This window comes from Pocillopora verrucosa, chromosome 4 (assembly GCF_036669915.1).
Source record: "Pocillopora verrucosa isolate sample1 chromosome 4, ASM3666991v2, whole genome shotgun sequence".
Taxonomy (NCBI): domain Eukaryota; kingdom Metazoa; phylum Cnidaria; class Anthozoa; order Scleractinia; family Pocilloporidae; genus Pocillopora; species Pocillopora verrucosa.
This window is the reverse complement of record NC_089315.1, coordinates 31307029-31359385: the sequence shown is the minus strand read 5'-3', so window position 1 is coordinate 31359385 and position 52357 is coordinate 31307029. Positions and strand designations below refer to the sequence as shown.

Sequence of the window (52357 nt, the reverse complement as noted above, 5' to 3'; positions counted from 1 at the left end):
TACAGGACAGTCAGTTCACTGCACCTCGCTAGACTGATCTGCACCGAACTGCATTGCACGTTTTTAAATGAAACTGACAAAGACTGTACTGCGCTGCACGTGAATGTACTTCATTGGACTAGACCACACAGGATAGCTTTGCACAGCGCTGGAAGTAAGTTAAAAGGCTTGTTCTGGATTGCATAAACTGCAATGGAGTTTACGGCAATACATTAATCTGCACTTGACTTTTATGCAAAAGACTACGAATAAAGACGGATGATATACTGATGTTTTGAGAAAAGATCAACTAAATAAAAATTATATTATGAAGCTAGTTTCAGTTTCAATCATTCAAGACAATTCGTGTTTTTGAGCATACGAAATATGTAACAATGGATATCGTGTTAGTTGTCCTTGAATTGTCCCATAACTGAATACTTACAATTAATCGTCATCTGTGACCTGTCTGAGGGGCTGCTGATTAGGCCTTGTTTTAAAACACTATTTTTTTTCTCCACTGAAAACGGAAAACTGTTCAGAGAAAAAAAGGTGTTGAAATGTGAAACACGTCACATAGTGAGTAGTGAAACGTTGTCATTAAACCAATTAATCAGGAAAGCACCTAAAAAGCTCTGTAAACAGAAATTTCAGTCTAAAAAGAAAGAATAATTCTAAAAGAAAGAATAATTCTTACAAATGATTACATCTTACCTATGAAGCGCTCGATGTACTACTTGTTTATAATGTGATCCAAAGGGAGCCACGAGGTCATGCTGAAAAGAAAAAATCTAACAACTTGTTGCAATCAAAACATGCCGGCCTTACCTCTTTCAGATGACCTTTCAGATCGACCATAACTTTTTCCTACAACTCCTCTATGCAACGCATCAGAGTTTTCTTATAAGCCAACGAACCCACCGACGTTGCAAACTACATACCTGTAGTTATGTCCTAGCTTTGGATTCTTCACGCTGTTGTAGCTCAGCTTGTTGTTTTGGCCATTTTTTCGTGAAGCAGTCCAGTCCTGCTCTACCGATATTCCAGTTTTAAATTCAATACTATATTGTACTATGTAGCACTTTTCTAAGAGGAAGACAATCCGCTTGGACTAGCCTTTCATCCACTACTCAGAAATTTAACGTACCTGTGGTTATATCCTAGCTTTGGATTCTCCTCGCTGTTGTAGCTCAGCTTGTTGTTATGGTTCTCTTTTTATGAAGCACTCCAGTCCTGCTCTGATCCGAACTGAGCCACGAGATCATGCCCAAAAGAAAAAGTCTGACAAAAGTTGCTGCAATGGAAACATGCCGGCCTTACCTCTTTCAGATGACCTGTAGTGCTGATCAACCATAAGTTTTTCCTCCAACTGCTCTATGCAACGCATCAGGGTTTTTCTATCAGCCAATGAGCCCATGCCCCACACAGGTTAGTATCACAGTATTATAATTCTTTACCTACCTTCTCAGTGATGGACAGCCGCTAAAAATGAGCTTATCTTGAGCTGGAGGAAGTTAAAATGCCTCAAGGTCTTAAATCGAAAAAAAGGCGCGCTCTTCTTTTATATAAATTCTGGCAAACTCGAGACAACCTTAACTCCTACACCTTGACTAGACTAGACTAGACTAGACTGTACTCCTTTCCTGAGACACTTAACATACCTGTGGTTATTTCCTAGCCTTGGATTCTTCTCGCCGTTGTAGCTCAGCTTGTTGTTATGGCTATCTTTTCCTGAAGCACTCCAGTCCTGTTTTACTGATAGCCCAGCTTTAAATTCAACTCGTTACTATATTACAGTATGTAGCACTTTTTCTGTTTCGACTAACCTGTAGTCCATTACTCAGAAATTGATTGACGTGATTTGAAGTGAGCCACGAGGTCATGCTTAAAAGAAAATATCTAACAACCTGTTGCAATCAAAAAATGCCGGCGTTACCTCTTTCAGCTGTCTAGAACAAAGAATAACTCTTACAAATGATTACATATTACCTATAAGGCGCTCGATGTGCTTCTTGTTTATGACGTGATCCAAAGTGAGCCACGAGGTCCTACTAAAAAGAAAAAATATAACAAAACTTGTTGTAATCAAAACATGCCGGCCTTACCTCTTTCAGATGACCTGTAGTGCTGAACGACCAGAACTTTCTCCTACAACTACTTTATGCAACGCATCAGGGTTTTGCTATCAGCCAACGAACCCATCTTACACAGGTTAGTGTCACATTGTTATAGTTCTTTACTTACCTTCTCAGTGATGCTAAGCCGCTGAAAATGAGCTTTTCTTGAGCTACAGAAAGTTAAAATGTCTAAAGCTCTTAAACCGAAAAAAAGGGCCCGCTGTTCTTTTTTATTAATTCTGGCAAACTCGAGACAACCTTAACTCCAACACTAGACTAGACTACATTAGACTTCCTTTACTGTGGTTAGGTCCTAGCTTTGGATTTTCCCCGATGTTGTAGCTCAGGTTAGAGTATCACGCATCAGGGTTTTGCTATCAGTGAAAAAACTCATCTTACTCAGGTTAGTATCAAATTGTTAACATTATTTCCTTACCTTCTCAGTGATGCAAAGTCGCTGAAATGAGCTTATCGTGAGTTGCAGAGAGTTGAACTGTCTCAAGCTTTAAAATGGAAAAAAAGGCGTGCTCTTCTTTTATCTCAGTTCTGACAAACTCGAGTCAACCTTAACTCTTAGACTAGACTAGACTATAGTATACTTCCTTTACCGAGACATTTAACAAACCTGTGGTTATGTCCTAGCTTTGAATTCTCCTCTGTTGTAGCTCAGTTTTTAGTTATGGTTCTCTTTTTATGAAGCACTCCAGTCCTGCTCTGATCCGAACTGAGCTACGAGGTCATGCTGAAAAAAAATAATCTGACAAAACTTGTTGCAATCAAAACATGCCGGCCTTACCTCTTTCAGATGACCGGTAGTACTGATCGACCATAATTTGTTCTTACAACTGCTTTAGGCAACACATCAGGGTTTTCCTATCAGTGAACGAATTCATCTTACACAGGTCAGCATCAAATTGTTGTGATTATTTACTCACCTTCTCAGTGATGCAAAGTCGCTGAAATGAGCTTATCGTGAGTTGCAGAAAGTTAAATGTCCCAAGCTCTAAAATGGGAAAAAAAGGTACGCTGGTTTTTTATGTTAATTCTGGCAAACTCGAGACAATATTAACTCTTACACTAGACTAGAATAGACTATAGTATACTTCCTTTAATGAGACATTTAACAAACCTGCGGTTATGTCCTAGCTCTGGATTCTCCTCTCTGCTGTAGCTCAGCTTGTTGTTATGGCTCTCTTTTTATGAAGCACTCCAGTCTTGCTCTGATCGGAACTGAGCCACGAAATCATGATGAAAAAAAAATCTAACGAAACTTGTTGCAATGGAAACATGCCGGCCTTACCTCTTTCAGATGACATGTAGTGCTGATCGATCATAATTTTTTCTTACAACTGCTTTAGGCTACGCATTAGGGTTTTCCTATCAGTGAAGGAACCCATCTGACACAAGTTAGTATCAAATTGTTATGATTATTTACTTACCTTCTCAGTGATGCATAGTCGCTGAAATGAGCTTATCGTGAGTTGCAGTAAAGTTAAAATGTCTTAAGCTCTAGAATGGAAAAAAGGCGCGCTCTTCTTTTATAGTAATTCTAACAATTTGGAGACAACCTCAACTCTTAGATTAGACTAGAATAGACTATAGTATACTTCCTTTACTGAGACATTTAATATACCTGTAGCTCACCTTTTTGTTATGGCTCTCTTTTTATGAAGCACTCCAGTCCTGCTCTGATCCGAACTAAGCCACGAGGTCAGGGTTACGTTTATTTAACAACGTAACCATTTTCTTTACTTATTAATATATCAATTTATTTACATATTTATTTATCTCCCTATTAATTCATCATTTCTTTAGTTCTTCAAGAATTAATCAATGTTTTCAGTGATTGAGATATATATTTTATTTCTTTATTTTATCTTTGATTGATTATCAATTATTCTTGTTTACTTTTCATTTATTAGGTATATTTTTATTAAGGTATCATTAAAAAAGACCTGTGTACGATATTTTATTTCTTTATTTTATCTTGGTTGATTATTAATTATTCTTGTTTACTTTTCAGTTACAAGGTATACTTTTATTATGGTATCATAACAAAAGACCTGTCTACGACAATGCCGTAAGTAGACGCTCTTGATTGTGTTGGTGTGACAACTGAAGACAAGACTGGACTTAAATACACTTGTATGGGCTTCAATGTGGACTTTTCCGAATAGCACTTCACTTGACTGGACGGGCCGCAATGCACTCGGTTGTTCCTAACTTGACTGAGTACGTCTGCGTTGTGCTAGACTCAACGGCAGTTGTTCTGGAGTGGACGGGACGGGACTGGACTGAGCTGCTACGGATTGCACTGCTCTGCACTGCTCTGCACTGCTCTGCACTGCTCTGCACTGTACTTGACTGGCCTAGACTCGACTGTTGTTGACTTATATGGACCTGGGCTATGCTGGACTGAAATGTACTTAGCTGGAAGGGAATGAATTGGAATTGGACTGGACCGCACGTCAGTGGAGTGCACCGGACTGAGCCGGACAGCACTTCAGAAGACTGAACTGGACGGCATGCACTTTACTGGACTGGACTGTCTTAGTCTGAGCTTGACTTCACCAGACTGCACTACACTGCACTACCCTGCATTGAACTGGAAAGTACCATACAGGACAGTCACTGCACCTCGCTACACTGATCTACACCGAACTGCATTCCACGCGAAGTGAAACTGTACTGCACTGTATATGAATGTAATCCACTGGACTGAACCACACAGGATAGCTTAGCACAGCACTGGCAGTAAGTTAAAATGATTGTTCTGGGTTACCTAAACTTCAATGGAGTAGATGGCAATACATTTATCTACACTTGACTTACATGCAAAAAGAGTGCTAATAAAGACTTATAATATACTGATGTTTTGAGAAAACATCAACGAAATAAAAATTATATTATGAGGCTAGTTTCAGTTTTAATTATTTAAGACAATTCGTGTTTTGAGCATACGAAATATGTAACAATGGGTATCGTGTTTTTTGTCCTTAATTTGTCCCATAATTGAATACTTACAGTTAATCGTCATCTGTCACCTTTCTGAAGGGCTGCTGATTAGGCCTTGTTTGAAAACGCTAGTTTTTCTCCACTGAAAACAGAAAACTGTTCAAAGAAAATAGGATGTTGAAATAATAAACACGTCACATTGTCAAACGTTGTCATTAAAACAATTAATCAGGAAACCACCTAAAAGTTCAGTAAACAGAAAATTTCAGATAGTCTAGAAGAAAGAATAACTCTTACAAATGATTACATATTACCTATAAAGCGCTCGATGTGCCATTTGTCTTGACGTGATTTGAAGTGAGCCACGAGGTCATGCTTAAAGAAAATATCTAACAACCTGTTGCAATCAAAAAATGCCGGCGTTACCTCTTTCAGATGACCTGCAAGATTAAACGACCATAACTTTCTCCTACAACTGCTTTATGCAACGCATCAGGGTTTTGCTATCAGCCAACGAACCCATCTTACACAGGTTAGTATCACATTGTTATGATTCTTACTTACCTTCTCAGTGATGTTAAGCCGCTGAAAATGAGCTTTTCTTGCGCTACAGAAAGTTTAAATGTCTAAAGCTCTTAAACCGAAAAAAGGGCCCGCTGTTCTTTTGCATTAATTCTAACAAACTCGAGACGACCTTAACTCCTACACTAGACTACACCAGCCTAGACTTCCTTTACTGAGACATTTTACATACCTGTGGTTAGGTCCTACCTTTGGATTTTCCTCGCTGTTGTAGCTCACGTTGTTCTTATGGCTCTCTTTCTATGAAGCACTCCAGTCCTTCTCTGATACGAACTGAGCCACGAGATCAAGATGAAAAAAAAATCTAACAAAACTTGTTGCATTTAAAATATGCCGGTCTTACCTCTTTCAGATGACCTGTAGTGCTGATCAAACATAACTTTTTCCTATAACTGCTTTAGACAACGCATCAAGGTTTTCCTATCAGTGAACGAACTCATCTTACACAGGTTAGTATCAAATTATTATGATTATTTACTTACGTTCTCAGTGATGCAAAGTCGCTGAAATGAGCTTATCGTATAGCTTGTTGTTATGACTCTTTATGAAGTACTCTGGTCCTGCTCTGATCCAAACTGAGCAACGAGGTCATGATCAAAAAAAATCTAACAAAACTTGTTGCAAATCAAAACATGCCGGCCTTACCTCTTTCAGATGACCTGTAGTACTAATCGACCATAACCTTTTGTCACAACTGCTATAGGCAACGCATCAGGGTTTTCCTATCAGTGAAGGAACCCATCTTACACAGGTTAGTATGAAATTTTTATGATTGTTTACTAACCTTCTAAGTGGTGGAAAGTCGCTGAAATGAGCTTATTGTGAGTTGCAGAAATTTAAAATGTCTCAAGCTCTAAAATGGAAAAAAGGCGCGCTCTTCTTTTATATTAATTCTGGCAAACTCGAGAAAACCTTAACTCTTAGACTAGACTATACTAGACTAGACTATAGTTCCTTTACTGAGATATTTAACATACCTGTGGTTATGTCCTAGCTTTGAGTTCTCCTCTTTGTTGTCGCTCAGCTTGTTGTTATAGCTCTCTTTTTATGACGCACTCCAGTCGTTCTCTGATCCGAACTGAGCCACGAGGTCATGCTGGAAAAAAATAATCTAGCAAAACTTGGTTCAAATCAAACATGCCAGCCTTACCTCTTTCAGATGACCTGTAGTGCTGATCGACCATTACTTTTTCCTACAACTGCTTTAGGCAACGCATCAGAGTTTTCCTATCAGTGAACGAACTCATCTTACACAGGTAAGTATCAAATTGTTATGCTTATTTAATTACCTTCTCAGTGGTTCAAAGTTGCTGAAATGAGCTTATCGTGAGTTGCGGAAAGTTAAAGTGTCTTAAGCTCTAAAATGGAAAAAAAGGCGCGCTCTTCTTTTATATTAATTCTGAAAAACTTGAGACAACCTTAACTCCTACACTAGACTACCTTTTATTTAGACATTTAACAATAATCATAATAAATAATAATCTAACAAAACTCGTTGCAATCAAAACATGCCAGCCTTACCTGTTTCAGATGACCTGTAGTAATGATCGACCATAACTTTTTCCTACAACTGCTTTAGGCAACGCATCAGGGTTTTCCTATCAGTGAACGAACCCATCTTACACGGGTTAGTATCAAATTGTTATGATTATTTACTTACCTACCCCGTGATGCAAGGTCGCTGAAATGAGCTTATCGTGAGTTGCAGAAAGTTAGACTGTCTCAAGCTCTAAAATGGAAAAAAAGGCGCGCTCTTCTTTTATATTAATTCTGGCAAACTCGAGACAACCTTAGCTCTTAGAGTAGACTATACTATGCTTCCTTTACTGAGACATTTAACATACCTGTGGTTATGTCCTAGCTTTGGATTCTCCTCTCTGTTGTATCTCAGCTTGTTGTTATGGCTATCTTTCCGTGAAGCACTCCAGTCCTGTTCTATTGACATCCCAGCTTTAAATTCAATATTTTACTATACTATACTATGCAGCACTTTTGTAAGAGGAAGACAATCCGCCTCGACTAGCCTTTAAATTATTACTCAGAAATTAAATGTACCTGTGGTTATGTCCTAGCCTTGGATTCTCCTCGCTGTTGTAGCTCAGCTTGTTGTTATGACTATCTTCTAATGAAGCAATCTAGTCCTCCTATACTGATATCCGTGCTTTAACTTCAATATTATACTACAATATTTAGTACTTTTTGTAAGAGGAAGACAATCCGCCTCGAGTAGCTTTTAATCCATTACTCAGAAAGTTAACGTACCTCTGGTTATGTCCTAGCCTTGGATTCTCCTCGCAGCTGGTTCTCAGCTTTCTGTTTTGATTATCCATTCCAGTCCTGCTCTACTGATATCCCAGTGTTGCAAATTGAGCCATGAATCATTAGCGACCCAGTGATTGCTTGTGTCTTTCTAAAGGTCAATTAATTAACAACGTAACTATTTCTCAACCTATTTATATATCAATTTATTTACATATTTATTGATCTCCCTATCAATTCATCATTTCTTTAGTTCTTCAAGAATTAATCAATGCTATCAGTTATTGAGATATCTTTATTTTATCTTTTATTGATTATCAATAATTTTTGTTTGTTTATAAGTTATTAGATACACTTTTATTAAAAGTAAAGCCCAAGTGACCGGCCTAAGTGGTGCAAGGTATCATTAAAGAAAACCTTTCTACGACAATGGAAGTAGACGCTCTCCCTTGAGTTGGTGTGACAACTGAACACTTGTCTGAAATACTCTTGTATGGGCTTAAATGTGGGCTTTTCGGAATAGCACTTCACTTCACTGGATGGGCCGCAATGCACGTTGTTGTTCCTAACTCGACTGAGCAGGACTGCGGTGTCCTGGACTCGGTGGCAATTAGTTGTTCTCGACTGGATGGGACGGGACTGGGCTGAGCTCTTACGGATTGCACTGCTCTGCACTACACTTGACTGGACTAGAATCGACTGCTATTGAGTTGTATGGACCTGGGCTACGCTGGATTGAAATGTATTTAGCTGGGAGAGGATGAATTGGAATTGGTCGGGAACGAACTGGACTGGACTGGACGGGACTGGACTGGACTGGACGGGCGCAGATTCCACCGAGAGGACTGGACCGCGCGTCAGTGGAGTGGACCGGACTGGACTGAGGCGAACAGCACTTCAGATGACTGAACTGGACGGCACTGCACTTGACTGGACTGTCTTAGTCTTAGCTTGAATTCACTAGACTAGAATAAACTGCACTACCCTGGATTGAACTGGAAAGTACCATACAGGACAGTCACTGCACCTCGCTACACTGATCTGCACCGAACTACATTCCACGTTTCCAAATGAAACTGATAAAGACTGTACTGCACTGTAAATGAATGTACTCCACTGGACTAGACCACACACAGCACTTAAAGTAACTTAAAAGAATTGTTCTGGATTACCTAAACTGCAATGGAGTAGATGGCAATACATTAATCTATACTTGACTTACATGCAAAAAGACTGCGAATAAAGACTGATAATATACTGTTGTTTTGAGAAAACATCAACGAAAAAATAATAATATTATGAAGCTAGTTTCAGTTTTAATTATTTAAGACAATTCGTGTTTTGAGCATACGAAATATATAACAACGGGTATCTTGTTAGTTGTCCTTAATTTGTTCCATAATTGAATACTTACAGTTAATCGTCATCTGTCACCTTTCTGATGGGCTGCTGATTAGGCCTTGTTTGAAAACACTAGTTTTTCTGCACTGAAAACAGAAAACTGTTCAGAGAAAAAAAGATGTTGAAATAATAAACACGTCACATTGTCAAACGTTGTCATTAAAACAATAAATCAGGAAACCATCTAAAAAGCTCTGTAAACAGAAAATTTCAGATAGTCTAGAAGAAAGAATAACTCTTACAAATGATTACATATTACCTATGGAGCGCTCGATGTGCTATTTGGTTTTGACGTGATTTGAAGTGAGCCACGAGGTCATGCTGAAAAGAAAAAATCTAACAACTTGTTGCAATCAAAAAATGCCGGCCTTACCTCTTTCAGATGACCTGTAGTGCTGATCGACCATAACTTTTTCCTCCAACTACTCTATGCAACGCATCAGGGTTTTCCTATGAGCCAACGAACCCATGTTACACAGGTTCGTATCACAGTATTATAATTCTTTACTTACCTTCTCAGTGATGGAAAGCCGCTAAAAATGAGCTGGAGAAAGTTAAAATATCTCAAGCTCTTACATCGAAAAAAAGGGCCGCTCTTCTTTAATATAAATTCTGGCAAACTCGAGACAACCTTAACTCCTAGACTAGACTAGACTTCCTTTCCTGAGACATTTAACATACCTGTGGTTATGTCCTAGCTTTGGATTCTCCTCGCTGTTGTAGCTCAGCTTATTGTTATAGCTATCTTTTCCTGAAGCACTCCAGTCCTGTCTTACTGATATCCCAGCTTTAAATTCAATTTGTTAGTATATTACACTATGTAGTACTTCTTCTGTTTCGACTAGCCTGTAATCCATTACTCAGAAATTTAACGTACCTGTGATTATGTCCAAGCTTTGGATTCTTTACGCTGTTTTATCTTAGTTTGTAGTTGTGGCTATCTTTTTAAGAAGCACTCCACTCCAGCTCTGATCTTAAATTGAGCCACGAGATGATGCTTAAAAGAAAAAATCTAACAAAACTTGTTGCAATCAAAACCTGCACGAACCCATCTTACACAGGGTAGTATCAAATTGTTACGATTATTTACTTACCTTCTCAGTGATGCAAAGTCGCTGAAATGAGCTTATCGTGAGTTGCAGAAAGTTAAAATGTCTCGAGCTCTAAAATGGAAAAAAAGGCGCGCTCTTCCTTTATATTAATTCTGACCAACTTGAGATAACCTTAACTCTTACCACTAGACTAGACTATACTATACTATACTTCCTTACTAGACATTTAACATACCTGTGGTTATGTCCTGGCTTTGGATTCTCCTCGCTGTTGTGGCTCAGCTTTTTCTTATGGTTATCTATTCGTGAAGCACTCCAGTCCTACTGACATCCCAGCTTTAAATTCGATATTTTACTATACTATACTATGTAACACTTTTGTAAGAGGAAGACAATCCGCTTCGACTTGCCTTTAAATTATTACTTAGAAATTAAATGTACCTGTGGTTATGTCCTAGCCTTGGATTCTGCTCGCTGTTGTAGCTCAGCTTGTTGTTATGACTATCTTCTAATGAAGCAATCTAGTCCTCCTATACTGATATCCGTGCTTTCACTTCATGCTATACTACAATATTTAGTACTTTTTGTAAGAGGAAGACGATCCGCTTCGAGCACCTTTTATCCATTACTCAGAAAGTTAACGTACCTCTGGTTATGTCCTAGCCTTGGATTCTCCTCGCAGCTGGTTCTCAGCTTGTTGTTTTGATTATCCATTCCAGTCCTGCTCTACTGATATCCCAGTGTTGCAAATTGAGCCATGAATCACTAGCGACCCTGCGATTGCTCGTGTCTTTCTAAAGGTTAGCTGGCGTCTTGGTAAAACTTGGTCTTGTGGGAAAAAATACTTACAAACCTCCAAGACAACGTGGTACTTTATTTTAATATTCTGCAAAAAGATTGTTAATACATAGACCATGCGATAAAATTGTATTTATTTAACAACGTAGCTATTTCTTAACCTATTTATATACCAGTTTATTTACATATTTATTGATCTCTCTATCAATTCATCATTTCTTTAGTTCTTCAAGAATTAATCAATGTTATCAGTTATTGAGATATATTTATTTCTTTATATTATCTTTTATTGGTTATCAATTATTTATATGTATATATATATTAAAAGTAAAGCCCAAGAGACAGGCCCAAGTGGCCCAAGGTATCATTAAAGAAGACCTTTCTACGACAATGTAAGTAGACGCTCCTTCTTGTGTTGGTGTGACAACTGTAGACAATACTGGACTGAAATACAATTAAATGGGCTTAAATGTGGGCTTTTCGGAATAGCACTTCACTTGACTGGACGGGCCGCAATGCACTTGGTTGTTTCTAACTTGACTGAGCAGGACTGCGTTGTTTAAGACTAGGCAGCAATTAGTTGTTCTGGACTAGACGGGACGGGACTGGGCTGAGCTGTTACAAATTGCACTACTCTGCACTGCACTTCACTGGACTAGACTCGACTGCTATTGACTTATATGGACCTGGGCTATGCTGGATTGAAATGTACCTAGCTGGGAGGGAATGAATTGGAATTGGACGGGAACGAACTGGATTGGACTGGTCGGGCGCAGATTCCACTGAATGGACTGGACCTCACGTCAGAGGAGTGGGCCGGACTGGACTGAGCTGGACAATACTTCAGAAGACTGAACTGGACGGCACTGCACCTCACTGGACTGGACTGTCTTAGTCTGAGCTCGCCTTCAGCAGACTGCACTACACTGCACTACCCTGGATCGAACTATAAAGTACCCTACACAACAGTCACTGCACCTCGCTACATTGATCTGCACCGAACTGCATTCCACGTTTCCTAAATTTAAGACAATTCGTGCTTTGAGCACACGAAATATATAACAACGGGTATCTTGTTAGTTGTCCTTAATTTGTTCCATAATTGAATACTTACAGTTAATCGTCATCTGTCACCTTTCTGATGGGCTGCTGATTAGGCCTTGTTTGAAAACACTAGTTTTTCTGCACTGAAAACAGAAAACTGTTCAGAGAAAAAAAGATGTTGAAATAATAAACACGTCACATTGTGAAACGTTGTCACTAAACCAATTAATCAGGAAACCACCTAAAAAGTTCTGTAAACAGAACATTTCAGATAGTCTAGAAGAAAGAATAATTCTTACAGATGATAATAGTAATAATTATTTATTACTTATATAGCGCAAAATACATGTGGATATTATCTAATGCGCTAAAATGATTACATATTACCTATGAAGTGCTCGATGTGCTTCTTGTTTATGACGTGATCCGAAGTGAGCCACGAGGTCATGCTGAAAAGAAAAAATCGAACAACTTGTTGCAAGCAAAACATGCCGGCCTTACCTCTTTCAGATGACCTGTAGTGCTGATCGACCATAACTTTTTCCTCTAACTGCTCTATGCAACGGATCAGGGTTTTCCTACGAAGCCAACGAACCCATCTTACACAGGTTAGTATCACATTGTTATAATTCTTTACTTACCTTCTCAGTGATGCAAAGCCGCTAAAAATGGGCTTCTCTTGAGCTGCAGAAATTTAAAATGTCTCAAGCTCTTAAATTGAAGAAAAGGCTCGCTCTTCTTTCATATTAATTCTGGTAAACACGAGACGACGTTAGCTCCTACACTAGACTGGACTAGACTAAAGTATACTATATATCCATTACTCAGAAATTTAACATACCTGTAGTTATGTCCTAGCTTTAAATTGTCCTTGCTGTTGTAGGTTAGCTTGTTGTTACGGCCATCTCTTCGTGAAGCACTCCAGTCCTCCTCTACTGATATCCCAGCCTCAACTTCAATACTACACTATACTATGTAGTAGTTTTGTAAGAGGGAGACAATCCGCTTCGACTAGCCTGTAATCCACTACTCAGAAATTTAAATGTCCTAGTTTTAGATTCTCCTCGCAGCTGCTGTTCAGCTTGTTGTTATGATTATCTATTCCAGTCCTGCTCTACTGATATCCCAGTGTTGCAAATTCAGCTAGAATCACTAGCGACCTTGTGATTGCTGGTGTCTTTCCAAAGGTCAGCTGGTGTCTTAGGAAAACTGATTCTTGTGAGAAAAAATACTTGCAAACTTTTAAGACAATGTGGTACTGTATTTTAATATTCTTCAAAAAGATTGTTAATACATAGACCATACGATAAAATTGTATTTATTTATTTATCAATTTATCTATTTATAAACTTCTTTATATATCAATTTATTTATATATTATTGATCTCCCTATTTAACTCATCACTTCTTTAGTTCTTTAAGAATTAATCAATGTCATTAGTTATTAATTTATCTTTTAGTGATCAATTGTTTTTGTTTATTTCAAATTATCAGGTTTACTCTTATCACATTATTAAGCGAAGAAACTCATCTTAGACAGATCAATATGTCAAAATTATAATAATTCTTCTCTTACCGTCTCAGTGATGTACAGCCCCTGAAAACGGGCTTATGTTGATCCGCAGATATGGGAAATTCAAAGTAAAAATGTTGAAAATTTTTGGCGAGTCCCCGAAAATGGACAGATTTACGTTTTGAAATCCTTTGTACTCGTCAATGGATGACTATCGCTAAATGTAAGACAACTAATCAAACCCTCCGAAAATGGGCGAACGCACAGTTAACACCAAGGTGACTTTGCTTCTGGGGCTTTTTCATTGGCAAATTGGAAAGTCATTGTAACAATCCAGTTCACGATTCGAGCAAATGCCCCGAAATTGGCAATTCAAGCCTCCGAAAATAGGTCAGTATAAAGCTCCTGCAGTTGAAATTGCGTTAGTGAGATCAAAAAATAGTTTCTTAATAAAGAAAAGACACGACGCTCGCATCTTAATTGAATTCTTTAGACAGAAATTTACATTGGGCGCCTCGGAAAATAAATCACATAAATTTGTTTATCTCAAAAATAAAGAAAAGAACAAAGAGACAATCGGTTCAAGCATTTAATTTATAATACCACATAACATCAATAAATTAACTTAGATTTTTCGAAATTACTTCACAGAACCCAGCAGGAGGGGACGCGCACCCTAGACGAAGAATTGGACGTCCACAAAACTCCGAATGTTCCGTGTCAGTAATGCCGACACCCTGATAATTTGAACACCCATAGTGTCCCAGACGGTGCTTTCATTTTTATATCAACTTGCTAACAATTCTCATTGCCTTTGTATTCCGAACTGAAAATCCGAACAAGTTTTGAAAGGCGGAACGAGAAGCCGAAGTGAAATTCGAACCGAAGGTAAAGGCGAACTCCGAAAGAAACACGATCTTAATTTTCATCAATGCATTTATAATCTTTTCTCAAAGGCTAATTCTCAATTCTTATTTGCTGTCATAGCTGAATTGCTTAAATCGGAACCTTCGAGGCAAACTTTTTTCAAGTTAAACAGTCTTACTCGATCACAGTGTTTAAGATCTTCTCAATCAAGTTAAACTGAAAATGTAATCGGTCGCAGTCGAAGTAACAGTGGGGGAAGACGTGCGCTAAAGTCGATGAGCAACTGATGAACACCGAAAGACCTGTTGATGAAGAGCCGAAGTATAAACGAAGCCGATATTGTGATAACCTAAAGAAGCGACGAAGAAGAAACGATCCAAACCGAAAATATGCCGAACAGTATTCGATTGAAAGAAAAAACCTAGAAGAAGAAGATTTGGAGGGAGGACCTCGCCCAACCTCAAGGGGACCCGCAAACTAAGCTTTAACTACTTTGAGCCGAATCAGAAGTGTGACAACTTTTAGCAGAATTTGGATTTTATGGTTTGACCAGTGCACTATCTATAAAGCCTTTTTTTCATCCCAACCCACAAAGAATCTTACTAACCAGCTGAACATCAGCGTCTTCTCACTGTTCTGTTCCCAGCCTCCGCGTATACAGCAGAAAGGAAGAGAAGGAAAAACCCAATAAAGCGTCGGCCCTTTTCTTCACCACGCTTTCCCGTCCATAAGCGAGTTATACCGGTAGCAAGAGTCAGCACTTGTCTTGTGATGATGGACTGGATCATATGGAAAGGAATGACGAGGACTGGAGCGGGTCGTACTGGACTGCATGGAACTGGACGCTGATTTTTGGACTAAATGCACAATGAACTGGACTCTTCTGAAATGAAGTGAGAGAGACTTAGGTTAAGTGATCTGGATTAGCTGGACTGGAATGAACTGAGCGGTGTTTGGACTGGAGTGTGTCGTACAAGTCTAAATGAGAAAGATATTGTGGATATTTAGTTGAAATAAATAATACGTAAAAACATCGTGGCCCCCTGTGAAGGGGAAAACATTGCAAAATAATCATATTCTGAGTTCGCAACCATTGCACATGTCAGGAGAACTGAATAGGAATTTTCTGTTAGACACTTTACTGAAACATTGCAAAACTTGGTTGGTCAACATGCGATAAATTTAAGTCTTTTTTTCAGAGTAACCTTCGGGAGTAACAAGATTGGAAAAACTGTTCCCTTCACATCTTTACATCAGTGTTTTTATTGTCAATTCTGTTCTCCATACATTTCTTAAGAAGAACGTGTTTAACTATCATGAGCTTCGTTTGTTGGTGATTATTTCATTTCTTCTTATGTGTGTGACCTTAATTTGTGATTAAGGGGTAATAATATAACGAGAAATTAAATTTCAGTAATCTCTAGGTTTTCAAGATTACAAAAAAAAATTACTTTTGTCTGAGAACGAAGCCCCCTTCATATTGTCAAATATCAGTTTCATCTGGAGTCGTGGTGAATAAACATCGAGGCGCACCTTAATTTTCCCTTGTGAAATTTGGAGAATCTTATTGTAGAATTAAATTTAAACGTTTGCAGATTATCACTTCATTTGAAGCCCAGAAAAGAAGCAAACAAACAGGCGAATTAAATCTTATGGCTTATTATAACCCTTTCGTCTAACATATCAGAAATTTACAAACCTTCTTTGATTAAAACCCGTATTACTGACATTTTTACCATTCAGATGTTAAATAAAAAAAAAAAAAACAGAAGTGTGAACTTAATTTTTCACTTTTCATAACGAGCAGTTAACTCTTGAAGTCTAAGAAGTGATGAAAATGCAACTTCTCCTTCTATTATTTATACATTATCCAGCAAACAGGAAGTGAGAATAATCAAATTTATCTCCTTGATGTTGTTATCTTGATATGATATAAAATTCTAGTAACTAATTGGAGGGACATGTTTGGCAGCCAAAGGGGAGAATTGACGATCTGATCTTGGAATTTAAGGGTTGAGACGAAGGAAATTCTCGGAATCTGCCTGGGAAGTCGACTGAAATATTTCCTTAATTCACTCGTCATCTCTATATTATGCACAATGTTCAAACCTTGTGCCTCTATGAACAAGCTTTAGATACACTCATTATCAAAATTAATATTCATTACTTAAAACACCGAGTTTCGCTTCAAACTTGTAACTAATTAAAATTTAAGAGCACGAACCACCCTTTCTCTACATTGTTAACGCGGAATTTCAGCAAAGAAGATAAAAGATTAGAAATGGTACTCCGCGCGGTAAAGTTTCCGCACAGCCACGTACTATTGTAAAACAAATCTGTTTTCCCAATGGAAATGTATTGTTTTTGTCAATGTTTTCTCTGTTCAAGAACTGAATGCATAACGTAGGATGGGGCTGTGCGGAAATTTTACCCTCCGCGCGACAACAGTTTCAAAGAAGAATTTCAAGGAAGCCAATTTTGTAAAAAATGACGCAATAGAATTTCTACTGCTAAGTTATTGACAGCTTCTGGGTGGAAATACGAGCGACTGGAAAGAATTAAAGGACTAAATAACACGAAGCTTCGATCTGGAGCCCTTCTTGAATTTGTACATGGCTCAGCTTCTCTTAGAATTAGTTTACACAGTTTCACATGTTTCTATAAGCGTCGATAAGCACTTACCTGCTTCCGTCCGTTGCCAGAAAAGATACGTGATGTTAAGTTTGACAAAACGAGAAACGAAAGAGGGCTTCCAAGGGAGAAAACACTGTGTAGGGGCTAAAATTGTGACAAGAATTGATCACTGAATTAGAATTTCTCTATGCTTGTGATAATTTCAAAAGTGCGCCTTTTAAAACTTATGCGTGCACGTGGGTTGTTGAGCTCTTCCCTGAATGGCTCGTCTAACTGCACGGGTTTTTAGCGCGCACGATTTTTCTAATTAGCACTATTCATTAGAGGCACATTTTGTTGTGGTAAACGCAAACAGCAAATTAACATCTGCGTTCCCTCATTTTTCTTCCAAGACAAAATACAGAAGGGCCTCGCAAGTGATACTGCGGCATTCCCACTTAGAGATTTCTTTACGTTCCTAATTACATTTTTGTGATTTTGCACGCACATTTTTCGGGTTGTTTTCGCATTCTTTTCACTCACGGCGATTTGTATTCTGTTAGATTTTTTCGCATAATTCTGCTTTGTTTAATTTCTTTCGTAAAAGTTTCTCAGAAAAACAATTGAACATAGGAGTATCAGAGTGCATCAGGTTAACATCGATTCCTTCGCTGCGATCATCTTTTAGTTTTTCTGTTCTTCGTGCTCGCAAGTCACACAACGTTTGTAAGTGTCTTTCCTTGTCCAATTGTATTTCCTCTGTTGTTTTGCGTTTTCCTATTCCTTCTCCCTCGTAATAATTTGTAATTACTTGTTTCTTTTTAGCAACAAATGCAAATAAATCTTAAAGCGTTCGCGTGTTGAAATCTGACTTTGTTGGGAGTCACACAAAGAGTACAAAAGTTTTGCAAAAAATGCAGAAACTGAAAGGGAAGTAACAAAACTTCAATTTTTGTCGTGGTCGTTCGTCGTGGGTCATTGAGCTCTTGCCTGAATGGCTCGTCTAACTGCACGGGTTTTTAGCGCGCACGATTTTTCTTTTTAGCACCATTCACTAGAGGCACATTTTGTTGTGGTGAGACGCAAACGGCAAATTAACATCTGGGTTCTCTCATTTGTCTTCCAAGACAAAATACAGAAGGGCCTCACAATAAACGTTTTGCACTAAATGCACTAACTGAAAGCGAAGTAACAAAACTTCAATTTTTGTCGTAGTCATTCGCGTTAAAGTGATCCCTCTGTCAAAATAGCAAAATATGATGTGAAATAAGCCATAGTTATTATTTTTCACGGGCTTTAAATATATTTTTTTCTGTTTAGTCATAGCTGAAATGATAATAAAATGACCGACAAAACTTGGAAGAAAAATTAAACCTTGTGCTATCCGCCATGCCTATTATACTACTATTTATCGGAAAAATTGCTATCCGGTGATTAAGTGTTTACCAAATATACACGCTATTTTAAGTGCTTTATTTGCATGAAAATTTTTGGTTCGACTTTCTAATAGCACAATCTTCACATCTGTGTGTTTTTTTACCCCTCAAGGTTGTCTCTGAATAATCCGTTAATGCTTTAGATTGTTTGTTAGACATAGTTATATTTGCAATAAAAATAATTAATAATAAAACCTGATTATAAATTTAAATCAATTATTAATAGAAATCAACCCCCGACATGTCCATATCACTACTGAACCTCGACCTGGTACCCTAGACCCTCGACCAAAAGACGGACTCAGCGAAAAAAAACCCTTATTCATGTATATTTATGCGAATGTGTCTTCTTTGAACTAATTTTTAGTCTAAGAAGATTTGATGGGTTTCCTTGAAATCTGGTTTATGAAGACTCCTGTGATGACAACCAAAAAGCCGTTAGAGGGAGGCCGAAGTCTCCACGGTGCGATCAGATTTAATACTCGATTAATTCAGTGAAAGAAACATCGTCCCTTCCGAATTGTCGCGTCCTAGTCGATTAAATATTAGACTAAGCTAAAGGAAGCAAGTATAGTCAGATTCAGTATATTTCATAAAATTTTCATGTACGAGTAGTTTATGGTCTTTACGTTGCAAATAACGCGTTGACATTTTTTTGAGTGAAGGACAACCTGGATGTTGATACAGGTGGTTTGTAAATATGATACTCTGTCAATGACATAGGGTAAGATATGAACTACACCAAAGGGCCCTTGCACTGATGAACTTTTCGTCGTTGACGGCGGAGTAATTGACGTTTCCACAACCTGAATGAGTTGTGAGTGGTCAGTCGAATTTTAAAAGTCAGGTTCTTGAGAGTTAATTGGTTACTGGCCGAAAGACTTAGGTGGCTTACGTCAGTTGTGATTGGTCAGTTTCGATAACTACGTTAAGTAGGATGGTCCTCTTCAGTTTTGGCCAATTAAATGATTAAACGAAAAACAGAAGAATAGAAAATCCTGCTTTAATCGCAGAAACTTTGAATTTTTATTATCATTATTTTGAGTCACCCTCCGCACAACTTTGCGCGCACGAGCTTGTGCTTTTCTAATCACCTTAGAATTCTGAATCATAATAGTTTGATAAAGAAAATGAAACAATTCATTTTTGATGATTTCATTTCCATGTTGGTGGAGCTACTTCTTGACTTCGAGCCATTTTACTTCCAGGCCTCTCACTTCGCTGCAACATTTGTCCACCCCATGAGCGGAAGGATCTATCCGCTTATATCGCACACTCGCCCCAGGAATGTAAGAATTATGAGAACGCTTGCTTCTTTTGATACCCAGGAAAGAATAAAGAACACGGGCTGTGGCCGTGACTGGTACAAACCTGCGGGAAACTGGTTGCTGATCTGTTTGGCGGTAGCTCGATGTTATCGGCTGCTTCAGTTTTTTGTACTCTTGATATGTGCTTTTGTCCAGTGGTCTTCCCTTGAGAATCGATAAATACCCCTTTTTTTCTTAAGTTCTTGACTGTAATATAGTTCTCTGTGCTCTGAAATCAGCTAAGGGGTACCGTTTGTGTCCTCCGAATAAACTGCGTTCTTTAGTAAGATTATCACATTCTTTGATAGCGAGTTACTGCTCCTCCCATTTCAATTAAGAGCTTACTCCTGGTATTCTGTTTGTGTTTGCAAGTGAGTATATACACACGAAGATAAACGTTTTAAGTGGTTCTTATCCCAAAAGCTGTTTAAGATGTTGTCCATTTTTTCTCTTTATTGTTTTGAGGCAACAATACTTTGCAGAATTATATCATTTTGCTTTAGGGAGTAACGCATTTGATAGATCGTTTAATTATCTAAGCAGAGCAAAGTCAGTCGTAATACACCGCCGTTCAACTGTATATATAGGCTACCAGTTGTGCCAACATGAATGCCTGCCGCTCAATAAATAATGAAAATCAATTTTGTTATAATATTTTAAGGTCGACAACTAGAAATTACACCATGCTTTGTCTTATTTCAATGAATAAGCAAGTCAAAAAGAGAAACAGAAGCGTCGTTTAGTATTGATTTAGAGAGTGCAATCATGAGTGTAAACGGTAGATAATTTTTTGGTATGCTAGATGAATTCCTGGCACAAGCCGGCATAACCCATTCTTGCCTTTCTAATTTCATGTCCCACGGCGAGGTGATACAAATCGCCAGCTTTATTTTGGTTGTCACCTGGTATGGTCGACAAACCAATCAAAATATAGAATTACACGTCCTTTTCTCCAGAAATGACAAATAGGGCTCTTGTAGGTGAAAATTACGGACTTCTCTCTTCAATTAAAGAAAATTAGATCCTTCATTTGCATTTTAAAAAAAAGGTTGCTTGGGATTACCAGCTTGTCGTTTATTTGCTCAAACTTTCATCGGCTTAGAAGCATAAGCACCGCAGGGTAAAAAGGAGAAAACATTAATACAGGTGAGTTAGGATAAGTAGATCGAAAAAGCTGAAACAGTTAACTTTTTTTGTAGATTGCATTGTTTCTAACTTCCATTACGTTTGGTTAATCATGTGAATTATATAGCTTTTAAAATTCACCTACTTCGGTTTCTCTAGAGTCGCTTATTTTAACTGCATGAGTGCCGCCACAATAAAGTTCTCTGATAAATATAGTCATTCAGGAAACTTTGGTCGTTCAGTGAGGCAAAGGGAGTGAATTTGTAGTTTAGTTGAAAGTTCTTCGTGGTCTTGATGTTTGCAGTGGACTCTACTGATTCTTCCAAGAAAGATACCGTAGCGAATACTTATATGATGAATTCCGTCTCCGTGGGGTGGCTATTGCCCAAACTACATAGTAACCAGATAATGAGTGGTGTAATGTATTTCTTTTCAGAATCTCTTCGTGAAACCAAGAAGCAGCCCGTCAGGGACTGTGACAGCAATAAATATAAGAAAAAAACCCAATTGATCTCAATAAATAACTCTCAAAGGTGTATAAACGTAATTTTACCAAAGCATGAAGGGCCAGTTTTATGGAATTTGGTGACTACAGCATTCTACAGTAGAGTGACGAATGTCGTAAAGCAAGTGGATTATTTCATTAAGTCATGAATATTACCAACACCTCGTCAACCTCCAATCCAGTTTTCATTCCACCAGAGGTGAAGACAGCTCTTTACTCGAGTATTTTTGTCCTTGGGTTGTTTGGGAACTCTTTCGTTATTACAGTTTTGGCCAGAAAAAGGTCTTCTCGCACCTGCCATGACATCTTCATCTGCAATCTTGCAATATCTGATCTAATTCTTCTCCTGACATATTTTCCTATGTTTTTTGCCCATGCTGTAGGAAACTTTAAAGCACCGAGAGTATTTTGCAAGCTGATATGGCCATTGATCACAATTTCGTATCTCTCCAGCATCTTAATCATCACATCTATGGCTATTCATCGCTCCAGGATGATTGTTAATCCTTACACTTCCGAAATAAGTCGAAGAAATGTCTACATCTGGATTTTCTGTTTGTGGATCATGTCGTTTGTTTGTATTCTGCCTGGAATGGTTTTTGCTGAGGTCAATCGAATGGGAATGTGCCACGTAGCTTGGCCTTCAGTGGAAGCTCACGTAGTATTTCGATTTTTCATGTTAATGGTTCAGTATCTCTTGCCATTGACAATAACAGCAGTCGCCTACATACGCATTGGGCTGGCCATAAATAGATCTAAATTTCACCGTAAGTTTTCAAAGCAGCCCAAAGCCCTGAGCCAGACGCGACGGCGAGAAAACGCACAGGTTGTGCGGACCATAGCAACAATTGTGATAATATTCGCTATTTGTATGTTTCCGAAACATCTGGCCTCTATCTACTATTACTTCGGAGAAAATGGCAAGGAAAAGGGAAAAATCCTCTTCAGGCTTCTCCATATTTCCGAGATTTTCGCTGTTTTTCACAGTTGTTTAAATCCGCTTGTTTACGGCACAGTCATGAAGCATTTTCGCGCTGAGTACTTTAAATACCTTCAAGGTATCTTCTGTTATTGCTGGAAAACACGTGCAGAAAGAATGTCCAATCCAGGAGATCAAATGACTTCCTTAAATGACCCGCGGTCCTCCAGTAAAATGACTGCTTCGTCAGAGTAGGTCATGAACACATAAAACACCGGCAAAAGGGCTTCGGACTTCTTCATAATTCGGGTTGGAAGATGTTCATCAAACTGACATGGGCTTTTCGCTGTTCCGCGAGCTTACCGCACATTGATCTATAGAAGCTCAAGTCACGCTGTAACTGTTTAATGGTTTGGATCTGGCTAAGTTATTTGTGGAAAGTCCGTTGAATCAAAAAAGTACACTCTTGGTTAACAGAATAAGCCGTTCTTTTATTATATGCAAATTTCATAATACTGAGATGTATTCCAGCAAATTTTTAATTTTCCCCGAAGCTCAACATGTATAATCAAGCCTATCGAACCTTTTTTGGAAGGAGAGAATAAATTAGTCGATAACTACATGAAACAATTATCGTTTGTAACCAAAGAAAGCACAGTCGAACGTTCAAAGGCAACGAACTTTTATATTAAAAAATACGAAAAAAATCACGAGTCGGTCACTCCAGACTAAACGAAAAAAATTTGAAGGGGATACGAAAAGACAACAACATGGGAACAAAAATATGATGATAATCATGATACCATGATAATCTCTTGCCTCTCATTAGGTGGTGTCTTTCAATCGATCTAAGTATTATGATAGCAGTTCGATAGTTTTTCGATACGGTTAATTATTCGTATTAGGAAACATCTAATAAAAGGTAAACTTAAATAAGGTCAGTAGTGCTTAATATAATGACGAACCTTTAGATTGAAAATACTGCTGTAGATATCTCAGGACTATTACCACAATATAGTTTGAGATTGGTATTTGCACAGGAACACCAGGGAGATCATGAAAATTGTAACTGTCAATGAGGAAACATCATGAGAATACTTTAGAGCTTATTATGGGGATCAGGTAAATTATAATGTGACCCAACCAAAATCCTCTGACCCTCTGTAGACGACAGATAATGACGGACCCCTTATGCATGCAGGTGTACTAAGTCTGATGGAGATGCTCCTTTCTTCCTAGGTCTAATTATAATCCATAACTTTAACCAATATACCTCTGAATTTCCTCATGAAGAGGACCTTCTAACTTTGTTTATTGTCATCAATACGCATTGAATCGTTAACGGATCGAAAAAAAAAAAAAAAAAAAAAGGAGAGAGAGAGAACGGACTCGCGATCCATGCTTTAAAACCTGTGCCTTGCACTTTGTCAAACGAAATCACTGCGATTCCTTGTGTTCTGAACCAATGCAATCTTCTGTGAAGTTGGGGTAGTGGCTTGTTGCAAAGCCACTTTGCGTAACAGGTTCCCGATGATATTCGCCTGTTCTTTTGAAGCCTAAATTCCCCTCCTGTGCACTTGACAAGTATATCGCACAAATGATTTGCGTGAAGTAGCGTTGGCCATCCCAATGAGATATTCCTTTTACCAATTCTCACCCGATAGATCTTTTTGGCAAAAGAAAAAAAATCGCATATACTGTTTGAAAAGAGCAAACTATTGTATGTGATAGTAAACTAAGTTCACATTCTCAGTGATTTCCAAAAGCTAATCATAAAGTTTTCCTTAATTTCTGAATTTGAAGCTTGTATATCATTTCGGGTGCGTTTAGGTTGAAAGACAAACAGAAACCTAGATAGAAAGAAAACGCGTACATCCAGGTTCTCCCTAAACTCGCGCTCTCTTTGGGAACTCTTTTCTTTTTGATATTGTGGCTCGACCGACCCACCCTCATGAGAGAAAAGTTGATGGAAAAAAGAAACATTTTCGGGGATGGCCTTTAGAAATTTACAACGTCCTGGCAACTTAACACAGGTGGTCATAAGACTTTTTTTTTAAATTTACCTTCAATGCTCATTTAAGCAGAACCGTTATGAACAAACCCTTTATTAATTTTAACAGTGATGCATTTTTGTCACTTGACCTCTCTCTTTCTTAATCACCATTAATTATTATTAATTATTATTAATTTTAACAGTGATGCATTTTTGTCACTTGACCTCTCTCTTTCTTAATCACCATATCCATGAATAAACCATTGCCTCACTTCGAAACTTAACCGAACAATAGAGCGAACCAAAGATGGAGTTTTTGTATCAAATTTGTTGCTATCGTTGCTGTTCCTAGTTGTGCAATCTTTGCCAACTTTAAACAAAGAAGCTGCCAAACTATATTATTTGCGGGATCAGTGCGGTTGATTGAGTGGGTCCTCGGTAATCCATTTCTAGTAGATCTGTGGTTTGTCCACCTCTTGTCCATGTATTGAACCTCTCGCTAGCTTGGTGCTGTTGACATGGTTTTGCTTGGAGAATTCTTTTGTAGCGACAAACGAGAGTAGATTTGAGATATTGAACGTAATCTTGGCGAAACTGGCGAGTTACTGTCCCGTAGATTAAAGGGTTCAAACAACTGTGAAATACAGCTAATAAGTCGGAAAATTTGAAAATAACTTCTGCTGTCTTCCGGCCACCATTGCCACCAAAATCGACCAGCAACCAGGCTACGTGAGTGGGAAGCATGCACACAGCAAAGGAAACAACTATGGTTGCAAGTACTTTGGCAATTTTTTTGTTTTCTTGTTTCCTCGCCTCTTCCGCAGGTCTTGGCGGGGAAGTAAAAGACCTACGCCGCTTTGAGAAAAAGAGTTCTCCCCCAATCATGACATATGCAACAGCAATGATGATTAGAGGAAGGAAGTATTGGAGCGCGGCGAGCACAGCAGTGTAACCTCGCTTGTGCTCTTTTGTAGGCCAATCTTCAAGACAGCCTCCTGAAGGTCCAACTCTAGCCACGATGATAAGTGGCAGGGCAACAAGAAAAGAAAGAACCCAAATAACCAAAAAACACAAAAAGAGCTGCCTTTTTTCAAGTACTCCCTCGAAAGGGCGAAGGATTGCTTTGCAACGATGAACTGCCATCAAGGTCACGGTAAAAATCCCTGCACAAAAGGATACAGTCATCATAGGCCAGATAATCTTGCAGTACACTAACGATCCGAGGAAATCAGACACTTGCATGTAGATAAATACTGGTAAACATAAAAGAATAAAACTTAAATCAGAAACCGCCAAATGCATGATAAAAATGTCGTTTAAAGTACGAGTGTGCTTCTTGGCGACGACGAGGAGAACCAGAAGATTTCCTGTAGAGCCAAATAAGAAAGTCAAAACAAAGATCGTTAGAGTAGCCATTCTTGCTGCTTCGTCGACTGCCGTGCCCCGTGTGTTGTTAAAAATATCCGATGAGATATTCATATTCAGGCTGGAGTTCTATTCAAAGCCTCTAGCTTTGTAGTAGTGTTCGTAAAGATTTAATTGCTGGCATATGTGATTTTATCACCTCGATATCCAAGGATCTGCGGGCAGAAACCTGAAACTTTAATCCAGTCGAACTGCGGAAGTAGCCCTAATGATTACGAACTTTGGCTGTCACAAACGACGAGCAAATTATATGGACTCGTGGCGGCAGTCGGTTTCACTTTGTATTCCTAGCAGATAATAATTGTTCGGCTTAGCTCTTATTTAAATACTTATCACCTCACAATCAGTTGAGAACAATGCTCACCGTATCACAGTAGACTCGCTCAAATCGCGGTGTAATGAAAGTTTTCAAGTAAACTGATTCTAGGCCTGATAGTAATCAAAAGGAAGTATAGGCTTTCAAAGCTTTTCGACCACTGAAATATGCAGATGTACAACTTCCATCATTATATCAGGTGAGAAAATACATAAAATTTTCGCTTTTAAAATGTTTATTATAATGTAAAATATAAAAAACAATTATCAGTTTCTTTTAGAACACAGTAATTAAATCGAACTTTTTAACCCGATCTCGCTTTGGTTTGAGTGGTCATTTCATTTTGCAGCTAAATGTGGCTGCCTACTTAACACTTAACTGGGAAATTATAGTATTTGCACTCCACGAGAAACCAACGAGACCAAAAGCACACGTATACAACAAAACCTTTAAAATTTGAAGCTACTTTGAATCACGTTTTCCCCCTTTTTTGTATTCAATTGCTTACATTGTGTGTCATCAAGTTGTTCAACAGTTTTTAAGTTTCCTTTTTTTCTGATGCTGATGCTTGCCCGTAAATTGAATTAAACAATAAAACATCGAACAAAAACAGACACAAACAAAACCTTTTTCATTGGTTGCAACTGAACTACAATGAAATGAAAATTATATTTTTCCAGTTTTAAAATATGAAACGAAATTTTTGTAGGTGTGAAATGTTTTATATTGATATGCAATGTTTGTTTTTTGAGTTTGTTTTATTTAGGCAGCAAAAAAAAATAACTATTGCATGTAAAACATGTTGACGCACGGAAATGCGGTAAAATCAAATGTAACACGGCATATGGTTACTAGCTGTTCTCTGATAACTGTAGGCACGTACGTACTATGCCTTGACCTAAAACATTGTATAAGACGTCTGTTCAACTGCTTTCCAACATAGCTTGTTCAGTCATTTCCAGAGACATGGTGCAGACAGATCTCTCCAAAAACCACCAATTTGTAACTTTCCCTGTGAACTGTGCAGGTCTAAAGCTGCTAATACATTGGTTTTCTTGAATAGTTAATTCTTGATCATTTCAAAATAAAGAATATTTAGCCAGGATATGCCCTTGAGAGATTTTGTTTTGCTCCATTTCTTTTATTGAATTATATTAAGTGGTTATCAGGCATCGAAGTGTGGGGTAATATATTTTAGAATGCTAGTAAGCACTTTATTTTGCAAGTGATAGTATCACTGAGCGTACAGGCGATCGTTGTGATTACACTATGCTTGTGCGATAACATAAGTGAAATGACGTGGGCAATTTAAACCGTCCATGTGATCGCAATTGCATCTAGAATCAGAACTGAACTCTGACCGGGACTAGAACTGACGAAGCTATCTTGAAAACAGCTAGCAAACCATCGAGGAGCAGGCACTTTAACCAGCGGTAGAGTTGTACTTGATTCTAGCGTGTATGATGACTATGGAAGGTCGCTGGTCGCTTGAATCTTTTCAGTTGTTTGAGAAAAGACTCTGCGGCTAACTGCCTTTAAACAATTCCAATGGTATGGATCCCCATATAGTGATGTGACTTATTTTGTTGCTACAGGAGTGTTGCGTCGATCGACGCGAATGCTTTGACTAAATTGTCGAAGAAGCCTAAAAGAAAAGAGTAATTGTTCAGATCAACATCCCGAAATAAAAGAAATATATCTTAACAGCAGTGGATGTGACTAAAAGTCAGATATTTTCATGTAGATCGTAATAATATTTTCATCTTTTGCTGTAACGTTTTTTATTTCCAAATAATTTACTCTGATAAATGTCAATAGATCATGAAACCACAAAAAGAAAGGTAAACATTGCGTACGCGCATGCATGAACAATATACGACTGTTTCATCGAACAGCAAATGGTGAGGCCACGCCAAAGCGTAATGTTAGAATGAGTATTTTCCTTGAAGACCATGCCATTAAATTAGAGACATAACTCATACGACTTTTTCTCGATAAAATGCCAGAATAATGATTGCATCTCTGATACCAAGCCCAGTTCACATAACAGGTGGTTATAAAAATTGATAATCAGGAATTTAGCTTTTGAAGCTTGACACGATGATCGGTGCCGCACTGTCGCTACTTTGGGCACAAAGTAGAGGTAATAAAATTGAGGTCATATTTTGTGTTTACTGACGCGCGCATGGTGCCAACGATGTCTTTGCGCTCGTCGTTTTTAAGTCGTTAGCTTTATTCAGAAGCCACAATTCACTCAATTTGATGCAAACTGGTGGCTCTGGATTTAAAATGCTCGTTAGCAAATTATAAACAAAGGTCAACAAAAACTTCTTGAAATGTTTTCAATGATGCGTTTATTTGAATTAATTACATTAGCATTACTGAATAGGTTTGGCTTTTTATGTATGCCGCTCGCGCTCTCAATACAAACACATAAGTGATGTATTACTGTTACTCCTATTTGGTTTTTCCTGGCTTTAATGCTGTATTAGAGAATTCTCAGGTAATGTTTAAAGGAAACTATGTATGATTTGTTTGTTAATAGTCAACCTATTCCATGGAGAGTGACCACTTTATATGGACAGTGAATTTGCCATAATGGCCGGCAAATGGCTGCTTCATTTTGGTCCCAGGAAAATTTTTCGTTCTTAGAATTAAAAGGTAAGTTTTTATTGCTGATAATAACCTATAAATACTATTTTTTCATCTTATGCGGGGTACTACAATTTGAATCAAGTATTTAAGTCAATAAAAGGATCTTACTTCTTTTTGTTTTTCGCATGTAAATATGCGTGGATTTTCGAGCCGACAAAAAGGTAGTAGAAAGGTTTATCTTTTTACTTAGTTCCTATTTATTTATTTTTTGAACAGGGAACAGAGCCCAATGCGTTAACAAATTCAAATATTTGCCTAATTTCGGATTAAGAAATTGCGTCTACCTTTCGCTTACTACCTCCCCTTAGGTTTTAGAGAAGTTCTAAACTTCTAGTTTAAAAGACTGATTTAGTCATTGCGACCATGTAAATTATTTAGTATTTGTGCATGAAACGGATAAAAAGCTTAAACGCTTTTGATTAAGTTAACCATTGGGGAAAACGGAGATATTAATTACAAACAGGTAGAAAGAAACGTATTCTTGTTTTAACCTGATCCTATTATTTCATCCCTTCACTTTTAAAGCGACGATTAAAGTCCGAACGCAGTCAGGATGAAGATAACACGAAAACACACGTTTATTCCAATTATTAAGATTTTTCCCGTTTTTTTTTTAAATAACGTCAACTTCTCAGTTTCTCTGTAGTATTTTGTTGATTTTTCGCAGCATGTGAAAGTTATGAAATCCAAGATGAAAATTAAAAGAGGGCGCCATCGATTGAAAGTGAAGAAGCGTTTGAAAAAGCTCAGCGCGTAAACTTTCATTAAACTGGTCGGGATGAGAGTATTCCAACTGCCATTTGAATAGATAAGACTTTTCATCGTCAGAACTGTTAGCTTCCTCTCGCAAGGTACTCTTTTTTGCCGCCTTCAGCCCTTCAAAGGAACAAGTTGAGTTTGAAAACTTAACGAGTTCCTCTTTCGAGTAATTTCTTTCTTACGAATGAAACTCGTTTGGCCTGTTAAATTTCATTTATAAGAGAGAACAAGCATTTTTTAGCAAATGTGGTTCTTCAGTTTCTGTTGGCTAAAACTGTGTTCAATGTAATAAACCTAAATGGTCGGTGTACATATCAGTCGCTACGAAATAGATATTTAAATGACTGTTTGTTACAAAATTCTACCTGAGAGCCAATTTAATTATTTTTCATATTTTGCCAGTTATCATTCCAATCGTTTATCTGACCTAAGGTCAGACAACAGGTAATTCAGGCTCAAAGTGAAACAAAGAAAGTTTGCATTTTTCATCTCAGCAACATCATGATGGCTGGATTATGCTGAAAACGCAAGCAGCTGGGTTGAGATGAATACATCAATAATTCATGATTACTGCTTGGCTGCAAAGCTGCTCACGTGTGCATACTAATTTGGGAGTCACTCTCTCCTTTTGTTGGACTTTTATACCATAAACTGACCTGCTGCAACACAGCGTTTCGGATTTGAATGAACCTTGTCATCTTATGTCCAATCTGAGGCTTACAGAATTTGTGTAAGGTGGTGAAGACATAGACTAATAAACAATGCGTATCAATACTTCTTTTGGCATGAATAAGTGATCAGTGAAAGAGAAATATCTTAATAAAACCGGAACACTGGTCACGAATTTCCGCGCTGTCAACACAAACAATTTAAGAGTGACTGGTATTTCCTTGATACAGTTTATAATACTGCAATTTCATTTGGACGGAAAACACGATCGATAAGCTTAAGTTCAAGTATGAGATTCAGTGCTTCCTAAGCTGTTTAAAAGCTATCAATTGAAAGCTTCCGTCATCTTTGAGGAGCAGTAAAAGCTGTAGACATTTATTAGTCATATTTTTGACAAAAGTCCGGAAGTTTTGTGTGGAAAAAGAAATGGTATTAAGGATATGAAAGAGTGTCAAATTTTATTCCCTTTTTAGTGAAGTACTATATAATTAATATCGCTGGTATGAAAAAATTAAAATGTGATTATCATAAGTAGTGATATTGTAGGATAATGTTGATTTTACTGACCGAACTCATCGTTATCACGATCATGGTCAACTTCACTGTGGATCTGAAGTAGGTTTGTAATTCTATGCTCAAGATACCTCGCAAAAAATTCTTCTGATCGATTGCAAAATGGTGGCGGAAACTCGTGTAATGATCAACAGGATCTTTGTTGTAAGTTTCCTGTGCTTTGCGCACTTTACACAAACAAAACTTCTTGAAAGAAGTGTCTCGATTAAATAACTAAAGCCAGGCTACAATTGTCTTTCCGTTTATTTTTGAAAACAGTTGTTAATTTTTTTGGGTGCGAATAGCGTTAAAAAAAGACTTGTTATTCAAATTAGGCGTAGTTTGTGAATGACATCAATCACAAATTTTCTTCCGATGATCACAGTTACTCAGGTGAGTTATGAAGCTTGCCAGTTTCGATCGCCAAGTTACGCTGCCCCAAAAGTCACAGATTCTCCTGAGATAACAATCAACTATTTATGCAAAATGGTGCATTGGAGCTGAAACAAACAGAATGTATAGACGAGGGCAATTAAACGATTTACAACCGCCTAACAAGGTGACCGCCGAGTCTAGCATAATATTTTCCTCCATCTTTACATCTTAAACGATTAGGTGTTGATGGCTAATTGTTGTCACCAAATTTGCTTTGATAGCGTAATTAACGTCAAAGATAGATCCATAAAAGTGAAGTGCTCATAACGTATTCGTAAACGTATTTTTTCTGGACAAAATCTTTCCTTTTTTATCAAGTAAGGATGGATGAGAGAACTGTGATGTAATATATGAAATAGATTCAACAATTCACTATTTATTAAGGACCATGCTCCAATCATTATTTTGTTTAGATATTGCAAACAGATAGGGCTCAGAATTATATACTAAGTTAAATTACGAGATGCACCTGGTGTCTTATTAATGAAACCTTAGAGGTTGCCTGATTGGTATCCATGATGCACGGTGAGCATCAATCCAGGGATCAAATACCCTCCTCCCATTCTGAGTACTATTCAGTTTTGTGTCACTCGTCAGTGGTGAATTTCCTTGAAGAAAAAGCCAGGTCTTAGACAAGTCAGATTTATGGAATTTAAGTGGCAACGTTAGTAAAAGTTTACAGTTTGTAACAACTCGCACTCTGTTTATCAACACCAGTCAAGAGACTAGAAAAAGTTTCAATCCTCCCGCAGTAATTCATTAAAAAATTTCTTGCATGAGTTAATAAAAAATTCGATTATAAATTCCCTCCACCGCAAAAACCTGTTACTCTTTTCTTTTTTTTTTTCTGTGAAATATTTGTGGAAAATGTGGGTGACCTACCTCATTTCTTAGCCAACAGCACCTGCAGTAAACACTGAGGAATGTTTACAGTGGGTTGTCCGGTTGGCATAGTAACTCGTTAAGATAGAAAATAGATATTGTTTCCTTTTTATGTTGATACCATCATGATAATGATCACCTATCATAATTAAAAAAAGAAATAACTCTAAAAAATCACACGCATGCATCCTGATCGTCCATTTCCTCCATCCCATCGATAAAGTAATCAAAATTCTTATTTATTACATTTTTGCAATGTTTATGTTTTTGAAACATCAAGACAGTGATATCCATAGTATTTAAAGACAGGAAAAGATAATGAAAAAGATTGGTATCTTTGCAGGTAGTGTAGGACGATCAGGGATATGACATTTTGAAGACAAGAAAGATTTCAAGAGTGAAAAGCTGTTCATCTTGCTTTAGTGCGAGCAGACAGGTGTATAGTCTCTGATTCAAACGTTGATTTGGTTTCATCTTCGATATAAAGCGACAATACTAAGAGGAGAGTCTAGCAGACAAAATGTCTGCGAATTCAACTCAACTTACACAAAGCCCTACGGAAAGAAATGTGCGCTTGGGTTTTTACATCGCCACTTTTGTTATTGGACTTATCGGAAACCTTCTGGTGCTAATCGTAATCATTGCCAAGAGAGCAAAGAAAACTGTCAACGATTTGTTCATCATGAATTTAGCTGTGTCGGACTTGATGCTTATCTTCTTTCTCCCGCTGCATATCTACAATATGTTTGACACTATTCGTGTCACGGTATTTTTCTGCCATTTTATTCGTCCTCTCATGACAGCATCGTTCTTCGTCAGTGTCTACACCCTCACCTCAATGGCCATCCATCGGTGTCACGTGATCTTACATCCCTTCAAACAGGAAATTCGCCACAGGTCTGCTGTTTTATGGGTAATAGTGCTGTGGATCATGTCATTTGCAAATGTTCTTCCATTGATGATTGTCACCACACCTTACCCACCATTCGAATGTCTTGAAAAATGGCCGAGTCTGAGTCACAGGCGAGCATATACAGCTGCACTCTTTGTTCTTCAGTACATCCTTCCACTGGTGATCATCGCAATAGCATATATCAGAATAGGTTTAGATCTGAACCGCTCATGTTCTCGTAGTTTCCGGAATGCCAGGGCTGCCAAAAGCCCGGAGAACCAGGCAAGACGGCGAGAAAACTTTAAAGTAACTAAAACTCTGGCAATAATCGTAATGATATTTGCTGTGTGTATGCTACCCAGTCAAGTGGGATGGATGTTGTTGGATTTTGGTGACAAAGAACAAAAAGCGATTGCCATCAAGGTGGTTTTTAAATTTTCCCTTGTTCTTACAGTGTTTCACAGTTGCCTGAATCCTCTTGTTTATGGAAGCATCACTAAACAGTTTCGTCGTGGCTACATCAGATATCTGTCGTATTTCTGTTGCTGCTTTAGAGGTTCCATCCTAAGAGAGTTTAAGATCATTTCAGAAAGCTCGTCACAAAATCGCCGTGACGACTTCAAACACACGCACAATGGACTTAAAAGAAATGGCGAACTCGAAACGATATGTTCTTTAAAATCAAGAGAAATTCAAGATGAATCATCTTCAAGCAACGAGATATTTGACGTTGTGACCGTAATATAGAGAGGACTTTAAAAATGTCGCACTGTATCGTTTAGAGATAGAATAACCTTCCAGTGTGTTTTGAGATTTAAACAGCAATGACACAAAATACATATCCTTAACTTTGTTGTAAGCCGGGATAAAATGTATAGTCTGCACAATACATCCTATGGAGTACAAGAATATATTTGCCTATCTATTTAGTATTTGCTGTTGGATGTTTTACTCTTGATTAACTTTCTGTTCCCTAAGTTTCCAGTGTCCTTCAACAAGTTCAAGAACGTGCCGGTCAGTAGGGCGGCTATTGGTTTATGATATGAACGCAATTTATATGATGTTGTTAAATGTATTTTGACCACTGAATAGTCAACATCTTGAATTATGTATTGTGTTTTATAGCTGAAACACATGCAACTACGTCAACTTAAGATTGAATGGGCAAAATTGTTTTTTAAAAACAATTAACCATACAACCATTTGTTAACAAAATTACTGGACACCAGGGAAAAAAAGATGGTTGCATTAAGACAATGTTCTTTCTCCCTATTGCGCTATTGTGGGTGTGGTCTCTCCACATAGAGATCTGAAATCTGGAGTAAATTCGTGTACATGGATGTGGTTGTTCACAAATGAGTACTATTCAGTCTATTCATGGCTGAACTGCGTTATATCACTATCACTTTAAATATACATTTGTTCCACTTTGAAACATGGAAAGTCCATTGTAACTCTTCCTCTCAAACGGTTCATTTCTTGATTTGTCTTGTTGATATCTTGCTCAGACGCCGCAAAACGTATTTGAATTTCACGAGCTTTTTTTATGTTTTCTAATGCTTCTTCAATTGAACCAAGGGCTCCAAGAGCACATCCCAAACCATAGTAAGCTCTGGCAGTGTCCAAATGATTGTCACCTAAAATATACAAAACAAAATCAGGACTAAGAAAACTTCCAACATAAATTGTGGGAAAACCTCCAGCTGAAAATGTAAGTGGTAGTTTATCAGGATTTGAAAATGGAATGTGGTCATTACAAGGAGTGTCGGCTTATTGGCTAGCATGTTGGTTTGAGTTTGAGCCATGACCAGGTCTTTGTAATATATGCCTGAAGAGTATGATATAACTCTTTCAGAGCTTCTATCACACAGCCTTAGTGTATTACTCAATTCACTAATTAAAAGTATTAAACAGCAAGTTGGATATTCACGTCACATTTCACGTTACTTATTGTGTTTTCTGCGGTTTCAACAACTAGCAGACATTTACCAATACTGAATCCAATCTATAATGACAATGGACAGGCACAACTTTTAGGAGTAACTAAAACCCTCTGCACTGTCTTGTCACATTTGTTATAACTCTAAAAACTCACTCAGTATTAGAAATGCAAAGTCCTATTGCATATTTCTCACATCCGGTCGTAAGGAAGGTTGTTTAAAGACCTCTGATTTGAGAATACATACCTAAAAGGTATTTCCTCATTTCAAGGGACTCTCTCTTGAACGCTACTGCACGCTTAAGATCACCAAGACACTGATAAGCATCTCCAAGGTAATGTAATAAGGAGGCTGTGAAGGGGTGTTGCCCCAGTAGCTCTCTGTATCTGACCAGACAGATGTTTGTCCAGATGTTGACAGCAGCTCTCAAATTTCCACTGACAAACATGGCCACTACAAGAATAAAGATGAACAACAAAAAGTTATTGCCAGGTTATGGAAGATATGGGTGCATTACTTACCACTTAAAAAAAGCTGTATTTTAATTTTTTTAAATTAAAATCATTCAACATTGAAGTGCAAAGAGCTCAGTTGTTAATTCTCAACACTTACTAGCTAAATCACAGAAGCCACCAGCAAGAAGCATGCGTTCCACTTTACCAGATCCATCAGAGCATACCCTCCTCTTCCGTATAGCAATGCCTTGTGCTATGAGTGAGATGCCTTTCTTTTTGTCCCCAGAAATGAAAGTGCAAAGACCCAGCTTGCACTTACAGTGTCCCTCACATTCTGTACCAGAAATCGAAAGTTCACTTTGAAGTTCATGTGCTTGCTGGAGGCTTTCTTTTGCAGATGTGCGGAATGCATCCTTGTAGCCATAGTAACACAGCTGTTTAAATCCAATGGAAACAAGACACTCACTGAGAAGGATTTTGTCATTCAGTTTCACAGCTGCCTGAGAACACTGTGAATACACAGACATAAATTCACCTATGTTTAAGACTTTTGCCAAGAAGTTCACAGCATTGGTAGAGATGGTCAGTCCATCACGCTTTAACTGATCATCCCCTTCTTCAACTGATGCTACAAGCGCATGAATGATGTTAGTTTTGCTGATGTGATATTTGTCAATGGCAACTTTACCATTTGTACCAATAAAGTCATCACTCAGATCTTGCAGAAGTGTAAGGTAATGCCTTGAAAAAAGTTTAATGGCTGTGTTATATTCCATGCAGGTCTCTTCCTGTGATGACTTGCAAAATGCTTGTACAAGAGGATGCAAGCTATAGTATAGATGATTGTTGACTTCATCTAGCTGTAAGAGTGAATGTTGCTCAAGATTGTCGAGCATGTACTGGAAATCTAGGAAATCCTCAGTTGGGAACAACACGTCTTTTGCTTCCTCTTTGGTAAATGATCTTGGGAAGGAAGCCAAAAAACCAAGTACTTTCTTCATTTCAGGTTGTAAATTGTTGTAAAATACTTTAAGATGGGAATTTAACTCTTGAATTTTTTGGCTCTTTCCTTTCAGAAAACTGTGAGGACAGTTTTGTAGCTTTCTGTGGAGATCACTAGGGTTAACTGCCTTTTTTTTTAAAAATGATGCTGTTATGTTCAGTAGCAGGGGAATACCACGACAAGCAGTAGCAAATTCCTTTGCACTTTGACGTGAGATGTCGGGCACACAGTTCTTGAGAAAGAGCAATGAGTCTTCATTAGCTAGTGGTCTTAGGGGATAATGTTTGGTGGCAAAAGACCAGAGATCTAATGTTGAGATAGGGGTCCTGCTCGTGATAAGTGTGACAAGATTCTTGGCATGGACACCAATATTCTCCAAAAGTTTATAAAAGTTTGACTCATCTTCAGCTTGCAAGTCTTCAGCATTATCCAGAATCAGCACTGTTGGATTTCGCAGGGAAGTTAAATACCTTTTCAGCTGTGAAACTGCATCTTTCTGATCAGCATGAGAACCAACTGCTTCCTTTAGCAAGTATTCCGCTGCACATGCAAGAGATGACACTGATCTGAGGCACATGTATATCACATCTTTTTTTCCTTGACTCAGTATCATGTTTCCGACAGTTTTGGCAAGTGCAGTTTTTCCAAATCCTGGAGGGGCAACAACAGTGACAAGGCAAGTTATGTCATCCTCATCTGTGGTCAACAACCCTGTGATTTCTTCACAAATATCCATCCTTCCAACAAAATTAGGAACCTTTCTGGGAAGGCCAATAGATCTTGGTCTCCATTCATTACCCTCACTGGGCTGTACACCTGCAAATAAAAAAAATTAAAATATTTTTAGTGACCACTACAACTCAGTAATTGCATCATTCAGTGCATTATGAGTAAATATGTGGTAATACCTAGCCACATTCCTCCCTTTTGAATTAAGTCTTTTTCAAGATAAGTATAAACCCCTCCTCCTTGAAAATCTCCAGATATACTCCCTATCAAATATGAAAAACTTTTTAACAAGAAAATATTTGATTAAATCTGCCTCATAAAAATGCCATTTGGTCAAACCACATCACTTTTATCAATTAAGACCAGTGACAAATACATTCATTGACACCAGCACTAACAGAACTGCATTTGAAAATTTCAATGAACTGGCTACCAAGAGAACTTTAGAATATTAATTATGAAAGGTACTTTTTCCCAATGTGAAATATATTTCAAGTGAGCAACCAGCAATTTCTGGGCTAGATTTCCAACAAAACTGGCCTTCTCAAATTTTTTTTTTAAAGGAAATCCCCTCTGCAATGGGTGAAGGGCATGAACATTTTCTGGAACTAGACATAATTGCCAAAAGAACCCAAATGATTTAGGGCTGTAATTACAGCAAGATCTTCTTTACACTGAGCAATTTTCAAGCAAGTAAATGGCAGTAAAAATAGAGATAATGCAAATTATAGAAAGAGGCTTCACTGAAAATGTTTATTTATGTAGCAGATAAAGATGATTTAGAAGGCTTCCAAACAAACTTTGTACACTTTTGAAAAAAAAATGGTACTAGTTTAGCAAACAAACTGTCACGACAAGTTTTTCTTCAAAACATTCAATGATCTCACGGAAAGTATCATACACTTCCATCGATATTATTGTGGAAGAATATCTTTGTTCAGTCAGTAAATGGCTAGGAAAGTAATTGCAAGTAAATTTATTGACAAGTTTTGAACTCGTGGGCATTTGCTCATTTGTTTGCTGCATTGACGCGTGTAAATCTGGCCTTTTTTAACCATAACACTAAAATAAAATGAGACACCTTTATTAGACCCAAGAAGAATTTAGTACGGTTTTTCTTGTAGAATTCCTTCGGTTCTTGTTGTGAAATTTACGGTACAAATAGCTAAATTGAACACCGAAAGTTACCGAAAGCGTCTTTGTATTAAGACTGAAAACTTTACTCACCGTTTTACAACAAAAACATTATTTAAAAGAATTCAGATATTAAAGGAATAAAAGTTCCACCGATTTATTCCATTGAAAACAAGTATCTCAAAGTTTTCACTCTCTGAGCTACTTTTTGTGAAGGAGTACAGTTAATTGAAGACTTCTTTAAAGCCACGTGCTAACTCATTTATCGACACATATGCTATCACAAATTCGTTTTGGAAACAAGTGTTTTCTGGCAACCAAAGTGATTTGAGAGAAAAAAGAGTGTGGACCAACAAGTTATCCATCGGCTTGATTTGCTTAAAAATAATTTGCCTGAAAATACTGCACAGTCGGCAAAGCAAAATATAGTTGTAAAAAACGGCAACGAAGGTAAGTACTAAAACATGGAACCACCTAAAACCACCTACGTGACATATTGTCGTCTCGCCTTATTTTAGACATTTATGCCTTGTTTTAGATGGTTTTAGATAGTATCGAGTGGCTGAAGATGTTTTTGAGGTGGTTGTAGGTGGTTTTAGGTTTTTCCATGTTTTAGTACTTACCCGGCAACGAAGCTAGGCATGTCTTCTCGGCGACTCACGAAAGCGTTACAGTGCCCGTGGAGAGAAAGGAAAATCCGGACCGCGTTAAAGGCCACTCTGATTGCAGGATCATGTCCTGAGAAAGAAATAAATGGGATTGTTGTTGTCGACGGCTCCTTTTGAGGAGCCACCTTCCCTTGTACAGCTGTGTGTCTCTACCAAAAATGGTTGGAAATATTTCCAAAACAGATAGAAGAAGGTAACCATTCTTTACGAACATGTGCTTTCAAATAAATAACTGAGTCTGCAGTTGCACGTCAGCTTTTCATTCATGGTTTATCAGCTGGCCGATTTCCAATGTCAAGAGTACGTTTACTGTTACGTTTTGAGCTATTAACACATGAAGGCGTAAGAGAAAAGTTTGATCAATTAAATAATCAAATATTTAAGCATACTGGTGATAATTGTGATTGCCATATAAACAAATAAGTTACATAGATTTATAAATCAATTTGTTCACCTTCTATTTGTGTCTTAGGCGAAAAATGTACATGAATATTTTATGCTCGTGTAGAATCAAAATATCTTCATACCTGACAGATGGAAATTGATCTCGTTCGCCAAGAAACTACGGCCGGAGCCATGAAGAGCATTCAAAAACGATTCAAAAGCATCAGGACCACTTCGAGAAAGCTCATCCAAGAGGCAAAATGCCTTCCCCTCACTTGTAGTTTGAGCAAGAATGAATTCTTTGCTTGCTTCGTCCAAAATTTCTTTGGTAAACAGTACTTCTGTTATTCTCCTTGCATCAATATTTCGCGAGATGCGAAGCCGAAACTTTCTTAAGACTTTCCTGTGTAATTCCTCCATGTTCTAACATATCAGGAAAAGTTATTTCTGACTAAAGCAAACGTTTTCGGCCAGTTTATAGGACGACCTCTCAGTTACTGGCTTTACGGAACAAGGTCCTTCAAGCTTTCCGGGAAATTCCGGAAATTATAGAAGAACGCCTGCGTGGTGAGGCCACCGGAAACTGAACCCAGCTCAGCCCACCATGAACAATAGTAATGGAAAGTCCCGCCTGCCCTTTTGTACGATACAAACAAATCATTACAAAATAAACATTTTCCACAGGGAAACTGGCCCAGTTCTCTTCGAAATGTATACATAGCTGTGTGTTTTACATTTTAACTGCCTTTTCAAGGTTTTTTCGCTGTCTTTGGAGTGTTTTGATAATACTTTATTCTCTATGAGCCGCAAGCCGAAAGCCGCAACCCGATTCGTTACCGTATAATTTCCTTTGAAGATTAACCATTTATAATTTGCGAATGGAAACAACTGTCGGCTTAGGGTGGTAGTTTTTAGGAGCACTAAGTGTGCTAAGCCAGCTGTGTATTGTGTACTTCCTTATTTAAAAGTCCCTCATTAGTGATTGTAAATGTATTGGATTTCCGCTGAGCTTTACTCTTTCCTGTCACATAGGGACTTACTCCCGGGGCACTTGTTAAAAACAAAAATAAACATAAAAAGTGGAAAACGTTTTTTTTTTACAGCCAAAATTTCAACAGTAAAAAAGACACATCAAAAAATAGTACTCAGGCTACACCACTGTCTCTCCTAAGTCTATAACATTACTAAGCCTGACAAATATGAAGGGTTCGTCCATATTACCTTAAAAGTCCTTAAAAACCACAGTGTAAAGATAACTGCAATGGTAAATGTTAAACATTATCCTCGTTTGAGTGCGGGCCGTGTTTGCTCTCCCGTTATCGATAAGGCCGACTATAAATTGACCTAAGCTCATGTAGCGTGACGGTCAACAGATGTTTTACAAGTCAATAGACTGCTGATGTACTCCAACGATCAGAACCACGGCAAGACAGGAAACGTAACCGTTTACGCGCAGGTGTCACGCAGTAAAACAGACTTTCTCCGGAGTAATTATTTAGAATACATAGGAACACCGATTGTATAGCAGCGGGTTTGCATCAGTTTTACACATAAGAAAAAATATTCCATGTGGCAAATTCTGCAGAAGATAATGGCCGGGTCGAAGCTTGTAAAATTATTGTTTCATTTTTCAGCATTCCCTAAATCCAATATAGACACTTCTAACGAGAAATAAGGCGCTCTTAAAATTTTAAAACCTAAAGCCACATCGAATACAATTAAAACATAAGTGACTAATTACTTAATGCTTGGTATGGTTATTGTTAAGACAGCCAATCAGAGGACAAGTAGCGAATTCCCCATGACGACTGCTTTAGTTTACGACTTACGGTTTGTCTTAAGAGCTGACTTGTGTCGATTTCTCGTGGATGTCGATACAAAAGACTTTCCTTCATTACAGTAACGGCGAACAGATTTCATCTAGCCACCTTTAAAGTGCATTTTGTCGCTAAAAATGCCACAGTGGGTACAATTGCCTCCGAATTTGCTACCGGAGAAACACACGATGGGAAAGTCAATCTACACTACTGATTATTCTAGCAAGAGACCTGGCTTTCAACTTCATCTTCAAAAGGCTCGCGGATTTCCAAGCAGCAAACATCATCCACCGGTACCAAAGGTTCGCCGTCCTAATATACTCGCTTGATCTCCCAGTTAAGCCGAGTCATGTAGAACTTAATATTTGCGCCATATAAATTCGCATGACCTCCTTTCAGGATCCCGGCTTTTCCGCAGTATTAAAGCAAAGTCACCATTATACTATGTTTCTCTGTCGGTCGAATTTCACTGTTTACTAAGCAAAATGATTTTCATCAGTTTAAATAGTAATGAATGATTATAACACGAATCTTTTTCCCCTCAGAAACCCGACAGAAAGACGATGCGAGCGCATCAGACCGGCAATTACCTCAATTTTAAAGAAGATTTCGAGAGAGCCTTGTCCACTGTAAGCTCACACCAAATGCGGAATTTTCGATCAGATGTTGACATAAAAACACCCGACGACTCAAGATCGGCAGGTACTTTAATTAATTTTCAGAACTGGATAATGCCGTGTCTACCACTGTCCGTACATTTCATGACGCAAATTTCTTTAATGAGTTGCCAATATGTTGTTACAGAACGCATCTGAATCACGAAAATTCAAGTAGGAAGGTCACACAAAGAAGCCAGCGAGATTTTTTTGGTACAATCCATAGTTTTCATGTAAAAGCGCATACTTTAGACAATACAGATATTAGCCGAAAGCTTCTAATCCATCAGACGCACCAAGTTGTGAAGCCGATGTATCTTACTGTTTATTTGAGTGATCCAAAATGTTTATTCAAACGATAATTTCAAGAGGGCAAGGGAAAATATGACCTTAATTACTCTTTTTTGGTCTTAATTCTGAGAGACCAAGGAATTTCACTGAATGAATCCTGAGAGGAAAAAAGTAAACACGCGCAGATTATTTTGAAAATATCTCTTCGCTAGTTGTCGCCAAAGTAAACTTGAGACACTAAAGGACTTTGACAGCTGGGCTTTTAGCACACGAGAGGTGTTAAAACGGCGAGTAAGAACTGAATCGAGCATGAGCAATGAAAAAACAAATGATTAAATCGGATGAAAGCAAATTACACTTGCCATATATACATATTTATGATTTCGTTAGGCTTGTGTTTTTTACTGTTTTTTCTTAGATTTGTTTTTCTTGCCTAGCCACGCACTCGGAAAGGGCATTGTTACAGAAATTTATTCAGCCAACACTAGAATTAGTGGAGGAGGCATGGCGAGGAGAAGCGACCAGCACAAAACGGAATAGAGGTATTTGAACAATGGATAGAAAGTTGGTTTCACACCTGTGTATGGGTAATATTCATTGAAATGATATTTTCCATTTTATCGGCAGATCGCCTTTATGGTGTGGCTGGACAGAAAGTTGAGCTACACAGTAGACCTGAAAGACGCGAGGTATGACATTAACAGAGTAAGAACTTATTTGAGTGAGGAATTGCAGCAGACGTTTTCCACCCTTTTTGTTTTGAAGCTGTACTTTTGCTAAAATTGATTTTCATTTCTTAATCTAGTTAGTGAGGTCAAAAGAAATGTCTACTTAGCAGTTTCCTGAAGTAGAATTTGCGAACTGAAAGAATAATGAGAAGAAAAGGTTCTAGCGAAATGATCGCCGGCACAGCGTGAAGAAGAGAAATTCTATTCTGGGCACATTACAAGATTATTTGTACAAACGCACTGGGGGAGGTGTACTCTCTTATGTCTTCCAATTAAATGAACTTACATTTGTTTTCCGTTCAGGCGAAAATGGAGCGCCCTGTTCTGCCTGGTGTTAACAATTGGTTACGGTCTTCAACCGAATATGGTAATTTTAATGCTTTTCCTTTGAGAATGTTTTCTTCCATGATTTCCCGATCACCGTTGTTCTCCAGTTGTTTTGGGTTAAATTAGTTTGTTCTTTTCCTCCCAGAAAAAGCAGTTGTCCACAACTTCATAGATACATTAAACAAGGCGTCCTCGAGTGTTGTACAAGTGAAACAGAGTGCACCTAGAGCCGCAGAGAAAACTACGAAACCTCAATTTTCAAAGGAATTGTATTTCCAACAACGGGCAAAAAGTGCTCGCTCCAAAAGAGTATCAGAACGCCCCACACTTCCACCGCGTCCCAAATCTGTTGGATCAGTAAGGTTAGTGACTTTCTAAAGGAAAAGTGTGTGTAAGTGTGTCACTGAAGCTGAAAATGACAATTCTTTATTCGCTGAACTTCAGAAAGTGTTGCAAGGCGGACCATAGAGAGTTGTAAAGTCAGTATTTTTGGATTTGTTTTGATCGCTATGTCTTTTTTTACCCGACGAGCTGCTCTGAGTACGATAATGTAGGATCACCACTGCCGGTCTTTCGTGATCTTCAACTCTGCCTGACTAACACAAAAGTGAGAAAATATCGAATGGAAAGTAAAGGATCTGGGAAGAGTGCTAACTTTTACAAGTTTCCCTCCTCCACTCATTCATTCCTGTCAGTCCACGCATGGTATTATTTCAGCGGAGTATGCACTTTTCTTACAACTGATCAAATTTTGACTTACTCATCAGGAATGAAGGCAAAGTTGCCGAGATAACCCAAAATCAAGTCGTGGAACATGCACACCCCCATCACTTTAATCACGGGGAAGGAAAGTGTGAATTTTGTGATTATTTAAGAGTGAAGAGATTATTGGAACACCTTAACAAGTAAGTTGCACGCCTTCTGTTAAGTAGTTTGTAATGTTTTGCAGACAACAAGACGGGAAGCACTTTTCCTGTTTCAAAGCAAAGGTTTAATGCTTTGGGCCATTGGTTATTCCCTATTCCTTCCTGGTTATTCCCTATTCCTTCCTGGTTATTCCCTATTCCTTCCTGGTTATTCCCTATTCCTTCCTGGTTATTCCCTATTCCTTCCTGGTTATTCCCTATTCCTTCCTGGTTATTCCCTATTCCTTCCTGGTTATTCCCTATTCCTTCCTGGTTCTCCTTGACTGTGGTTACACTCTGCGCAAATTTTTTGGAAGTGTGTGAAGGGAAGAGTAAAGTTATAACCGCTATGATAAGACCAAAACTTTAGCTACAAGACAACAAAAAAGAGTAACGATGAAGAGAATTAAACCAACGTCCAAAATGGGTTGATGCTAGATAAGAGGTCTCTGTTACGCAATGTCGTTGTCAGTTCATAATATGTACAAGTTTACAAGAGTTCGTAATTTGTCAAATTAAATGATTTGTTTTAATTTCATGTCTCCAGGTACGGATCCTGTGGTATAGGAGAAGCAACCCTAACACACTTACTAAGGCCACGAGTGGACCCTACATACCACACAAGTTTTGAAGATTACGACTACGTACACGAAAATTCATTTTTCACTAACACGAGCGCAAGAGATCGAGGCTACTTCATAATAGCTCCTGACTGGGTTTCAGAAAGGAAGGGTGTTATGTCTACCCATTACCAATGACCAGCGGTCATTTCTACGTTCCACATGCTCCCTACGGATCGAGATGAAGTTTCTCAACAGTTAAACAGAGACACAGCACTTGATGGTGACCCATGCATCCTTCTTCGCTGATGAGGGACTATTAAAACATTCAAAATCGAAAAAAATGTAATGTGTCAATACGCCCGATTGGAACGTCAAAACTATTTACAATTTTATTGTCCCAGTCGCGCGCTTTGAAAAGTTTCTTGCTACTAGTAATATTTGTTATCGTGCAAAGAAAAAAGAGACTTTTTTAGAGTTAATATATTTTCATCTGTACGATCTCACGACTAAGAACATAGATTTCACTAAACATTTGATTTCGTAAACTATTTAAACGGTACATGTAATTTTGTTTGATGTAAATATTAATCTAAGAAGACCCGCTCTATGATATTTAATATATTCTGAAAATCCAGTTATCAGTTTCTGTGCAGAAGGGTTTACATTTAACAAAGCGGATCAACAGCCGACGTCCTTCACCTAATTCATCCTAGACTCGTCTTCTTCTTGTTACCTAGCTCACCAGCCGTCATTCCAGGCCTGTGCTCCATGATTGACAGCTTCTCTATTTTCCCTCCTTGATCGAGTAACTGCCGAAGATTCGCCTCGTTTTCTCCTCCGCATCTCTCTCTGTTTCTTTTCTAAACTCTTTTTTACTCTGGTTCTTATTTCTTTGGAATCTATTGGTGACGCAGTCAAGGGTTTCGATTGGTTGCTAGCATCATCATCCGGGCTATTGCCCACCACGTGACTCTTTGTATCACGGTAAGGCCAATATAGTTTGTTTTGATTACTCAGCTCTTTTAAATCCCAGTCCTCGCTTTGTTCTTTTTCTGGGATTTCTTTGCTCGTTTTCGAGTCTTGCTCGTTGGAGAGGTCATGTTCGGGTCCTCGAGTTTCCACTGAGTTATCTTAAAGTAGAAAAAAGGGAAATGAAAGGCATTCAATATATTGTGATAAGTAGGCACGTTTGCTACCAACTGTTGGACATTTTACATGTGATTTATTTTAAGGCACTATTTCGAAGGTAACACATACAAATGCCCTTCCAACCTACTTTCACACCTGCATTGACTATAGATCCCACCAACCTTCCAAGCTTTGCTCAGCTATGTCATCGTTGTCACTTTCGTCTTGTTCATCTGATGTATTTTTCTCTTCATTATCTGCTTTCCTAACGCTGCCACCCTCACAAGCGTTGAAGTCAGCTGTAGCCTGTGTTATATAGAGGTTCTGTGTCTGAATATAAAGTATTGGTGTTCCCATTGTAAATGCGAATCGTCAGGGAGGAAACGTATCCCTGTTTATTTATTCTAAATATGACTACGCTTGAACTTGTTGGAAAACGTGCTTGAGAGTTTCCTTAAATTCGTGAAAAGCAGTGTGCAAAGCCTCGTCGCATATCGAACAAATCAATCAGCTTTTCCATCTAATGACATTAGAAAGAAATAATACGTTTCCCAGACATCTTCCTCAGTCTATAGGAGTGCTATCTAATACTAGAAATAATACCTTTCCCTAACATCTTCCTCAGTCCAATAAGAGTGCTATCTAATACACCTTAAGTATTACATCCAGCCACCTTAAAAGTAAGAAAAAGTTTTCGTGAGAGCCTACTCCCCCCCCCCCCTTCCCCTTCACCCCCATCCAGCATTGGGTGGTGTTATGACATACCTCATCAAATGAATCAGACATGTCTCTTGTAAAACCACTGGCTTCCACTTCAACATCCAAGTTATGGAGTCGTCTGTGGGGAGAAAGTTAGAACCTAATGAAATATTGAAAACTTACTATAAATAGCACACAACAGTCTTCCAGAGAAGCTCAGCATTATTCCAAGTGAGTCACTGTTCATTTAACTCTTCTCATAACATTCTAGCTCAACTTTTTTAACTTACTTTATGTCAGCAAACTGAGGATAGAGTTCACTTGAATAAGAAAATCTCCGAAAAAAGAAATCTCTAATGCACTGTACATCTCTGTCAAAATACCTTGAACAAGGAAGAAAAAAAGACTAAATGAAGTTTGTAATGCTTTGTCGTTACTCTATACTATGCAAATTTCTTTTATTTTTTATCTCTTGATTATTTTTCATCATCCTTCACCTTACATTTTATTATTATTACACAGCACAAAGGTTTTTATAATTAATCACCAGTTGATAAAAGTCAGGAAACATGCAATCCCTGTTAACAAACTCTTGAGTTTGATTTACAATTTATGTACATAAAGCTTTTCATTTGCCTGTCATTTCACCAAAACCAAAATGATGACAAGAGAATACCAGTGGGTACATCATCATAGCCTCATACACTAAAACACAATGATACCTAACTAGCAAATAATTTAGCTTTATCTGAGTGCTTGACTGAGGGTGGTTTCCCAAAGAGACAAATTAATAAAATCAATTATTGGTGACATTCAAGAATAAGAATGATCTGAAGTACTTTCATTTCAAAATTAATAATTAATAATTTATTAGGTAACGCTAAGATTTTGGCGACCTTTTTTTTTAACCTAGCCCTTTACAACCTTACTTACTAAAGAAACTATGGTGCTGCATCTGTGGGAGAGTATAACAAGGCAATTTGATATTATCAACTGAGCTGATACTGTAAACTGGCCACAGTTAAGAGTTTTAAAGCTAACATTTCAAGCGTCAGCCCTTTGTCAGAGCAAATGGAGGAATTGTGGGTTTTGTGTGTGTTTATATGCACAAAACTGTGAAATGGCTTACCACTGTGCATTTGGATGGGATATTGACACCATCTGTGGAAAATCAATAACTGTTACTTGGTCTCTGTCATTGATGATTAAGTTGAATTCATTAAAATCACAGTGAATCAGACCAAAGCTTCCAAGTCGTACAATCAACTCCATTAAGTCACTGTATAACTCTGACGGATCAGAAACATCATGAACTTGACACCTGAGGAAGGTAAAGTAATCTGGGATATCATCACAAGATAATACAGTGTATGCTACCCCCTGACATTCAAAACTGCACATCTTAAGCAGCTGTAAACAAAATACAGAGAGCCTATCCCCATTTTGAAATTCCAGAAAGTAAGGACACACTCATTTGTAGGTTATTTCACAGGAAGGAATAACCAGAGTTACACAAAAACTACAGTTAAGGACAGGACTGAACTTGACTCACAGCAAGTTTAAAAACTACAACTCACAGTGGGTGTCCATCAACAAGTTCCATAACTACAGCATGACGATTAAAATCAATTGGTCTTGGAACAGGATATCCATTGTCATGAAGGGCCTAATAATAGAACACAAATGAACATGAATACAACATTTTCACAGATCAAATTGGTTCCAGATTTGTTTTCACAATAGCTAAGCAAATTATCTGACCTAAATAACTCCAAATGAAAAGTATTGGTTAGTTCTCCAGCTGCTCTTTTTTTTGGAAAGGAATAAACAATCTATCAACTCTATATGAAAAATTAAAAAGATATATTCTCACAGTACCTTCATGTAAGCATATTCTTTGACGGCAGCTAAACGTGACAGATAAAGCCATGAGACATTTTTACGATGTTTCAAGTAGTCCCGCTTCTGCTTGAGCTTGCGAAAAGATGTTCGTCCAAGTCTATTAATGAAGTTAAGTGATAAATGAAAATGAAATATTAAGTAAAATAAAAAGAGTGTTTATTAATTCCCTTTTTATAGGCTATAATAATGTTACATTTGAACCCAACATCATTTTCTGATTGTTACTAAATAGACAGAACTGTAGGGAAGAAGCTGCTGCTAATCTGAGCTCTGTGGCATGAACAGTTATCAACAACACAAAGCCAAAAGTGTATGTGATAAAAAAATGCAACAGTGATTGTGGACAAGAACGATAGTTCAAAAAGTTCATGGGTAACAAACTCATTGTTTGTCTCCTGTAGTTGTCCTTTCTAACAAGAACATGACATTTCAGCGACTGATCCACATACTGCTGGTGTTTTTCAGCCAACGAGGTTTACTTTATATGTGTCACCCTATGGCCATTATTTTTGGCTTTAATTGACTGGTATTCAGCAGCTTTGATTGACCAATTTCTAGGAAATGTTCCTTCAAGGGTCTGCTGAACAACAGCTCTTCTTTAGATGTGTCTCTTGACTATTGGCATACATTCTTCTGTCTGTGCTGATATTGTTGGGGTTAAGTCCAGTGTAGCTTGCCTCTTTCACCATTAAGTTAAACAAGGAGGATCACAATCATTAAACTTTACTTTGTTCCTGAGTAATTAGTGTCCATTGTTGTGGGCTTCTTCTGAAGCAGCCATGGTCTGGGTCTCCAAGAGGCAAATGTCTCTGTCATGCTCCCTGATTCTGCGCTACATAGGTTTTTAAGTTTTGCCAATATAAATTTCACCACATTCTGAGGGAATCCACTAAACCGTGCCATCTTGGTTTGCCTTGTCAACAGCATTTATTCAGTCAGCCTGTCCAATACCAGTGAGTCAAAATAGTTTTGCATATCTCAGTCAACCTCATTGCTTAAAAAAAGACTTGCAGAGCGGAACCAAACTATGTATCATCTCCACACAAACCTGTGTAATTTGAGAGCATGCTGGTTCTCTTCTTCATCAGCAATGATAAAAATATCTACAAATAACAGAAGACCAAATGTATATTTATAAGTTGTACAAAAAATGAATCTCACAAACCTATATGTATACTATGTAACCCTAACCCACTAAAAAAATATTTAACTGCCTTACAAAAAATTAACTTCTGGGTAAATTTACACATTTCAATCCCCTGTAGATTGAAGACAGCTTGAAGGTGACAAAATTGCACAAAAAACCTGCAATTGCCATTGACTTTGAGTTTTCTGGCATGGAGTTGTAAAAGTTACAAAAGTAAGGTAGTAGTTGTTCAACCAAGGTACCCTTTCCTCAATGTAGCTATGATCAGCCATCTTAAGTATTTGGACTGTTTGTAAGTTATGGCATCCCCATTTCCATAGGGTCTGATACCAAAAAATTGCAATTGCACACTTGTTGTCTACAAAACCTATTATGATATAACAGTTCGATCATTTTGGATTAAATGAAGATTCAACAGAACAAATTCCATATTAGGAAGTGAATTCTAATTTTCTTGTCTGACAAAAATTAATTTTTTCTGACTTATATGCTTCAATTAAGTAGAAGCATTCAAGATTTTAAACAAAAGTGATAAAGGTATACTAAAATGATGAAAACACTGAAGTACTTATAATAACCCCATGATTAAGCTTAGTTCATTGTTCATTCTGGGTGGCATCTGTCAGTAGGAAGCACTTAATCAAAGAAATACAGTAAAATTGAGTGAGGAAAAAGTAGTTTATTTGCTAACCCCTTTTGGCAACTTGAATTTTGGTGTAATATGAAGAAAAGAAGTATCATTAAATACCTGACTCCTTTCCAACACCAATTTGATTGCCAACTGATTGGACACTTCCTCTTGTCGTCAAAGCCTTCAGAGCAAGGTAGTCATATCCACTGAATGTAAGTCTGTAGCCTTCAACTTTGTCAGAAAATAAAAAGCACTAGCATTAGTAAGTTAAACAGTAATTCTAACACAAATGAGACCATTACTGATACATACTAATAATAAGTTACTTTCTCAAGACAAAACTTGTTGGAAGACACTTCCTTTTGCCAAATAAGATAATTAATATGAATGGGTGTTAAGCTTAAATATATAAACAGGACAGTTTTGATTGTTCAGTAAATGTCCAATTTCATGTTTGCTTCTTATCCCTTCAGCACTGAGGAGTATGAAATGAAACAATTACATCTTTACCTTCAATTGACAGAACTCAAACAATCAAATATTAAAAGTAGTTCTCTCCAGACTTCCTATCGATTTGATGCACCATTTACGCAACTTCTATCCGCTCACTTTTTTAATTCAAATATCTCCCACAGACATTTTTATTTCGTCTTACCACGGCCAGACTTTTCATAACAAACCAATTTATGTTTGGTGAGTTCACGTAGAATTTTGTGGGAGCCTCCGTGTTTTAGGTCAGCAATTGAAGCTACAAGAGGGGTAGGTACCAATTCATGATTCTTCATACCCATTTCAACCTAAAATAAGAGGAAAGAGAATGTGTTCGTGCATTCTTGCCAAAAAAATGCCTTAAACAGATCAGCATACAGCAGGACCACTGGTTAAAAAAAATACGACAAAGATGTGCCTGCGATAATATTGCTTATTGACCCATTAAAACAAACTTAAAGACGACTGCAAGAGACCATAGACATCTACAGCTTAGCAAAGTTGAAATGTACACGGATGTCACGATAATACTATTACAGACTAACACTTCACTTTTTGATAAAAATGTTCTCTAGTGATTCCTGTATGATTATAAACCCAAGAATCTTACAGTACCTAAATAAAGGCATGCTAGAATCACTGATTTATTTTAATAACTGGATCGTTTTTTCTAATGTCAACATTTCTTTCTTTGAAATACAAACATTTTGTCAAATAGACTATGTTTAGGATAAACGTGGAAAGTTATCTTTCCTTACCGCTGTAAGAACTCTGAATTCCTCAGACGAGAGGTATCGCAGCATAGATACATTCAATTTACCCATCTTTAAAAGCAAAACAATTTGCAGGAATGATCTACATAACATGAAACAGTTGCATCGCCAACCTCATCGACGCACATGTTGATCTGAAAGATGGAACTAACCGCGGTGGTGTTGTGGTATAGTACCAACTTTGAATCCCTATGCGCCCGTTGTGCATCGCGCTGACCAATATTACGTAATAACTCTACTCCACCCTAGAACTTTAATCAAACCATTCCACCCCAAAGTTTCAGTGCACCCGAATAACAAAGATTCCAATATCCTCTGGAGATTGAGATACAAACTAACAAACCAGAATGATAAGTAGAAAAAGAGAGAGACCTGAAACCACTTTTTGCAAGATGAGGAACGGAGTTCACAGTATATCTGCAGGATATTTCCTTCTATTATTAGTAAAGTGACAGTCTAGTCTAGTCAAAGAAAAAGAAATTAAAGACATGCGCTCGATGATTTCTTTATTTTAACGCAAAAAGAGTTTCTAGGCACGAAGAAATGTAATTTTTGAATATGCCTTTGAGCAGGTTATCCAAGGCTTGAACTGAAGGTTGCAAAGTCCGAATGTTGCCGGACTTTGAGCAAGAAAATATAAACCAATTTTGACATTTTATTATCTCTTGCTTCGAGATGTAATTTTTTCAGGTTATAAATGTACTGTTTCAGTTAATATATTGGGCGCACGATATGAAGGTGGAGCTAGGATACGAACATTATGAAATAAGGAGTGTTGTGGTTAGGTAGCATCCCTCCGATTAAATCACTGGAAGAGCGTATCTAAGTTCCCTCAACTGACCCACTACAGGCCTAGAGCTATTGAATGAGTTAGGAATTGCATGAATTGAATGTATGCATGTAGTCTTTATTAATTACACAACAATATATACTTGCAA

General features: G+C 37.8%; 6 protein-coding genes across 8 annotated transcripts; 3 read left to right on the top strand and 3 right to left on the bottom strand.

Annotated features, from left to right (window-relative positions):
• Positions 1–21698: 21698 nt before the first annotated feature.
• LOC131778303 (type-1 angiotensin II receptor A-like) lies at positions 21699–22727 on the top strand. The gene has a single exon (XM_059094716.1). It carries the CDS (start codon positions 21699–21701, stop codon positions 22725–22727), a length of 1029 nt encoding a protein of 342 aa, XP_058950699.1.
• Positions 22728–24736: 2009 nt separating this feature from the next.
• On the bottom strand, positions 24737–25969 carry LOC131778362 (neuropeptide FF receptor 2-like). Its single transcript, XM_059094789.2, has one exon. It carries the CDS (start codon positions 25942–25944, stop codon positions 24859–24861), a length of 1086 nt encoding a protein of 361 aa, XP_058950772.2. The 5' UTR covers positions 25945–25969; the 3' UTR covers positions 24737–24858.
• A 2821-nt stretch (positions 25970–28790) lies between these two features.
• On the top strand, positions 28791–33797 carry LOC131778314 (neuropeptide FF receptor 1). The gene is made up of 2 exons (XM_059094727.2): positions 28791–28867; positions 32502–33797. The coding sequence occupies exon 2, from the start codon at positions 32679–32681 to the stop codon at positions 33795–33797; it is 1119 nt and encodes a 372-aa protein (XP_058950710.1). The 5' UTR covers positions 28791–28867; positions 32502–32678.
• A 92-nt stretch (positions 33798–33889) lies between these two features.
• Positions 33890–39889, bottom strand: LOC131778323 (uncharacterized). The gene is made up of 4 exons (XM_059094741.2): positions 39507–39889; positions 35603–37264; positions 35237–35443; positions 33890–34687 (listed from the first exon to the last, which is right to left on the bottom strand). Exons 1-4 carry the CDS (start codon positions 39781–39783, stop codon positions 34458–34460), a joined length of 2376 nt encoding a protein of 791 aa, XP_058950724.2. The 5' UTR covers positions 39784–39889; the 3' UTR covers positions 33890–34457.
• Positions 39890–41199: 1310 nt separating this feature from the next.
• Positions 41200–44845, top strand: LOC131799345 (uncharacterized). 2 transcript variants are annotated; one of them, XM_059117064.2, is made up of 8 exons: positions 41200–41473; positions 41726–41882; positions 42565–42669; positions 42755–42816; positions 43159–43222; positions 43328–43544; positions 43950–44087; positions 44635–44845. In XM_059117064.2, exons 1-8 carry the CDS (start codon positions 41318–41320, stop codon positions 44843–44845), a joined length of 1110 nt encoding a protein of 369 aa, XP_058973047.2. In that variant the 5' UTR covers positions 41200–41317. The 2 variants fall into 2 exon arrangements, with proteins under 2 accessions (XP_058973047.2, XP_058973046.2); XM_059117063.2 differs by having other exon boundaries at positions 41200–41482.
• LOC131799344 (uncharacterized) lies at positions 44151–51576 on the bottom strand. Of its 2 annotated transcripts, none has more exons than XM_059117061.2 (11): positions 51405–51576; positions 50813–50954; positions 50275–50388; positions 49428–49482; positions 48356–48476; positions 48055–48143; positions 47607–47798; positions 46768–46860; positions 46544–46616; positions 45961–46108; positions 44151–45780 (listed from the first exon to the last, which is right to left on the bottom strand). In XM_059117061.2, the coding sequence occupies exons 1-11, from the start codon at positions 51510–51512 to the stop codon at positions 45389–45391; spliced, it is 1527 nt and encodes a 508-aa protein (XP_058973044.1). In that variant the 5' UTR covers positions 51513–51576; the 3' UTR covers positions 44151–45388. The 2 variants fall into 2 exon arrangements, with proteins under 2 accessions (XP_058973044.1, XP_058973045.1); XM_059117062.2 differs by having other exon boundaries at positions 45961–46084.
• Between the last annotated feature and the right edge of the window lie 781 nt (positions 51577–52357).

What these genes read in the sequence shown, in the direction of transcription:
- LOC131778303 (XM_059094716.1), top strand. Translation starts at nt 21,699, where the DNA reads ATGAATATTACCAACACCTCGTCAACCTCCAATCCAGTTTTCATTCCA.
- LOC131778362 (XM_059094789.2), bottom strand. Translation starts at nt 25,944, where the DNA reads ATGAATATCTCATCGGATATTTTTAACAACACACGGGGCACGGCAGTC.
- LOC131778314 (XM_059094727.2), top strand. Translation starts at nt 32,679, where the DNA reads ATGTCTGCGAATTCAACTCAACTTACACAAAGCCCTACGGAAAGAAAT.
- LOC131778323 (XM_059094741.2), bottom strand. Translation starts at nt 39,783, where the DNA reads ATGGAGGAATTACACAGGAAAGTCTTAAGAAAGTTTCGGCTTCGCATC. An exon ending in GATCAATTTCCATCTGTCAG is followed by an intron (nt 37,265 to 39,506) that starts GTATGAAGATAT and finishes TTTTATTTGCAG; the next exon opens with GTGTACAGCCCAGTGAGGGT. An exon ending in TGGCTTCTGTGATTTAGCTA is followed by an intron (nt 35,444 to 35,602) that starts GTAAGTGTTGAG and finishes TTATTCTTGTAG; the next exon opens with TGGCCATGTTTGTCAGTGGA.
- LOC131799345 (XM_059117063.2), top strand. Translation starts at nt 41,318, where the DNA reads ATGCCACAGTGGGTACAATTGCCTCCGAATTTGCTACCGGAGAAACAC. An exon ending in CAGCACAAAACGGAATAGAG is followed by an intron (nt 42,670 to 42,754) that starts GTATTTGAACAA and finishes TTTTATCGGCAG; the next exon opens with ATCGCCTTTATGGTGTGGCT. An exon ending in AAATCTGTTGGATCAGTAAG is followed by an intron (nt 43,545 to 43,949) that starts GTTAGTGACTTT and finishes CTTACTCATCAG; the next exon opens with GAATGAAGGCAAAGTTGCCG.
- LOC131799344 (XM_059117061.2), bottom strand. Translation starts at nt 51,512, where the DNA reads ATGTTATGTAGATCATTCCTGCAAATTGTTTTGCTTTTAAAGATGGGT. An exon ending in AAGAATATGCTTACATGAAG is followed by an intron (nt 48,144 to 48,355) that starts GTACTGTGAGAA and finishes TTCTATTATTAG; the next exon opens with GCCCTTCATGACAATGGATA. An exon ending in TCCCATCCAAATGCACAGTG is followed by an intron (nt 46,861 to 47,606) that starts GTAAGCCATTTC and finishes TCCTTGTTCAAG; the next exon opens with GTATTTTGACAGAGATGTAC.